Here is a 72,089-nt window from a genome sequence, read left to right as displayed (position 1 = left end):
ATCATATAGAATAGTGGTTGCTGGGGGCAAGGAAAATGGAGAGTTATTGATAAAAAGGTACAACATTTCAGTTATAAGATGAATAAGTTCTGGAAATCTAATGTGTAGTGTGGTGACTATATTTAACAATACTGTATTGTGTCTTGAAATGTGCTAAGAGGCAAAGAAAATGATAACTGATATGATAAATATGTTACTTAGCTTTATTGTAGCAATTATTTCACAATATATACATATATTAAAAGATAACATGCACACCTTAAATATATATAATTTTTGTTGGTTATACCTCAATAAAGCTGGGGGAAGTAAAGAAATACAGGCATATAGGTATTTTTGTGAAGATGCTAGCATGGCCTTTCAAAGTAAACAGCAAGGAACTAGACAACTCTGGAAGATGGACATATTAGAACAGATTTGTTACATAAATCCAAAGAACTTGCCAGCTATTCTGTATCCTGGGAAGGCCCAGAGGCCATTCTTGCACCAGAAGCCATAAAGGATGCTAGGAACCATTTGTGTGTTTGCTGACCAGCTCAGTGTTGGCTGTCCTGTAGACCAGCATGACAGCAGGGCATGTTGTTGGGGCCTTGTCCACCAGCATCCATTGGAGGGACAGGATTCTGAAACAGCAGGTGCCAGCTGGCAGCACTCACAACAGAATGGAAACTAGGGGATCTGCAGCCAAGGCTGATGAACAAAGTTCTCATAGGCAGCCAATTAGGGTACTTTTTGATCGATTCAAAACAAACAAACAAACAAAAAATGAACAAGTCAAGACTAGGTGAGCACAAGGCTATGTCAGTTACTAAAAAATAATAGTGGTGTAGGGAAGGAAGAAAATCTTCTTGGCCGGGGCCTCTACAAATTTGACCAAAAAAAAAGATTAATAAGACAAAACCTAAGAGCTGTTTATTAACATGTGCAATGCATATAGACACAGGACAACTCAGAAATGACTAACTCAAAGAGGTAGTTAGAACTTGGAATTCTAGAGCATATTAGCAAAAGAATAATACACTTTTAGAGAAATGACAAGACAAAGGGAAATGACTTTGAGTTTCTAAGGGCCGCATTTGTGGGAAGATAATGTGGCCACATATGAGGAAATATGGACGATAAGGACCAGTTAGTTAGGTTTGTTGCATAGATCCCTCTGGTTCCATCTTTGGCCTGGTGAGCTTCTAGAGTTGTCTCCATGATTAATATCTGTCCTTCTTGGGAAAAGGGAGGAGGGGGAAACTTTTACCAATGTATGCCCTGACTTTAGGCACATTGCGGAGGGCAAAGACCTTTTCTTGCATCTGCTTCTTCTCAATTGTCTTCAGCTCAAAATAATCTTATGGCATATTTTGGAATGACTTATTCTGTCACCCTATGGTGAGAAGTAAGTTCTACTGCAAATTAAGAGTCCCTAGTATTGGTAGAGCTCATGGGAACATGCTGAGACATCCCCTGGGAGGTGAAGAGCATGTGTAAACTTTCATCTGCTACACCAAGCACTAAGCACGCTGCTCATGGTGACACTTTACATCTCATATTACAGACCTGAAGCACGCTGCCTTGAGCAGAGATCTTTTTTCTTGGAGTCAGTATAGTCTGAATCTGGAAATACTTCACCAGCATGTTATCAGGTACCTGCCATTTTTTAGAAGAGCCTAGAAATAGAGACAACTTTGAAGCAGACTCGATGTGAAGTTAAGGGAACCCTCCAGCTTGAGCCATGAAACAGCAGACCCAGTTGTGCTGGAGGTAGCTGTGGTCCAGAGCATGTTGTGAAGACCTCTACTAAGCCTCAATCAGAATGTCGCAGTGTAGACCTCCAGGGTCCTAGAGCGTGATTTACATTCTGCATGAAGAACCTACGATTTCTGGGGATGGTAGAGTGGCTCCAACAGCAACTTTCAGTGTCTTGTCATGGGGTGTCAGGGGTAACCGCCTCAGCACCTGAGGCAATGGTACCCTCCTGAAGCTGTGCTGTGGCACTAAGTAATGTGTTTCTGGTTGTGGAGGTTTTAACCATGATTCTGAGCTTCCTTGAGTCCTATAGGCTCTCCAATGTTTGTACAACAAATTCATTTAAGGCTTAGGCCCCAGAGCTGGTGTCCGCTGTTTGTCTCAAAGAAATAAAACATTTGAATGATGGTGATGATTATTCTGCTATGTTGCTAGGAAAGTTCCAGCAGATGCAGGACCAAAGTTACTGGTAGTCTAGAAATCATATTCTCTAGTTTCCTTATTTTCCTCATTAAGGAATGAGTCTCCCAGAAAGAGAAAGTGCTTGAGTTTGCCAGAGTGTTCAGGGTCTTAGAATCCACATCTCCTGATGCCCAAGCCAGAATGTGCCATGTCCAACCCCCTTACTCATGTGCTGCTTCTTTACCTCCATAAGTATACAAACTGAAGCAACTTTCCCTGTTCATTATAAAACCTCAGGGATCAACTTGAATATTATCCAAATGGAGGTAATTTCCTTTATGTCTGAAAAATAATGATGTTTCATGTTTCTTGGTAGCCTTCAAACTCTTAATAGATTACTTGTGCAAAATGATGAAGAATGTGAAAATTTTTTTCAGTAATGATAATTAGGTCAAGGATACATCAAGGAGTTAATCAGAAGGGTTTATTAATTAGCATATCTTTGCAACTGATTAATAGCTTGGTACACAAAGGGAATGTGAAGTTTAAAAATCAATGATTCAATCGACAGCATTGTATCTTCTGAATCAATCTCATTAATGCTTTATTAAAGAAATATTAGATTATTAATCATCATCCCAATAGCCCTGCATATAAGCTGACCAAAGTAATATTTACATAGGGAAAAAGAGCTAGAAACTTCCTAGGAAACTTTCTATGAACTTATGTTAGAACATAAATCTTCCTATTCAGATTGAAATAGCTGTACTGTTTAATTTTAGTTTTAAATAGCAACAGCAATTAGTCCACTAAAAGAACTAATTGCTTGTAAATTTTTATATTTAAACACAAAGCCACTTTTAGATGACAGTCTAGGCAAAAAATGATTTTTAAAGTATTCAGTTATGCATAATTTCCCAATATTTTTTCCACTTAATTATAAGACAGTAAAGCAGTGCTTTCAAAATATTCAAGGAAAGAGTAAAAGTAATAATTACTTTTTAAGTTATTTATTTTTGTAAATAGAAATACATTACAGAGTGTGACTATAATGATTGCTTATTTTAAACAACACATTTCCTATTAACAACCATATCATTCCAGGCATGTATGCTAACTCACAATAGACTTGTAATGAGGGGACATTTTTCATTCAACCTACTCCTGGAATCATAATTATTTATGGAGCTGCAAAATGATGAACTGTATTTTTATATTTAAACCTACTTTATCATCGTCTCTCATATTTTTGGAAATACCTCAGGTGTTTTGTTCAAGAAAGAATGAGCAAACAGCCACAATACTTGCTTTCATTGGCTTGCCAAAATTTCAGAATTCTCAACATTAAAATGGTCTTTTGGGGTGAAAAGCTGTTCTTAGAAGGCCCTTCCTTAATCTGATTTCAGACTGCAAGAATTTTGGAGCCAGCCAGACAGGGTCAGATCTAGCTCTGGCACTAAGTAATGGTGACCTTGGGTAAATTATATAATCTTTTAAGCATCAGGGCCAGCATCCATACAAATGATTGAACAATACAATCCATCTCATCTAGTTATTGTCAGGATTAAATAAGATAAGTATATATGGTAATTACTCAAAAGAATATGCTTCATGTTTGTATTAATATTTTATTATCATGAATAAAATAACCATACATTATAGAAAGTCATTTTATGAACTTCTTTCTCTCCCCCCCTTGTCCCCACCCCTCCCCCCCCCCCCCGTAATGTCAAAGTAAGGTAACAAGGATAAGAAACTGCTAACAAGATACAGAATGGCCCTCTAGAAGGAGCAAGAATAGCTTGCTGTCTAACTTCCTAAGTTAAATCTCCTTATATTTAATGTCTGGATCCAAAATGAGCAAAAAAAATAAATAAATAAAGGAAGGGGGGAATGGTGCTGGCCCTTTAAATCCTCTGGAAGTCACTTCAGCTGATCTGGGAGGGTTTTGTGATAATAGAGAGATGTGCCATAACCAGCAATGCCCACCTCCTCCTCTGTACCTGTGATCACAAGCTCCAATCAGAGCACAGATCCCCAGTATTTGTAGGACATGTTTCTGCTTTACAGCTTCCTCTGTGAAATGCAGGGACAATTAAAAGACATAATCCTTGGAAAGACTTGGCAACATACTGAAAGCACTCACCAAGTGTTAGCTGTTATTATTTACTGAGGGGGTGATATTTGCAGTGATGAAGTGGGAGGGGGTGTCTCTCAAACAGAGAGAAAATGTAAAAACATCTAATATGCCTGGAGACTAGAGGGCAGTGAATACATTGAGAAGTTCAATGTTTCAAAAAATATATTATTATTATGGCTGGAAATGGGATTTTAAAGGTGGTTCAGATGATAGAGTTGGGTAATGAAGGACAATTGTGTCTCATACAAGGGAGTCTGGCTATTATCCCACATTATGGGCCCATGGTTTTCAAACTTCAGTATGTCAAATAGTGCAGATGTCTGTCCTCACCCAAGAGCTTCTTATACATTTTTCATTTCAAAATTTTAAAGCAAATATTCCTTTGGACAAAAAGAAGCCAGCAGACTTTTTAAAACAGTAAATGTTTTAAAGTCTATGAGCCAAGATGTAATAGGGCTAATATAATTACAAACTGTAAAAGACAGTCCAAAAATTTACCTCTACTAGAGCACAAACAAAAATTAGTTAGATGGCCTGGGAGGGCATAATAGACAATTTCAGCAGACCAGATTAAATTATAATATCAATTGTTAATAAATGATACATTTATAAGTAAAATTAATGATGGGCCAATCATTAAAACTAGAGTTTAAATAAAAATTGTCTGGCTACACAGAAAAGCTTTGGAGACTAAATTTTATGTGGTATGTGGTCACCTGAAGAACACTAGGTGAACATCAGCTGACCACATGCCTTCATCTCAGAAACATAAGAATTAGCTTTGCAAGACTAAAAAATCAATCTTACTTTCTGGTTTTGCAACCAATTTGCCAGAGATATTGTCACCTTTTCTAGATCAGAAATCCTGAATGTCATAAGAATGTTCACTTCAGAAGAACAAATTGGCTTTGAAGGACACGTGGATGAGAAAATTCAATCCAAAGATTAGGAGTCACTATCATCCTACATGTCAAATTTATGATATGTTAATCAATTGATAAGACACAGGACATGTGGAAATTTTTATTCAGGACTCCTGGTCATGAGAAAAGGGGCTATTAAATAGGTCTGTCTTGCAGAAAAACTTCCACCCTCCTTGAAGTTGAATCTGCCAGCTGCTTCTTCAAGACAAGAGTGACTACCATTTCAAACTATAAAGAAACTTGTATGATGAGACTATTTTTTCTGTATATTGATCTGTAATGTTATGACTTATAAGTATATTAAAATCAGACTCTTCCTTCACCAGTATCTCAATCAAGTTCTTGCATTTATAGAAATAACTTTTCCTATCTCATTGGGCAGTGGCATTACCATTTTTTGTAGGAAGAGAGTTCTGATACCACTGTGGTGGACAGATTGGCAGAAAAAAATAGTAATATTCTGATAAAGGGGAAAAAATAAATAAAAAACCCAATTCCTAATTTGTAGTGTTTGTGAATTATTCACAATTCATGGTTAATCACAAGTTGGCAATTGTTTGACAACCAGCTCAAAAACTTCATGAGCATTTAGCAGTGGACTCCTGCACGGCAATCCAAGCTGGGCCCAGGACTCCACTGAAGACTAGTGGCAAGCAGCAAAATTAATGCAATGCCATTAGAATGGGAGAAAACATCTAGATTTGATACACATTTTAGAGATCAACAAATAAAATTTGGTATTTGATTGGATGCTAGAGTAATGAAAAAAAGTGAATCACAAGACACTACCACAATTTTTTTTTTTTAACGTGAAAGATTGACGATGGTGGTGACTGTGACTGTGAAAATGGGGCAGATATCCTAGCCAGTTTGCCTCACTGGATAGAGTGGCAGTCCATTGACTGAAGAGCTGAAGGTTTTCTTCCAGTCAAGGGCATGTAACTCAGGCTCAATCCCAGACCCGGTGGCGCTTGCAAGAGGCAACCAATAGATGTGTCTTTCTTACATCAATATTTCTCTCTGTGTGTCTTTCCTCCTTCCTTCTACTCTGTCTAAAAACCAATGGAAAAATATCCTTGAGTGAGAATTACAAAAAAAAAAAAAATTGGGCAGAAAGTTTGGAAGAGAAGGTGCAGTTTTATTGTCAACATCTTAAATTCATTAAGCACTACATATGATGGTCTCGGTTTAGGAAAGAGAACCTGGCTTTATGAGATGCCTTATATGTAACCAGCATGTAGATATTTTTATTACTCTGTAAACTTATCTATCTAGCAATTTTAAATAAACATTTATAAGAAAACATATTCAATATAGTATGCATTTTTTCCTATGGGTAAATATACTCTACCCTTTATTGTCTGATTTTAAATTAATGGTATCACCTCTCTAAGTAGATCTTGAAGGTGCCCTTGAGTTTTTGATTCTGTAAATAAAATAGTCATGATTTTACTCTCTCCTCTCCCTGTCAACTGTACAGTTTTAATAATCATTCAGTTCAACCATGATCATTAGTTGGGGTCTGAGTGCCTTCCCCAGCAATCCATTGTTGAACTTTCTGCCACAAGTAACTTCTTTTAAAAGTCCTGATGTACACCCAGCTTACATGGCTCAGTGGTTGAGCATCGATCTATGAACCAGGACGTTACAGTTTGATTCCTAGTCAGGGCACATACCCGAGTTGCGGGCTGGATCCCCAGTAGAGGGTATACAGGAGGCAGCCAACCAGTGATTCTCTCTCACCATTAATGTTTCTATCTCTCTCTCCCTCCCCCTTCCTCTCTGAACTCAAGAAAAATATATTTTTAAAAATACTACTAATATCTTTGTTAGGAAAGTCATATTATTTGGAACATAACAAAAGTTTGGTCAGTATGACAAAGCAACTTAAAATGGAAGCATATGACAAAAGGCAAATGAACTGGCATTTTTGGCCTGCAGAAGAGAAGACTGGATTGCAGGGGGATAGGAAACTGGATAGGGAGAACACATAGTAGTTGTCATAAAGCATTAAAAAAATGAATGAATATCAATCTGTGTGTCCAAAGAAGCAAATCTGGAAGTAATTGGAGTAGTAACAGCAAAAAGGATTTTGGTTTTCTGCCAGGGGGCTATTGATCACAGCTAGTAAAAGGTAGATTGGAGTGCATTGACAGGGGAGGTATTTACAGGAGCTGGTAATCACCTAGGAATGTTATTTTGAAAGGAATTCTAGCAGTCAAGAAGTATTGTGCTGGAAGACCTTTAAGGACCCATTTAAATGGAGAGCTCTATGATTCTTTAAAATCAATTTTCTCTACAAACTTGTTGTTCTTCCCTGGTGAATATGTTCATGTTTTTACCAAGCACTTTAATGGAAGACTGAGTTTTGTGAACCAGTAACACTAAGTAAGAAACATTAATATTATCTTTGGCAATATATTCATGTTGAGTAAAAGTGCCTTGATGCTAACGGAGAGAATATGTGCTTTTCAGCATGATGCATACAGGGAGCTCATTAGTTCTAAATTTACACAAAAGCTTTAGCATTGGAGGAATTCCAAGTTTGACTAATACATCTGAAGATGCCCTTGTTAGAAAAAAATGATGGAGAATTCTATTGTTCCACTCTCTGTGTCAGGTGGAGGGAGGTGAGGTGGAAAAGGAAAAACACAAGCTTTTTTATATCAGCTAATTTCATCTGTTTATGATTATGGAGTTGTACACCAATCTAATGATACGAAGTACACAATAGGTATGCAATTGACACTTTTAGTTTGATAGAAGAGAACTTACTTGGTAGAGATGAATTAGTTACCAAATTCTCAGAGCATTCTGATTCAAAACAACTGCTGTACTTTTCTCCATAGAATGGTCCTCAGAAATAAAGCAGTGGTCAATAACTAAACACCTATTAGGTTCATGGATAAGAAGAAGACAAACATAAACAGGGTGCTGCATTCACATTTCTGCTCTTGGGGAACTAAGTCTTGACAGAGACGAATTTTAATAAGTAGCAGACATGTCACTATCATTGCTCAAAAATCCTGTTTTCAGCATAAATTCTCCCAGCAATCCTTAAAATTAACTACATGGATAGTTCAAAATTTTCTAAACTACATTGCTTTAAAGCATTCAATAACTTGAAATAAAATAGTTCAGTGTATAAGTGGTACTTTCTTTAATATCAGAATAAACTATTAAAATACTTTGTTAAAATTTTATACATTAATCAATAATATTAAATATCAATTAAAATAGTTATATATATTTAAAAATATTAATTTTAATTTTTATTTTAATAACAGAAGTAATTGTTACCTATAGGGAACCCTCAAACTCAACAATGCTTCCATTGTAATCCACAAAACAGGTTCCGCATCACTTGTTGTCACATCTAGAATGATCCCATCAGACCTAATAGTGAAAAAAGTGATAAAGTGAGGGGCCACTAACACTTAGGCCTATGCAAACAACTTGAATACCTTCAGATCAAGAGTAGTTGGATAAAATAATAGACAGTGGATATTCAGTTACAAATTAAAAAGTAACTGATATTACACTAGAATTTCACTGTTAAAACTCTTTCGCTGTCAAAACTCTTTCACTTTTCTTCCTTTCTCCCAATATTTCCTGTAAAAGGAGCTGTTCTCATGTTGAATTCTACTTTTCAAAAGAACATTGACAAAAATGTTTCACATTATACTCACTCAAAAATGCATTGGTGGTTGTGTTTTAAATATTATGGATTCATTAGGAAGAAAGGTGGTAGAGATGGCTAAAAGGAAAACTATTCATGTATAATATTCTTTCCTCAAAAAAATACTCTTGGAATTGAACTCAACAACATCATCAATCAGCTACTTCATTAAACAAGAGCAGAATTCACATTTTCCTAAGCCTACATGGAATATTTGCCAAGATATTTTGGGTCAGAAACACACCTTAAGAAGTTCAAAAGAATAGAAATTACATAATGTCTGCTCTGGACCACAATGCAATTAAACTATAAATCAATAATCTAAAGATGTGTGGGAAATCTCCAATTATGTGTTTAAATTTACAAGTAATACAGGGGTCAAAGAAAAACTCTCAAGATAAATTTTAAAATACTTTTAACTAAATGGCAATTAAAATATTAAACAAAACTTGAGGATCCACTGAAAACAATGATTAGAGGGAAAATTATAGCATTAAATGCATATATTTTAAATGAAGAAAAATATAAAATCAATAATATAAGTTTCCACTTAGGGAACTAGAAAAAGAAAAACAAATTAAATTCAAAATAAGCAGAAAAAAGTAAATAAGAATTAGAGAAGATATCAAGGATATTGAAAACAAGAAATCAATAGAGACAATGAATGAAAACATAAGCTGTTTATTTTTAATAAAATAAAAGTGGTAAGGACCTAACTGGGTTAATTAAGAAAAAATAGAGAGAACACAAATTATTAATATCATAAATAGAGAGGGATATCACTACAGGTCCCATACACATTACAAGGATATTAAAGGGGTAGTATGAATGACTCTGGGCCCAGACTTAGATGAATGGGCCAATATTTTGAATAACACTATCAATCAGAATTCACACAAAGCAAAATTCTATCTATTAAATCTATAACATACAGTTATATACTAAGTTAAATATATTTTAAATAAGTTGAGTCATTAATTAGTAACCATCTAAAAGAGAAAGCACAAAGCCTATACGAGTTTGGTGAATTCTATTAAACATTTAAGGAAGAAAATATACCAATCCCCTACACTCTCTGTCAGAGGATAGCAGCAGGGGGAATACTTCAACTCCTTCTATGAGGCCAGCATTATCCTAATACCCAAATCAGTCAATGTTACAAGAAAAGAAAACTACAGACCAACATTGAAGCAAAAATCAACAACAAAATATAATCCAATCAAATCTAACAGTGTATAAGAATAATTCTACACCATGACCAAGTGAGATTTATCCAGATATGCAAGGCTAATTCAATTAATAGAATGACCAAAATCCAGGACTATGACACCAAATGCTGGCAAGGTGGAACAAGGACATGGAGGATGGTGAAGACCTAAAGCAACAAAAACTTTCATTTATTGATGGTGGGAATGCAAAATACTATAGCCACATGGAAGACAGTTTGGGGACTTCTTACAAAACATCTTCTTACTATACAACCCAGCAATTGTGCTCCTTGATATTCACCCAAAAGACTTAAAAGCGTATGTCCATACAAAAATCTGCACATAGATATTTATAGCAACTTTATTCATAATTGCCAAAACCTGGAAGCAACCAAGATGTCCTTCAGTAGGTGGATGGATAAATAAACAGATAATAGAATATTCAGCACTAAAAAGAAATAAGCTCTCAAGCCTTGAAGAGACATGTAGTAACCTTAAATGCATATTACTGAGTAAAAGCAGCCGATTGGAAAAGGCTACATACGCTATGATTCCAACTGTAATCCATACACACAAACAGCCGTTTATTGTCAGGCCTCCTTGTCCCAAAGGGATTGTGTGTGTGTGTGTGTGTGTGTGTGTGTGTGTGTGTGCGCGCGCTTGTTTTACTATCCTTTCTAAAAAACTTTCAAATATGGTCCTTTCTCATTGAATCCAAAATCCATCATGAAATTTGAAGACTTTCCTATTACTCTCTCTTATTTACCATATGATCTAGTCACCCACTTTTTCTTACATTCCCCAATATGCCATGGTCTAGCACATCTTCATGCCTTTTTAAGAGCTAGAGGTTTTTAAATATTCTATTCTCTCCCTTTATTTGGCGAAATATATTCAATTTTTAAGTCCAAAGTCAAATTTTTCATTCTATAACATATTACCTCTAAGAGCAAAATTACCATAAATAACTTTCTGGATTGTTTTTGTAGATATTGCTGAACCTGAGTGTAATTGAACTGAACCATAAATTTAGATCTGGTCATGCATAAGCACCAAGTAGATTCAGCTTCCTAATTCATAAGCAGTAGTCTCTAATGCTGCTCTTACTTGAACCCTCATCAACTTATCAACATGTTTCTTAAAATTAACAGACACACCAAACAAGGCAAATATTGGATGACTTAAGGTAACTCATTTAAATAAAAGAAGTAATTTTAGAAAGTTGAAATATGCCCCTGACAGTTAAGTTCCTTCAGTAACTTTTATCTATACTAATAAAAGGGCAATATGCTAACTAGACCAAACATCTTCCAGACAAGACCACTGTGGCCAGGGCCGAGGCAGAGGTGGTTAGGGGCGATCAGGCCAGCAGGGGAGGGCAGTTAGGGATGATCAGGCCAGCGGAGGAGCAGTTAAGGGCATCAGGCCAGAAGGCAGAGTGGTTAGGGGCAATCAGGCAGGTAGGCAGGTGAGCAGTTAGGAGCCATAGGTCCCGGATTACAAGAGGGATCCCGCATCAGGCCTAAACCAGAAGTCGGACATCTCCCCGAGGGGTCCAGGGTTGGAGAGGGTGCAGGCTGGACTGAGGGACCCCCTCCCATGCACAAATTTCATGCACTGGGCCTCTAGTCCTATATAATAAAGAGATATTATGCTAATTAGACCAAACAGCAGAACGACTGTCTGGACAACCTTCTGGATGAAGCTGGGGTTGCGAGGGTCAAGGCAGCTGGGGCTGCAAGGGCCAAGCCCCTTGCATGAACTTTGTGCATCAGGCCTCTATTATGTTACAATTCCAAATAAATCCACTTCTTTATAAATCTACAAATGCTAGATTTAGCCACTATCATCTCTTACCTGTGCTACATAAAATAGCTGCCAAAGGATGCATCTGCTAAGACTCTGATTCTTTATGACTCACTTTTTTTTATACAGCACAAGGTGTGAGCTTTCTGAAAGAAAAAACAACCATTTTATTTCCTTGGTTTTTATTTTTCCATCGTCTCCAATGCATTGAGAACATAATTTTCAAGGACCCTGAATAAATTTAATCTAGACACTCTGGTTGACTACACTCTAGACATACTTCTGGTTTATCATCAGTTTCTCAAAAATAACAATTTTCTGCTTTGGCTCTTTTGCACATTCTATTCCTTTTATCTGGAATGTTCTTTCTCCAGCTATTCCCATGCTTGGTTTCTCATCATGGGTCAAGTTTCTGTTAAATTGTTAGCTTTCTTAGTGGCTATTCTGGGAACTCCACTGTATTGGTTTGTCCTTCAGGACACTTGTAATAATTTCAGTCCATTGATTCCCTTCACTGGGCTACATCAATGTCACATGGTGGTCACCCTGCTCACTTGTTATTTTGCATTTTTAGAGATAGATAATCCATAAGAGCAGAGAAGAACTTGTCTGACTTCTTCATCATTCTAAACACAGTGACAGCCACAGTAAACAGCACATGTGTAGTCTTAAAGTCTTAGGAAAATGTTTTCAGTTAAATAAATATATGATACTTCTTTGTTCAGAACTTTTGTGAAACTAGCTTTTCACTATTTTTCAATATAGTTAACTAGAGGCCCAGTGCACGAAATTCATGCATGGGGGGGTCCCCTCAGCCCAGCCTGCACCCTCTCCAATCCAGGACCCCTTGGGGGATGTCCGACTGCCAGTTTAGGCCCGATCCCCAGAATCGGGCCTAAACCGGCAGTTGGACTTCCCTCTCACAATTCTGGACTGCTGGGTCCTAATTGCCCACCTGCCTGCCTGCCTGGTTGCCCCTAACTGCCCCCTGCTGCTGGCCAGGTCACCCCCAACTACCTCCTCCCTGACAGCCTGGTTGCTCCTAACTTCCCCCCCACCAGCCTTATCACCCCCAACTGCCCCCCCTGCTGGACTAGTCACCCCTCACTGCCCCCCCCCCTGCCAGCCTAATCACCCCCAACTGCCCCCCTCCCCCCCGCCAGCATGGTCATCTCATGCAGCCTGCTATTCAGTCATTTAGTCATCCATCACTAACCCCCCTGCTGTCCTGGTCGTCCCACGCAGCCTGCTGTTCAGTCATTTGGTCGTCCCTCACTAATCCCTCTGCCGGCCTGGTCATAGGCAACCATCTTATGAGGGTGTGAGGGTCAATTTGCATATTACCTCTTTATTATATAGGATGATGACCAAGTTTTTCCTTTGTGTTGTCAATTTTATTCTCAATGACAGCAAAAATATCCAATATTTGGGGCATCTATGAAGTGAGCTAATGAGGGATAAAACATATGCTACCTTATGGAATCATTTATCTCCGAGTGTTTAGCACATTATCTGATATAAAACTGTTATTTGCACAAAATATATACATTATAAATTATTAAATATTACTTTTTCTATTTAGTATAGAATGCACAACCAATAAACACTTCAAATTGTATTTGTTCAGAGAACAATTATGGTTTTTAGAGACTTTTCTGTAATCTCTTATGAAGTTCTATTCTTTTGATTACCAACTTTCTTGTTTAATATTGCCTGTCACATTCTTGAGCCCCTCATTTCTGTTAAATAAAGCAACTCTGCTGGTGTATGTGGAATTCAAAACAGAAATGTGTCTTCCTTGGATTATGTAAGATCAAAAACTGCAGGTACACTAATGACTTTTGTACATCTGTTGAAATGATCTAGGAACCCATGGCTGACATTTTTGTTGTTGTTTTTTCAAAAGTATTATTTCTTTGTAGACAGGGACTGAGATGCCAGAGAAATGCAACACATTAGAAAAAAGACCTGCCCTGGCCAGTGTGGTTCAGTTGGTTGGGCATTGTGCTGTGCACCAAAAGGCTGCTGGTTCTATGCCCAGTCAGGGCACATACCCTGATTGCAGGCTCAATTCCCAATCCTTGGTATTAGGTATGCAGGAGGAAGCTGATCAATGTTCCACTCTCACATTGATGTTTCTCTCTCTTCCTCTCCCTTCCTCTCTCTCTAAAAATTAATTTTTAAAAGTCTTAAAATAATAAATAGGACCTGATTATGTGTGATTATTATAACCCAACAAAGCCCAGTGGTTTTGATAGAGAAGACAGTTCTAGTACTTTCCTTCAGGAATGCAATAGAATGTTTTACATTTATAACTTGAGACTCACTTTTTCTTCAACATATAAAATTCTTTATTGATGCACTTTGGACATAGAAAAGGCTGTTCATTTATCTTCAATAAGTCTGTGATTTATTGAGAAGAATAAAATACTTATTAATCATTAGAGTTCAGGATATGAAATAATTTTTCAAGTTGTCCAGATGAGCCTGTCTGGTTAAATTCTATCATCAATTGTAAAAACTTGGCCTTGAATGTCAATCTGTCTTTAGACACAGTTTTAATTTCAGCCTCTACCAGTGCATCGGTGACTTGACAGTGAGTTATGAATTTCCACTTTCTCAGCTGGACAAGTTGCTCACAGAGTTTCCATTAACACGACCATATTCTGGAGGGATTATATTAGATAAATGTGATGTTTTAATAAAAATAAAAATCTCTCTTCTGTACTATGTGAAAATTGTGCATGTAAAATGAGTCATATGACATATAAAATAGAAACTGTATTCATTGTGTGTTCTTCTCTTCTGAAAATTCTGCACTGCATACTAAAAATCCATTTTCATTAGCAGGGGGAAAAAACCTATATAGCAAAGTAATTGTTCTAATAATCCTCAAAGGCCAAAGGCAAACTCCATTGTCAGTTTACTTCCCAAAATGATAGTTCACATAGCAAGAATACACTTAAATACACAATTTGATGATTGCCTTTGAACACAGAAAAGAAAATCAATTAAATGTATTGCCCAACACTGATGAGAACACAGAAAAATAAAATAAAATGGCAGGACTTACTTCAAAGAAGAAATTTAGGTAAGTATCTTTTAATGACTACCCATTCTAATAGAAATCAATAGCTGAAATATTAAAAAAATAAAACAGATCAATTGATGCTGAATAAATTGAGGAAATTATTAGGCTATGCCATTTGATATGGTGTGGCCTTTAGAAAATAGAATATGAAGTTCTCAGTTTGTTTCTACACCCTGCTTAGGTATATATAAGCCTCAAAAAGGCATTCAGTGTTGTTTTAAGGATGAAATTATGGTATATGTATGCAGAATTTAGCATAGTGTGATAGCATAGTAAGTACTCAAGACAGCTGATCTGTTATTGTAGTTACTATTAATAATAAATAATTTATATACAATTTAATAGCCAGCTATTCAAGTAACTTCATATGAAAATAATCTTTCTGAATGTCATTTCTTCATTAAAAGGTACTGGCTCCAAATCAGTAGTTCTCAACTGAGGGCAATTTTGTCGTCACAGACAATATTTGACAATGTCTGGAGAAATGTTTTATTTTCCTGGTGGCAGAGGGAGTTGTTACAGACATCTGGTGGGTGGATGCCAGGGATGTGGCTAAACATCCTACAATGCACAGGAGTCCCACAACAAAGAATTATCCAGCCCAAAGCATCAACTGTGTTGAGGGTGAGAAATCCTGCTCTAAACCATTTATGTGATTTCCTTTTTTTCCTTAGCTATATGACAACTGAGAAAACAGTAATCATGAAAACTGGAGTATACCATTTCAGTTCTTCCCAATGGTATAGTGCTACTGGCAAGCCAAGCCAGTGGGTGGAATAAGAGTGCTTAGAGAGGGAAAGAGATGTAAGAGAAAAGAAGAGAAACTAATGAATATACGAATTGATTTGCTAAGAAAATTTGATTAATATTTCTTCCTTAAAATTAACACCAGAGGGAATGGGCCAAAAGTGAACTTAATTTAAAAAATAAAAATTCAGAAATGATAATAAGGCTCTACTCATGATTTGCAACATTTTTCAGGAAGATCTGTGGGAATGCGGAACACACAGAAATGTACAATATAGTTAAAAACATACACAAGTAGAAATCCAAATTAGACCACAAAGTTGACCCTTTTATTATCCACTTCTTCCTACATGTAATGACTTGGTCAGCTCAGGCTGATATAACAAAATACAGACTGGGTGGTTAAACCAAGAGCATTTCTTTCTCACTGTTCTGGAGACTGGAAATCTAAGATCCTGCAGGGGTAAACCAACTCATAGAAGTATTCTTAGAGACAACCCCCTACATGTGGTTGTCATCTGGCAGTTAGGATTTTTCCCACAAGCAAGAGAGAAAACATGATGGAAAAAGTTCTCTGTACAGAAATTTAAATTTGCAAGGTCAAGTTCCAGGTTGTGTGTACAGACAGCTCTCTCAGCTAGATTTTTCACATTCATTCACAAAGCTAAGTGTTATTAGCTGCAAACACAAAATATTTTTAGTGAATGCTGCTCATGAGGTAGGAGATGATATATATATATAAGAACCAGGAGAAGAATAGAAACACTTACTTGAGAAATAGCCTTAATAGTTTGTAAAATGTTATGTTCACAGCCACCCTTGGCAAGTTACAGAACATTTAGTCATCTTACAGACCAGAAAAGTGAGGCTCAGAAATTTTAAGAAACTCATCCAAGGTCTCACAGCTAGTAAGGAGTAGATTTCAATTTAGGTTTGTCCATTCAAACCCATGTTCTTATTACTGGATCATGTTGCTTTCTCCAAGAACACAAAGAAATACTTATTTCTGAGCTGAACAGAGAAGAAAAGGGTGGACAAGGTTACACAAGGTCAGATACTAGAAGGAAGGGAATTAAAGGAACTCTTCCCTTTTCTTTTGAAGCCATCTGGACTCTAAAGAGTGACTCATGGTTACCTCAAAAGGTCATAGTCAGAGAATGACAAGCTGCAGAGAAGAGCTTGAGGGGATGGTAAAGCCTGAGACAGACACCGTGTTGAAAGCACTCACACAAGCTCAGAGGGCTGTGCAGTGCAACCGTGAGGAACGAGCAAGGTGAGAGCAGCACCATTGGTAACGGTCCCCATCAGAGAGCAGGTGAGGGAATAGATATAACAACTTGAACGTAGGATGAAGTGCCTGGTTTTGTGGCTTCTGCATGCTTGCCCAACCCTACTGTGCCTTGGCATAATGAAATATTGCATAGACTATCAACATGCTTTGGTGAAAGAGTAAATTATGAATATTTTCAAAATTTAAGCATTACAGATGGACTTTAAAAATTATCTTAAGTTATGGACACACACACATACATTTTTAAACTCACCTTTTTTTAAAAAAGTGATTTGTGGTGGAATAAGCGTCCACACAATGGCATTCCTTATCAACAGTGCCCTGGGGATTAGCACAGTAGAAAGGACAAAGCCCTCAGAGCTGAGATGATGCTCAGGAAGATACAGCTGTGCTGAAAGAAATAGACAGTGACAGAAACAAGAGTGTGGTAGAAGCTCTCTGATTTTTCTTTTCTTTGTAGGGCAGTCAAAAAGGCTATCATGCATGCTTAAAATTTTAATTAAATATGTTTAAATTCTAGTTTAAAATGTTGTTTACCCACTGACCACTTTGAATTCCCCATGAAGAAAATAAATCTCAGTTGCCATACAAATTTTGCATGTGAAATGTGATTAAAAGTAGGTTTTTGTTATCTAGTGAAACTCACTAAATGGATTAGTTGTCAATAACGGTAGAGATTACTTGTTTGCTAGAGTAAGAAGAAAGGAAATTAGCATATCTTGAGTCATTAGGAAGGCCAGTTATTTGTTTTTTAGTCCTAATCTTGTTTACTTCTTTTTTGCCAAAATTACAAGTGAACATTATCATCTATTTTATATACGAAGATACTGAAACACAGAGATAAAGTATCTGTACGAGATCTCATAGCCAAGAAAGCAGGAGTGACCAAGGTCTGGGGCAATAAAGACTTTGAATTTTACACCACTCGGTTGTTCTCTCCAGTAATACTGGAAGGAGTGCATGATTTATTTTCTAAAAAGGAGCTATCAAAATTTAAACATACTATTTATTTAAGGTCGGAAGGATTTTACAGAGCAATGAAATCTAAAAAATATTAAAATGAATTTTTAGATATTAATCTGATTTTCTCAAGGAGCTATAACTTTGTTGTAGACCTTCTGGGAAATATGACATCATGAATTGATCATGTGTGTCTACCACCATTTGGGCTTCAACTGAAGGGAGTTTCAAAAGAAAGAAATCCTGCAAATGCAATTACTGCTTCTTTGGTCCAGAGGTGGTGTCTTTCTTTCCTTTAACTTCATATGGTGACATCATTCGAGTCAGAAATAGAAGAACACTGTGCCAAATTTAGAACATACTTGAACTTTGGGATTTCATACCTTAGAAATAAATTCCAGTCTTTAGACGTCAGTTTGAGAACTATAAAAGAACATGACTTCCTTTTTCCAAGAAAATGCCTCCCAGCAGCCTCTTGGACATCGCATTTCCTCCACAAAACCAGACTTCGATGAGCTAAGCCCTAGTCAATTAAAAACATATGTACCAAGTTGTCCCTGGACCTAACAGCTACAGAGGAAACACACCAATATTCTCATGATAAAGGTACCAATCTGGGGATTTCAATACACATCAAACTGGGTTAAAAACTAGTAACACCTTTCTGACAACATGCATTACCTACCCGTATTCACCAATTCTAATACTTAGTACTCATGTTAAGAATCTTTTTAAACCAAGTCCAAACTTAATTTAAAATAAATCATTCCCTATGGCAGGTCTTCCAAAGAGCAAAACCAACGCAGAACCGGAAAACCAAAACAACTTTAAGATGGGGGAAAAATCATAGGCACTTCCATGTAGACTTATCTGAAGGGTGTGATAGATTGGGATAGTTTTCATGTTAGAAACAGTTATCAGGATTTTATGTTTGTCTTAGAGAAACTTAAATCGATTTACACTTGATAAACAAGGTGAAATACAATAAAAATATAATAAGAAGATATAACACTGTTGCATTTCAGCATCAACACTTTATCAACCCATCAACACATCTGCCAAAGAATTTACACTCTGGTTTTATTCCATGTTATTAGGAACTGATTGTAATTGTTTTCATTTATATTTGAGAACACATGTAATCCCAGAAGATTTAACCTAGAATCTGCATTTTCAGAGGATTTGTAGTGACAATAGCTATTATTCTTTCTCTCTCTATGTTTGTTTCTTTATTGGACCAGTATAAGGAGATGTATATACTAAATAGAGACCTGTGCAGAAATTACATACTACCCATCTAGATAGATTTTAATTACACTCTGCCTATTGTTGGAATAGTTCCATTTATAAAATTTTAAACATCAAAAAGCTTTCAATTTGAACAGGCTACCAATTAATTCATCCCTGAAAAAGTTAAGTGGCACTTAATTTCAACTACTATATTTTACACCATTAAAAAACCAAAGCAACCCTGGCTAAGTGGTTAGAGTGTCAGCCCTTGCACTAAAGGGTTGAAGGTTCAATCCCTGGACCCATTCTGGACACATGTGGGAGGCAACCAATCAATCAATGTGTCTCTCTCTCCTTCTCTCTCTCTCTCTCTTCTCTCTCTCTCTCTCTCTCTCTCTCTCTCTCTCTCTCTCTCTCTCTCCCCCTTCCCTCCCTTCCACTCTCTCTAAAAAGCAATGGAAAAAATATCCTTGGGTGAGGATTAAGAAAAAAAAATTAAGCATTAGGTAGTTTCTCAAAATGTTGTTCTATGAACAAAGGCATTTCACAGACAGAGCAGAGTTGATCATCTCACCCAGATTCATACAGATGGGTCTCCGTTGAGAACTATATGCTAAAGAGCTGGTACTTAGAGACAAAAGTACTCCTAATCTGAGTTTCTTAACCACCAATGTAGACTTTTACTTTCTTGACTATATTTTTATGAATAATTTTATCCATGATCTGTAGATCTGAAAAAGATTAGTTTTGAAATCCATATTTTTATGTTCCAATTCTCATTCCACCTATTCCTGTATCAGCACCCCCAATTATAAAGACATCTTTGACAAACTCTAAGTTCTGTTCACCTCATAAGGCATCATTTCAGAAGGAATGCAGCCAGTCAGCCAGCCGGGTGTATTTCGTCAGCTGTCAAGCATTGGTACAGTTCCAGGTCAGGATTACTTTGTTTTGGTGAAAAGCAGGGAAGCCTCAAGCATGTGGAGGATTTAAAATCAATCTAATCTTTCGTAACAGCATGAACATCCCTTTTATTTTTTTAAGTGTACAAATCATAAAGCATGATAGTGAACCAGATATAAAGGCATCAGAAGATTGTTTTCCTAGTTGGCATTGTTTTCTTCTTATTGTGGGCACTGATGTCTTTCATTTGATTTGAGTAGCACCTTTCCTCCAGTAGGAGCCATGAGAATGTAAGAGCAGCAGTTTTTGTCCATTTCTGGGCACCCTGGTTTTGCAGAGATGGGACTGCGTTACTATGGCATTAAAGGAGGAAAAAACAAGCTGCTCTGCATTGTGTCAGTCTCACTTGGAAACTATTTTTGAACCATGTACTCTAAGGACATTCCTGTTCACACAGAACCAGTGATGTACCCACTGGTGGGTTCTACCCTTACAGCTGGTTGGCAATAAATAAAGTCAGAGCAGAGAGAGTGTAATTAAAAATTAACTGCACCCAACTGGCCTCACACTGCTTTCACTTTTGCATGCTTGTTTGATTAGGTGCTTTTCAAGTCTTTTGAATTGTAATGTAAAAGAAAGCCTCTGGTAATCAAAATCTCTAAAAAGGAGGGAGAAGGTTGTCCACCTTGGTTGCCCTCAAATCTTATTTCCTGGATTTTTATTTCTCAACTTTTTTGCAATTTCATAACTCCAGGGGCGGGGAGGCAGGGTACTAGACTAACGAAAAGCTGCTTCCAGATCAAGAGTCCAGAAGCTCTGATTATCCTACTAATCCTTATCATGCTATGGAAACTTTCCTGACTCTTTAGTTAAGCCTACACAAGGTTGACAGTTTTCAAAGATGTGCTTTAACAGCTGAGAAGAGGGAAGGGAGGCAGGGGTGGGGGGCATAAAATACAAAATAGAAAAGCAATTTAAATACTCAAAAACATTTCTAAAATAGAAATAGGTTATTGCTCCTTCTGAGTGCCCCATTTTAAAAGAGAGACCAGTTTTGAGCACCTTTATTGCACCATGCCATGAAGGATTGGCCATCTACCCAGTGCAAGTTGACAACATTGGACTCTTCAAAATGATGATGAGTGAAACTCTATTTTCTAATATGATAGGAATTTTCCCTTACTTGCTGCAACACTCCTGCCAGAATCACCATTCATGAACTTTTAGAAAGTCTTGTTAATCACTAGGAACAAATACCTCATTTTATAGCAAAGAAAGGAGGCAGGGCGTTCACAGCCATGGCATTGACTGGCATTTCCAGGTGCCTCATCATCCTAAAACAGCTGATAGAATGATGGAGCAGCCTGCTGGAGGCTCAGCTGGAGACAACACTGTTTGTGTTTGTGTTGTAGTCCTAAGGAATTCTGTTTGACCCTCAAATCCACAGCCAATGTATTGAGTTGTGGACACCATAGTAAGAACTGGGAACCACGGGGCAGAAGTAATGGCAGCCCTCACTGTACATGAATAGACCACTAGAAGTGTTTTGATTCCCATTTCCATACTCTTGCAGGATTTAGAGGCTAATGTTGACCAAGAGAACAAACAATGTTTCACCAGAGAATACAGTCACAGTTCTATCAAATTGTAAGCCAGGACAACTCACTGGGCCAGGCTGGGCTCCTCATATTATTGAAAAACAGACAGGAAATGTAGTTGTAGACAGTGCTTTTTGGAGTGTGTAATATATACACAAAGTATGTAAATAAAAGACAGATGCAAATTTTATGTATATACATATATAAAATAAATATGCCTTGGAAGAAGAGAGAAATGCATCCACATTAATTCATTTGATTAAAAATTTTAAGAATAAAAGACAGTATTTAAATGCATATCATTTTTTCCCCAATGGGTTCTGCCATTTATTAACCATCTGACTATTGACAACTTACTTAATCACTTCTTGACTTGATTTCCATGACTGTAAAATGGGACAATGGTAGTAGATGATATTTTATAAGATTAAGAAGACTAAGTGACATAATTTACATAAGGTCATAATTTATGTGAAGAGCATAGCACCTTTTTTCAAGAATATACTCAATAAAAATGATCTATTACACTCATATATTTATAGTGATATATTTATGCACATATATACATATCAAACATAAGTGATGAATATAGAGTGACCATTTATCATGTAAATTTTTTAGTATTTTATTTTTAAGAAAATCACAGTAGAATTATAAACCTTCTTTAATACTTTTAAATTAAAAATTTATAGTTTAAAAACTATAGGCATGGAAATAAATTGTTTTATGCATATGTAATTTATTCTCTGGACAATGTCAAGAGGAACAATTAAATATACTGATGTTTGTGGAAATGAAACTTTAAACATTTAATATATGCTTAACTGTTTTACATTCCCCATATTGTCCTCAGAATGATTTCTCATTCTGCTCTTTAGATTCTTAAGTATTGGTAATGATGTTAAAATTATCATTCCTAAATGGTTCCTGAGGTTATACATTTTGGCAACCTTCAGTTTTCCACAACATTCTTCTCATAGCTTTAGAATTTATAGAGCAGAATTTGCTAGGAACACATTTAGGACTTTTATTTTTTAATGGCTACATGGCTTTTTCAAAGGTGTAGACTGAAATTGGTACAGATTTTGTTTTAGTAAATCACTCCCCTTGAATATCATTACTGGGATGACAACTCCCTCATCCTGCCCTTCTAACCCACAGGCTTGCCTTGATGTGGGAATTGTAGGACTATAATTAATCTTGAAGCAAACTGAAGTACCATGATCATTTCATGGAATGTTTTTTAGCTGTATAATTCCTCCCACACTGGTGTTCAATCTGTGCATTTTCCAAATATGTTTGCCAAAGAAGAAACACTGAAGAAAATAAACTTGAAATAGACAAGAGAAAGGGAAAGTAAATGAAAGTAAAAGTTTAAATGGGAACCAAATTAAGTTAATGGGGTTAAGAGTTTCCTTGCTAGTTTTTGGCCAATTATAATTAATCAAGTCAACTGTTTTTAAGACTGAAAAGGGGTAATTTCATCTTTTACAGATTTTTTAGGCTACAGAAACACTAAAAATATTTCAGGAGTATTAAAACTAAAATAAATTGTTGATATTGAATGGTCAAAACACTCATTGGATAGATACAAATATTAAAACTTAGAGGTGTGAAGTGATTTTCCTATACATTGTCGGGAAAATTAAGACTGAATTCTGGTTGAGTGTTATATCCAGGGGTCCACATGATGTACGGTATACCAGATATATATCTATTATCTTATTCTAGGCATTGCTTAGTATTTATAATGCTGACTTCAAGGTACATGAATCAATTAACTTCAAAAAGTGGAGGTGTGGGAGGGAAACCCTTATTTATGGTGGGATGCCAACTAATAAATTCAGTGGGAATGATGGAGATAGGAAAGTCAGACTTTAGCCACCATAATAATAATAACTGATCAATACAAGAGTAATTAATGATTGCCAAAACCACTTGGTAAAAGTTTGGGAACAGGATATTTGAACAGCCTCTAGATATCTCCCCAGAGCTTGCTCATTCACGACATAGGGAGAAAGATGTCAGGTATTATTGTTGATCAGTGAGTAGAGTTCACATTCCACAAATGGGACACGTGTGTATCTCCCAGAGTGCTGAGCTGAGGGTGCACAACCAGGAAGCCTATCTGCCAACAAACAAATAACAGACACCTGAGTCCACTCATAAGGACCAGTCAGAAGTTCACAAATCAGAAGATGGTTTGAAAATATTCCTCAAAAGTTGTAAATGTCATAGAAGACAAAGACTGAGGAGTTAGTTCAGAAAAAAAAGAGAGAGAGAGAGATGTGGCAGCCCAATGAAGTGATCAACACCAGGTTGCATGTTGATTTCAAAAATAAAGCTGAAAAAAAAACTTTAATAAAATAATCAGTGAAATATGAATATGGGGGTCATTAATGCACACTGGTATTATATCACGATACATTTTTCTGAATCTGATGATTGTACTGTTGACATGTAAAGTGATAGCTTTGTTCTTAGAAGATAGAGGAAGAAGTTTTTAAAGTTGAAGGGTTGGGATGTATGCAATTCACTCTTTAATAATTTGGCAATAATAATAATGAGAATGATACTATGAAGAAGAGGAGGAGATGATGAAAATTACACACACATATATTGAGAGAGGAAAACTAACAACTAGTGAATGTAAATGAAGGATGCATATTTGTTCATTTTAAAATTTTTGCAACTAGTCTGTAACTTTGAAATTTCTTTACTAAAATGCATCAAAATATTTTTATGATTATAATTAAAATTTAACTAGAAAACTTCCATTTATATTACTACGAACTGTAATATCATATACATGACTTCTGTTCCCTGTATGTCACACCTCACTTGTCACCCTGGAAGAAAGTATTCCGAGAATTATCAAAGGAGTGGATACTGCCATTATTAAATCTGAGCTGCATTGGGAGTTGGAATGTGACACTTTTGTTATAGACCCTATAAAGTTAGAATTAATATACACTTGGGCAATTTAAATCTAAATCTCTCACTAGCTATTATGATGGTTAATTTTATGAGTCAATTTGGCTGGGCCTCAGTAGTCAAACATTATTCTGGATGATTCTTAAGGATGTTTTTGGAGGAGATTTGCATTTAAATTAGTGGACTTTGAGTAAAACACTATAATATAAGTGTGTGGGTGGGCCCCACCAAACAGTTGAAGAATAGAACAAAAGTCTGACCCACCATGAGCAAGTGGGATTCTCCCACAGACAGCCTTCAGACTTCAGCTCCTCCTTGCTTTATAGCAGGTGGCCTTTGGACTCTAATATAACTCCTCTCGATCTTCAGCCTGCTGGTCTCTTCCATCAGATTTTTTACTTTCTAAGCCTTCAAAATCATAGGAGCTATAACTCCTTAAAATAAATGTCTTTCCACAAATATGTACATCTTATTGGTTCAATTTCTCTGAAGAAACCTGACCAATATGGCTATCTAAATCACTTGAGGCAGGGCCCAATCAACATATCATGATTAAATTTAAAAATGTCCAAAAGTTATCAAAAGAAAGAAGATAAGGATATGGGGAAAAGACAAACAAAAAGGAATTAAAGTTATATATATATATATATATATATATATATATATATATATATATGCCTAAGCAACCATTACTACCAAATGACCAGAACGATCAGAACGACCAGTCAACCAGTCGCTATGATGCACACTGACCACTAGGGGGCAGGCACTCAACACAGGATCTGTCCCCTGGTGGTCAGTGTGCTCCCATAGCCAACCTCCCACGGCCAGTCAACCTCCGCCAGAAACTCCCCCAGTCTGGCAGGCCCCGTCTGGCAGCCGACAGACCCCCAGGCCCCAGCCAGCAGGCCCCCAGGCCCCAGCCAGCAGGCTCTCAGGCCCCAGCTGGTCCAGCCCCGATCTGGACTGGGCAAGATGGCCCCGATAGGCGCTGATCTCCAGCCAGGCCTAGGGACCACACCTGTGCATGAATATAGTGCACCGGGCCTCTAGTGTTTTTATAATACCTTTTGTCTGTATGGAATGTTGCCAATATGACATTTGAATAAGCCATAATATTCCCAAGACTATCTGCTTTTTTAATTAATATAAAATATGTGTCCTAATTTTTATTTCTCCAGACAGAGTAATCTTGATCTCACATAGAGAAAATGGTTTACTTATTTATCCAGCCACCTTTTCCTGAGCACTCACATTGCATCAAGTGATATGTTCCATGCTGGTGTCTACAATGGACATGATCACTGCTTTACTCAAAAATCCAATCCAGTGGGAGATAGGAAATTTGATTAAGCATTAAATACTAATAAGATAGGATAAGTATTAGGAGAGGAATAAATCAGGCAGAGTAAAGAACATGGGACAAAACCTAACAAAAAAATAAAACAGGCCATCATATTTGGAACTATGGAAAATTTGAGTCAAGTGATTTTGAAGAAGTAGGTTCTAATTCTATATATTACAGCTACAGTGCCAGATCATTATGTCAAAATATATCCTAAGTACAATGAGAAACCATTCAAAGATTTGAGGTAGACTTGAGAACAAATATATTTTAAAAAGAAGTGTGATGTGTTTATTTTTTCTTTTGTTTCCCTTGCCCAAGGAGATATATCAGAAAAAAAATATTGCTACAAGAAATGTCTGAGATTTTATTGCCTATGTTTTCTTCTAAGATTTTTATGATTTCACAACTTACATTTAATTTTTTAATCCATTTTGAGCTTATTCTTGTGTATGGTATAAGGAGGTGGCCTACTTTCATTTTTGTGCACAGATCTGTCAATTTTCCCAACACCATTATTCAAGAGACTATCTTTACCTCATTGTAGTTCTTGCCTCCTTTGTCAAATATTAATTGACCTTAAAGGAGTGGGTTTATTTCTGGGATCTATATTCTGTTCCATTGATCTATGTGTCTGTTTTTATGCCAGTATCATGCTGCTTTGATTACTATGGCTGTGTAGTATAGTTTGATATCAGATAGTGTGATACTTCCAACTTTGTTCTTTTTCAAGATTGCTTATGACCCAGCAATTCCATTTCTGTAAACATATCTAAAGAAACCAAAAACACTGGATTCAAAAGAATATATGCACCTCGATGTTCATTGCAGCTTTATTTACAATAACTAAAATTTGGAAGCAGCCCAAGTGCCCATCAGTAGATGAGTGGATAAAATACTGTGGTACATTTACACAATGGAATACTATCAGCCACAAAATCTTACCTTTTGTGACAGCATGGATGGTCCTAGAGAGTATTATGCTAAATGAAATAAACCAGTCAGAGAAAGACAAATAACATATTATTTCACTTACATGTGGGATCTAATGAACAAAATAACAAACAAAATAGAAACAGACTCCTAGATACAGAGAGCAGACCTACAGCTCTCAGAGGGAAGGGGATTTAGGCAGCTGGGTAAAAAAGGTAAAGGGACTAAGCAAAAAGTAAATAAATAAATAAACAGACACAGACAACAGTATGTTAATTGCCAAAGGGAAATGGGGAGTAGGGGGTGGTGGAAGAGGGCAAAGGTGTGGGGGATAAATAATGGCAGAAAGAGACTGGACTTTAGGTGCTGAGCTCACAATGCAGTGTGCTGATGATGTGTTATAGAGTTGTACACTTGAAACCTGTATGGTTTTATATACCAACTAGAGGCCCTGTGCACGAAATTTGTGCATTTGGGAGGGGGTCCCTCAGCTCTGCCTGCACCCTCTCGCAGTCCGCGAGCCCTTGTGGAATGTCTGACTGACAACTTAGGCCTGGTCCCTCGGGAAGTGGGCCTAAGCTGTCAGTCAGACATTCTTAGCACTGCCACGGATGCAGGAGAGGCTCCTGGCTGACCATCAGGGGGCAGCTCCTGCATTGAGCGTCTGCCCTCTGATGGTCAGTGTGTATCATAGCGACCAGTTGTTCTGTTGTTCAGTCGATTTGCATATTAGCCTTTTATTATATAGGATGTTACCCTAATAAATTTAACATAAAATACAATAAATAAAAAATAGTTAAAGGGTAAACTTTATTTTTTAACTACAGTTTTTAAAAAAGTAATATATAGTGGTTACTAAGGGCTGGGGGTTGGGGGCGTGGGTGGGGTGTTAATGTTTAAGGGGTACAGAATTTCAGTTTAGGGTGATGAAAAAGTTCTAGAGATGGATGGTGGTGATGGTTGCACAATGTGAATGTAGTTAAGGCCACTAAACTGTATACTTTAAAATAGTTAAATCAGTACATTTTATGTTGTGCATGCTTTATAACAATAAATTTGTTTTTTAAAAAAAAGAAATGTGATACTATGTAAGTGTTAGAAATGCTCTTAAAAGATGTCATGGGAATCAGACCGACACTGAAAAATGACTCAGCAAGGCAATTTTACTTCTGCAGAAGAGAGCACAGCCAACCAAAAAAATCCGATGGGCAAGCACAGTGAATGGGAAGTCCATTCTCCTTTACATCTTTGACACGTTGCTGCACCGTGTTCTGACTGGCTTAAGAGCATGGTTTCACATTCTGGCGTGAATGATTAATTCACGTGGGATGGTACAAAAGGGGTGGGGTTGACCTTTGCACTTTAACTGCCTATGAGGAAATGGGGTGAAACTATGCTTTTGTCTTATAGGGAAGTAAAGATCTAGGTTGTAGGTTAAGCTACAAAATAGAAGTTTATACAAAAAGGAAATGGAGTTAGTACCTAAACTATACCTTTGACAGAAAAGATTTTTTGATTCTCACATAAGGAATAAATTAGAGGGTGTTCTATGGAAAAAAAAAGAGGAAATTGCTTGACACACTTGGAGATGAATGAGGCATGCAATGGGGTGAAAGAAGTGAGATATAGCTGAGAGAAGCCATGAGAATAAATATATTTTGGAGATTAATAAAGAGAAGTTAGTAAGGTGGGAGGTTTTAAAAAAGGATATTCAAGGGTTGAAAACCTAACCAATTTTGAAAGAAAGGGTGCAAAAGGGATAGTATTTTGAGTCATTGCATGTCTAAAGACACTTTTATTCTCTCCTCACTTGATAGCTTTGATTAGCATAAACTTCTAGGATGAAAATTATTTTCTTTCATAACTCAAAGGTCATATTGCATTGTGTTTCTGGCTACCAGTGTTTTTGAGATGGGAAAGGAATCAATTTTAATTTCTCTTCCAATATATGTTAAGTGGAGAAGTATGAAATTGGTTGCTTTTCTGTTTCTCTGTAGGAAACCTGATTTTTCTTTCTGCAAGCTGTCTTTTATCCATGCCTAGTATTTTCCATCTTCACAAAAGAATGTCTTGTTTAGATCATTGCATTCATGTTTTTAGGTTCTGGGTACAATTTCATTGAGGCAGTTTTAAATTCTTCCATTCTAGCAATTTTTGTACTGTTTTCTTAAAAAAAATTTATACATACACATGCACACATATGTAGGGTTTTGAACATAATTGATTGGTACCCTTATTTTATTATATCCATATACTTTTCTAAACTATTGTTCTCCTTCTAAATTTGTATACAAATTCAGAGATACTTTTCTGCCTTGTACTGAACCATCAACTTTACTTTCCTATTTGAAAATTTCATAGCATCTTTCATGTGTCATGATTTCTCCTTATTCTTACTGCCCTGTTTTTATTTGGTGGATACAATGTCTTTTATTAATCTGCTGGGCTGAGTAATTCTAGATTCCTTTACTGCTACGGCTCTCGTGGTGCCCTGGACTTTTTCTTTACATTTTTCAGCTTCCTTTCCAGCTCTGAATATAGACATCTGGCCCCTTTAATGGGGCTGTGGTCTTGCCCATCATGTTTCTGTAGTGGTAGCTCTGGAGGTTGAACAAGTTCACCTGGGAAATCGAAACTTTCAGATTTTCTTCCAATTTCATCTTTTGTGTCTCAACTCTCCTCCCACCCCCTGTTTCTCTTTGCTTTTGGGTGCTTCCCAGCATCTTCAAATACATTTTTAAGAAACTGATTAATTTAGTAATTGTTCACTTGAGCACTTCACTCTTCTACCTTAACCAGAAGCTTAACATGGTTTTAAAAACATGATACAATTTTTTGTTTGATTTTCTAGTATTCTTCTTGAGATAAATTACATTAAAAATAAAGTTTAAAACTCTACAATAATTTGTGCTATAGCATCTTTGAGCCGATGAAGGTTAAGAAGGGAGTTCTTATTGAATTCAATTTTCGCTGAAGTCATTTTCCAGAAAATAAATTAGGCTAAATTAAGTAGCATTTAAAGGGTAAATTGTTATTGAGCATCAGTGAGAGGATTGATCAGGTTAGAAGTAAAATTGATCCTTTTCCATAAAGATTGAAAGGGTTTTTATATTTTGCTAGAGGCCTGGTGCTCAAAAGTCATGCACTGGGGCGGTGGGGGGGTGGGCTCAGCCTGGCCTGCGCCCTCTCATAGTTCGGGAGCCTTTGGTGGACATCCCTCTTGCAGTTCGGGAGCCCTCGCTCCTTACCCCTCGCCTGCTCCCTGCTCCTTAGCACTGCTGTGGAGGTGGGAGAGTCTCCCGCCACTGCCGTTGTGAGCCCGCTTGTGGCTGAGAGGCACTCCCCCTGTGGGAGCACACTGACCACCAGGGAGCAGCTCCTGCATTGAGCATCTGCCCCCTGGTGGTCAATGCGCATCATAGCGACCGGTCATTCTGGTAATTCCGCCGTAATGGTTGCTTAGGCTTTTATTATATAGATATCTTCTGTCATGTTAGCAGGGAATGACAGACAGTCAGTCCATTTATGTGCTTAATCCATTGATACTGAGGTTTATCAGGTGCCAAAGCCAATGTTTTATGTTTATGGAGACAATCAGGTTAGGAAACATTTCCAGAATGGATTTTGCTTAGATTATTCATCATAGTACTCAAGTGTTCCTGTAGAAATGCTAGTTCTCTGTTTCATTCTCTTTTATGATCAGTTTTCTATTTTGTAGCTATGAAGTATTATATTTTGATATTTACTTGCACTTTGAGAATTTGTAGAGAATGTATAAATCCCTCAATAAAATAAAATGAACTATTTTTATGATTTCTTACTTTAGTCTGTGTATTTAACCCTAGTCTTTGACTTTCAGACAATATTTTAAGGCTGGATCATTTTAATTTTTTCTTTTACTTTATTAAATTTAATGGTGTATCTATGTGTTATTTATGTATGTGGGGTATTTTGTTTGTTTGTTTTGCTTAATCTCTTCACCTTCCTTCATTTAGCTCCCCAAACTCCCTCTCTTCTGACAGTTGTAAGTCTGTTCCATGTATCCATGCCTCTGTTTCTGTATTGTTCATCATTTTATTTTGTTCATTAGTTTCCACATATAAGTAAAATCATATGAAAATTAAGCCTATTTTCTGTTATTAATAATAAAGCCAGTTTAATATGTATATTTTCCTCTAGACTAGAGACATAATCAATAAAACTGATAACTGATCAGAATTTATTTTCTAATAAGATGATTAAAAATAATTGCCATTTTAAAAAAAGATATTATTATTAAATTAATATCAGATTTTTTAAAGCTATTAACTCCTTTGACAACAAATATATTATTCCTGATTTCAGCATCTCACTGTATGTGTCAACCACAGAATTCTTAGCTGTAGTGTTAGACACGTGTAATTTAAATCTTTATATTCATTTGCTCATCATCTGCAGATTCTTTTATGGGCATTGTCTGATCACGTATTTGGCTCATTTACATTGAAATAGTCCTGGGGCTCTTTTAATGTGTGTTTCCTTCCCTACTTTACTTTTGTTTTTAATGTTATTTTTGTTTCAGATTTATTTTTCAGATTGTATTTCAGATTTTTTGTGTTTTTAATTTCTAGATTCAATCTAACCTATTAGAAATATCTAATTTACTGATGTGTATTCATTTTTTAAAGTGCTACTCTCTTGAATCACTTCTATATTGTTCATTATTTTTAGAGTCATAGGATTTTTAAAACCAAGGTCATCTGAATCTTTTTCTTAATGGCCATTATTACAGAAAAAATATTGTTGGACTGGGGCACATGGTGAAACAAGACACTATTACCTACATATTTCCCATTTTATTTTTTGCAATTAAATGTTTGAAACCGTATATTAATACATGGTCTCTTATTTCTATTTTATAATCATTGTAAAATGTTCTTCTTTGAGTTGACTATATCTTGTTTTGGGATTATACTAAATTTTTCACAAATTATTTCAGAGAATCTAATTAAACAGCATATACACTAAATGTACATACTATTTAATAAAGAGGGAGTATGCAAATTGACTGTCACACCATCACAAAGATGGAGGCATCCACAGCAGAGGCGGGGTTTCCGTAAAACAAGATGTCTGTACCCACAGCGGAGGTCGAGTTCCAGTAACGAGCGTTAAGGAGCAATCAGCAGGGACCTGAGGCTGTGTGGCACGAGGCCAGGGCTGGGGACCTGAGCCTGCGCCTCCAGCCTTGTGGGGCTTGATGGGGGATCTCAGACCATGTCCCCTGCCTGGTGGGGCTTGATGAGGGATCTCAGGCTGCATCCCCTGCCCAGCAGGGCTTGACGGGGGACCTCAAGGAGAGCCCTCCATGCTGCGGGCCTTGACAGGGATCTCAGGCCGTGCCCCCCTGCCCAGTGGGGCTTGATGGGGGATCTCAGGTCATGTCCCCCACCTGGCAGGGCTTGATGGGGGACCTCAAGACGCATCTCCCGCCCCAGCTCTGGGCCAGGGGACCTCAGGCCACGCCCCCCACCTGGCAGGGCTTGATGAGGAACTTCAGGCTATGCCCCCAGCCTGGCAGAGCTTGATGGGGGACTTCAAGGCACGGCCCCCACCCCGGTGCTGGGCTGGGGGACCTCAGGCAGCACCACCTACCCTGGCACCAGGCTGAGGGACCTCAGGCCATGCTCCCCACTTTGGTGCCAGGCCGGGGAACCTGAGGATGTGCGCCCACCCAGCGCTAGGCTAGGGGACCTGCAGCTGTGCCCCCTGCCTGGCGGGGATTGATGTGGTTGGGCCGGCAGGGTCTGGATCTCACCCAATGGTGATGGGGCTGCCTGGGTCTGGGTTTCCCGTGATTTTGAGGTGACACGGGTGGGCGGGGATTTGACTCTGGGTCCCACGGCATGCCCCAGACTCTGACAGGAAGAAGATTTTCATATACATTTTACTAATTTTCTTTCATCTCTGACACTTCTATTATAGAGAAAGGGCAAATAGCAATATTAAAATATTTCCTCTAATTAATCCCCTTTTAATGTGCACAATTTCGTGCACTGGGCCACTGGTATCCTTAATAATATACATTCTTTGTAAATAAAATGTATATATTTATAATGTCTTTGGTCAAATATTTTACCCATTAAGAACATGGTTTTATAAGTTTATATATTGTTCTTATGTTATTCTATATTATTTCAGAAAATTTTATCTCTTCTCTTTCTTTTCTAGTTCTTTCAAATTAATCTATATTTATCTTAATGAAATACAGGAGCAATATAATTTACTGCCAGTTAGAATGCTAACCATACTGTAAAATAATAACTCTTTTGTATGAAAGCAATACTTTTTAGAAAATATGGGTTGTTGTTTTTTCATTGATTTTTAGAGAGTGAGAGGAAGGGGGAGAGAAGAAAACAACATCCAAAAGAGAGAAACATAGGTCACTTGGCTGCCTCTTGCAAGCCCCTACTAGGGTTAAGCCCTCAATCCTGGCATGTGTCCTCACCAGGAATTGAACCCATGACTTCTTGGTGCATGGGAGGATGCTCAACCAACTGAACCACACCGGCTAGGGCAGAAAGCAATAACTTTTTCATAGCTATGTAAAGTTCAGTGAAAGGTTAAATTAAAGCCATCTTATTTTTACCACTTTTTGTAAGAATAAATCCCCATGAGTACTAATTTATACAAGAAAACAAACAGAAACAAATGTAGAAATAAAATAAATAATTCAAGCTAAACCACTCATGCACATTTTCTCTGATTGTACAAACTCAGGAGGTTTTAGATACACATTTTAGCTACCCTTTATAAAGCTAATCAACCTGACAAGCAAAACCTCTTTTGTTATATTATTAAACCACGTTCACTTGCTTTGATATTGCCTCTCTTAATTATCATTAACTTTTTTACATTCCAAGTATAAAAACTGCATTGAATAAAAAACACACAAGAAAAAAAAAAAACCTCAATTCAGAGGAAGCCAGAATAATCAGGAGAGATACTAATAAGTGTGTTGTTGATGACAACTCTACTATGGTTTTCAATCAAATCTGCTGCTTCGACCACAGACACCTTTCCTCACACAATGTCTTAATTTATTACTTCAATTTATTTGCTGGCCTATTTTATTTGTAGGCTTAGTCTAATTTTAACACTGTCAAGAATAATTCAGAGAGTATCGGGAAAGTCTGCTTAGAGGAGAGAACCTACGTTAATCTTTTCTGACATTAATAGAATTAGACCTTATTAACTCTGGCATGATTTATTTCATATTGTGTAAATACTAAGTGCAAGCATCATGTTCTCATTGAAACAAGTGTTTTACATGCTTCATATACTGCAATTTAAAATAGGAATTGAAAGTGAGCCTTGAAAATAATTTGAAATTACTTAAATCTTGTCAAACTTAGAAAGATTATTACTGACAAATGGGAAATACTAAATGTTGACAAATAGTGCTCATGGAAGTAACGGCGGGTGGGGGGGGGGGGGGCGTAAAAGTGGATCCCTCATATAAAGAAATGGGGCAGATGCTTAACATACTTGTTGGGCTCTGCAATATTCTTCAAGCAGATATTCTCTTTAGGTGAAGAAAATCTTCTCAATATAATTACATGTGTTTAATGCAAATTTTATTTTATTTTTATACCAGGAGAACTGAAACTCAGATAAGTTAATGTTTGGGTTTTGTTTTGTTTTACTGTTTTGTTTTGTTTTCAGCCAGAGAGGGTAGTTTAGGGTATCATTGTTAAGATTGAAGCAAACTTGGTGTGCTTGGGAGAGTTAAGAAAAGTTATGAGATAGGGACAGGAAATTTACCTGCCTTACAACATTTGACTCAGTTTATCTGAGTTACTATGTCACATGTCCTGGCATACTTTATGATAATGAAAAAGGAACTATGCTTAAAATTGCCTAAATTTTCATTGTTTAGGAGCACTTTCTGAAGAAATGAGAACATGGTGGGGGTGTTCCCATTCCTGCTCTATTTGTGATTAAACAGCAAAGTATTATTGTTACTTTTCTTTCCATTGACTTGGGCTGACATCATCAGCTTATTAGCCGGATGATTCAGGCCAAACAGTTGGTTGACAGTCCACTGGAGAATTTTTTAAAGGTGAGAATATTAGAATTTGCATCTTTAGAGAACATAGTGTATCTACATCTAAGTTGCAGATGCATGGGAACTATTGGAACTACTATGTAACCACTATAAGATGAAAAGAAAATATTAACATTGGCTTCTTTGAAATGCAAGTGATGAAAAAATGTTTAAAAGTTAGATAGGATACTGGTCTTTGTTCTTTTGAAATGAGAGCAGAGATAGCACATTTTTTAAGTCTCAATTATTTACTTGCCAGAAACATGGAGGGAATTATTAGGCAAAGATTTTATATTTCTAGAACAGTTTATTTTGTAGCTGTCAATTTGGGTGTGAATTATACAGCTTAATATAGTAGAAGAATGACTGAAAACAAGTAAAGGGATTTGCTACATCTGTGTAATATTCATTGTTAACTGGAATTTGCATACCTTATCCAAATTCTTTTTAAAAACACACCAAATTAGAGTTTGTTTACTTTTGGGAATCATGCAGGACTACTTAATAAAACATTTATGCATTTGTCTTTAAATGACCATTTCATACATCAGTGATAACTTCTGTTTTTCTTAATTTGGTGGGAGCCATGATGTTATGATGTTATAGAAATTACACCAATGATAAGAACATTTTACTCCTTAGAGAAAAATAATATCCAAAAATGTAGTTTTTATAAATGAGAGAGCAAGTGTACTGAAAGATTGATATTTTAGAACCAGAAGACACTCTAGGGCTCATATAAGCCTAACATCAAACCTAATGTCAGGGAGGCCAAGTGACTTGCCCTAGGTCACACACTTGGACCTAAAACCCAGACCTCATTTTATCATCTAATTCTTAATCTACCTTAGTATAGTCTGAAAACTAACTGAATATTTTAGGACTATTGAGTGGAATAACACTATGTGTGCAGCGTATTTGTCTTGTAATTATTTAGCATATTAGTCTTAGAATTTTATATATATACAAGAGGCTTGATGCACGAAATTAGTGCAAAAGTAGGCCTTCCTTCTCCCAGTTTCCAGGACCGGATTTCCTCTGACACCCAGGACCCAGGCTTCCTTTGCAGCCCCAGATTCATCCAGAAGGTCTAATTAGCATATTATGCTTTTATTATTATACTAGAGACCTGGTGCACGAAATTCGTGCATGGAGGGGGGTTTCCCTCAGTCCAGCCTGTACCCTTTCCAATCTGGGACCCCTGATAAATGGGCAGTTGGACATCCCTCTCACAATCCAGGACTGCTGGCTCCCAACTGCTCGCCTGCCTGCCTTCCTGATTGCCCCTGACCGCTTCTGCCTGCCAGCCTGATCACCCCCTAACCACTCCCCTGCCAGCCTGATTGATGCCTAACTGCTCCCCTGCCAGCCTGTTTGCCCCCAACTTCCCTCCTCTGCCGGCCTAGTCACCCCTAACTGCCCTCCCCTACAGGCTTGATTGCCCACAACTGCCCTCCCTTGTAGGCCTGGTACCTCCCAACTACCCTCCCCTGCTGGCCATCTTGTGGCAGCAATCTTGTGTCCACATGGGGGCAGCCATCTTGTGTGTTGGAGTGATGGTAAATTTGCATATTACTCTTTTATTAGGTAGGTTGTTGACTATATTCCCTGTGCTTTTCTTTACATCTCTGTGGCTATTTTGTAACTATGAATTTGTGCCTTTTTATCCCTTCACCTTTTTCACCCATTTCCCAATCCCCTCCACTTTGGCAACCATCAATCTGTTCTCTGTATCTATAAGTCTGTTTCTGTTTAATTTGTTTGTTTATTTTGTTCTTTAGATTCAATATATAAGTGAAGTCATATGGTATTTGCCTTTCTCTGTCTAGCTTATTTCACTTAGCATAATATCCTCTAGGTCCATCCATGCTGTAGCAAATGGTAAGATATCATTCTTTTTTTATGGCCAAGTGTTCTCCAAAGAGGGCATACAGATGGTCAATAGAAATTTGCAGAGATACTCAACATCACTAATCATCAGAGAAATGCAAATTAAAACCACAGTGAGGTATCACTCACATTTGTCAGAAAAGCTATCCTATATAATAAAAGCCTAATATGCAAATTGACCATCACTCCAACACACAAGATGGTTGCCCCCATGTGGTCAAAGATGGCCGCCCCCATGTGGACAAAAGATGGCTGGCAGGGGAGGGCAGTTGGGAGTGACAAGGCCTACAAGGGAGGGTAGTTGGGGGCAATCAGGCCTGCATAGGAGGGCAGTTAGGGGTGATCGGGCTGGCAGGGGAGGGCAGTTGAGGGGTACCAGGCCTGCAGGGGAGGACAGTTGGTGGGGACCAGGCCTGCAGGGGAGAGCAGTTGTGAGGGACCAGGCCTGCTGGGGAGGGCAGCTGGGGGCAACCAGGTGGGCAGGAGAGGGCAGTTAGGGTCAACCAGGCTGGCAAGTGAGGACAGTTAGGGGTGACCAGGCTGGCAGGGGAGGGCAGTTAGGGGTGACCAGGCCGGCAGGGGAGGGCAGTTGGGGTCAACCAGGCTGGCAAGGGAGGGCAGTTAGGGGTGACCAGGTCGGCAGAGGAGGGCAGTTAGGGGTGACCAGGCCGGCAGAGGAGGACAGTTGGGAGCGACCAGGCCTACAGGGGAGGGCCATTGGGGGCGATCAGGCAGGCAGGGGAGCGCAGTTAGGGGTGACCATGCTGGCAAGGGAGTTCAGTTAGGGGTGACCATCCCAGAAGGGGAGGGCAGTTGGGTGCACCAGGCTGGCAGGGGAGGGCAGTTAGGGGTGACCAGGTGGCAGGGGAGAGCAGTTAGAGGCAATCGGGCTAGCAGGGGAGCAGTTAGGCATTGATCAGGCTGGCAGGGGAGCAGTTAGGGGTTGATCAAGCTGGCAGGCAGAAGTGGTTAGGGACAATCAGGCAGGCAGCCAGGCGAGTGGTTGGAAGTCAGCAGTCCTGGATTGTGAGAGGGATGTCCCAGATTGGAGAGGGTGCAGGCTGGGCTGAGGGACACACACACACACCCCATGCATGAATTTCATGCACCAGGCCTCTAGTCATCAATAAATCAACAAACAAGTATTGACAAGGATGTGGAGAAAAAGGAACCCTTATGCACTGTTTGGTGGGGTTTCAAATAAGTGCATTAGTATGGAAAACACTGTGGAGAATCCTCAAAAATTCTACTTCTGGATATATATCCAAAGAAGCCCAAACCACTAATTTAAAAGAATATATGCAGCCCTATGTTCATTGCAGCATTATTTACAATAAACCTATGGAAGCAGCCCAAGTGCCCATCAATATATGAGTGGATTAAAAAAATAAAAAGCTGTGATAAATTTATACAATTTACTATTATTTGGTTTATTTCCTTTTAATTTAAAGATAAAAGTCTTAGTATAGACATGTGCTTTCATTTCTCTTGGGTAAATGCATAGGAATGAAATGGCTTGATAATATGGTAGATTTATGTTTAACTTCTAAGAAACTGAAAACTGTTTTCCAAGGCAGATGAACTATTTTAGAAGCCCACCAGCAGCAGAAGAGAACTAAAAAATAAAATAAAATAAAATAAAATAAAAAATAAACAAAAACATTGAGTATTTACTAATAAATGCAGTTCTTAGACAATTTTGTTAAATAAAATATAATTTTTAGCCACAGTACCTAAACTCTGAGCCCTAGGGTGCCAATGGGTGATAGTGTGGAAAAGGAAATGTGAAACAACAAAGCTGTCATCCTTGAATAATTAGGACTTTCTAGATGAGTGATCACAACAATGAAATGGCAAATATGATTCTGACCTGAAGGAATTCTAAAAGCCTTTAAATTGGAGGTGAGACCTGAGCAAGGACATGAGGGCTAGGCAGGATCCCATGAGTCAGAGAGAGTGAAATCTTTGCCATAGAACACAAATGGGAAATGAACACCCATTATTTCAGAAATAAAGGCAGAGAACTCTGATGTGGGTTAAATAGCAGGTGTTTTGATTTCTGAGTAGCAGTTAACATTATCTAGAGTTGATGGAATTTGAGGCATCAGTGGATTAACATTTTAATTAAAATGTTAATCTTTTAAATTCTGTCTCAATACTTTGAATTGCAAATCAGAACCATGTTACATTTATACACAAGAGACACCATTGGTTTTCTGACCTTGATTCTCATTAAACTGCATCCCAATCACAGAGCTTCTGTAGTACAAGGTAAAAGCTACACAAATAAAAAGCCTGGCATGCAGGCCTAAAACCACCTTACATGGCACAAAATCATATTTCAGAATGGACATTTCTTGGTTGAATTGCTGTTATGTAATCAAATGTCTCCATGTCAAATGCAAACATATTATCTGTTATATCACATGGGCTGGTCTGAAACTTGAAGTGACAAAACCTATGAGTTCTTGAAAATGTATTAACAGTTTAGTAAATGCTTTCTAAGAAGGCAAAAATAAAAAACAAAAAAAATCCCCAGAAAACTGATACATGATAATCAGGTGTTAGGGGAAGGCTATAAAAGATTCAATGTCAATTCCTCTGACTCCTTTCTGGCTAATAGTAATCCTAAATCATTCTTTGATCAATGGGTGTTTCTGCTCCAAAAAGCTGGGGGGTGGGGAGAGGGATGTCCCCTGGGTAATATATATTGGCTTTAGTAGATATTTTGCCAAAAATTGTATGGGTCCTTTGGCCCCTGTTGAGGAAGTGGATGCAGGGTTTAATGCGGACCCTTTGTTCCACATGTTTGACAGAGGAGTGAAGGCACCAACCACTGGTGCTCAATGTTCAAAATGCAAATGTCCGCTGATCAACACAGACAAAGAATGAGCAAAACTCTTGCACACAATGAATTTTGTAGATGTCATTTGAAAAGGGGAAGGCCAGGCTTCTTTATTTAAAAAACAAACAAACAAACAAACAAACAAAAACCTTAAAGTCGGGTATGGGCTGCATTAAATATGAATGATAATAGATCTAATAGATAAATAGCAACTCTGTATGATATACTTACTCTGCTAGTCCTCACTTTTTCTTCCACATTAGAACAAAAGCTGATAAAAGAAAATGACGTGAATAAAAGCTAGGAAAATATAAAGCTAAAAGAACCATAGGAACCCTCATGCACTATGGGTGGGAATGCAGACTGGTGCAGCCACTGTGGAGAAGAGTATGGAGTTTCCTCAAAAAGTTAAAAACGAAACTATCATTTGAGCGAGTAATCCCACTTCTAGGAGTATATCCCAAGAAATCAGAAACACCAATCAGCAAGGATATATGCACCCCTATGTTCATAACAGCACAATTTTCAATAGCTAAGGTTTGGAAACAGCCTAAGTGCCCATCAGCAGATGAGTGTATTAAAAAATAGTGGTACATCTACACAATGGAATACTATGCTGCTGTAAAAAAAAAAGAAGGAACTTTTACCATTTGCAACAGCATGGATGGACCTGGCGAGCATTATGCCAGTCGGAGGAAGATAAATATCACATGATCTTACTCATTTCTGGAATCTAATGAACAACATAAACTGATGAACAAAAATAGATCCAGAGACAGAAGAACATTGAACAGACCATCAAACTTCAGAGGGAAGGCAAGGGAGGTGGGGGTGGAGATCAACCAAAGGACTTGTATGCATGCATATTAGCATAAGCAGTGGACATGGACACTGGGGTGGTGGAGGCTTGTCCTGGGGGGTAGGAATGGCTGGGAGGGGTCGATGCGGGGAAAAGGATGCATATGTAATACTTTAAACAATAAAATAACAAAGAATATGAAACCTCTGAAAACCATTGCAGGTACACAAAATAATCCAAGTGTTTGTTTTGTATTGATCTGTGTCTAGAAGTGGCTTTTGTTTCTAAACGTTCTCTACTGTATCCTGAATCTTCTGAAAATTGTAAGTTGAGAGAGACAACTGTGTGAAATTTGTGATATTTGGAATAAAAAAAAGTTAATTTTACTAAATTCACAACTGTTTAAAGTCAGTTGAGCTAACTTCAGAAAACAGATTAATATTTTAGAGATATAACGTTTGGTTAGGTAAAAGGAAAGTTCACCCCAAATACTGAATTTCCATATAATTATGTCCATTGGAGAGTAGATTTAAATGGCCTATTATTGAAGATAAAAATAAAAGAAACATATTTCATAAAGCATCTTTCCCACTGAGGGAATGGATCTCAGGGTTACGGACAAAAGGAAGGCAGAAGTCGGCTTTGGAGCAACCTTGCTTTTCTCCCTGCCGTGCTCTCCACTCTCCAGCAGGCTCCTAGGAAGAGTGGTTCCATTTTCTATTAAAGAATGATTTCACTTTAATTTCTACTTCCCAGTAGTTCTGGGAAGAAATCTTGGAGGTTATTCTCATGTTTATAGATATGGAGCTACATTCAAGAAAGGGCAAGTGACTTGTTGAGGTCGTGAAGCTAACACATGGGATAACAGACATTAGAATCCAGGTGTTTTGACAACTTATTTCATGTTCTTCTCTCTTTTTATAGAGACCATTGGACCAGAGATACAGGGATCATTATACAACAGGGCCAAGGACTTAGTGTGAATAGGGAATGCTGGACATTCAGTGTATCCCTTTGTAATGTGTACCTCTTTGCCGTATCTTAGAAACTATTTTAGATTGGGTTTCACTGGAAGCCAACTCTGATACAAGGATTTCAGTGTTAATAGTTATGCCTATTAAAATTTGGGTAAGGACTGTTGCAAGCAATTCATGAGAACACTAGGGTCAATGACTCTGTGTAACATCACATTGGCCAAAAGGAAGGTAAAATAATCTCCAAACAGCTTATTACCTATTGCCTTCCTAGAACTCTGTTGAATTGTACCATTTTTATTGTACTTGTTGATTTCTGATTACTTTTTTTCTCATTCATGATGGTTGCTCTAGAAAAAAACCTAATATATATAGTATAAGTAGCTCTACATGTACACATATAAATAGCTCTAATTAAAGCTCAATAGAAAATATGCAACATTACAGATTAAATTGATGTAATTAACAAAATAATTTATGTGGAATCCTTTATGCTTTAACATATTAAAATAAATTAGGAGGTTTTAGGAAGTTAATAATTAATTTGAGATGTTTATGTAAGATATTAACTCAATAATGTATTCTGTTTTCTTTCTACATTTTAATATTTATATAATTTATAAGTTGGTTTTAAAAAGAGGGAGTATTTTAAACTATAATTGGATCTATTTCTATTAATTTATAGTCAAGGGGAGTACACTTATTTAAGATAGAGAAATAACATTTGCATTGCATTAACATTTTACTAAGAGAGACAAAATATTTGTACTTATTAGTATAAAGAAGCTTATTAGATTTTACATGGCTTTGAATAGGAAAACATTTCATTTTTTTAAAAGAAATATAGCTTTTTGGATACTCAGCCACTTTTCTTACTTGCTGTCTTTGTAGTTATTTTTCCTTAACTGCACTTTTTTTTCATAATGTCTTCATTTTTATTTCTCTGTTTTTATGCCTTTGGGACCGTCCTGTAGCTCTTTGTAGTACTTAAGACTAAAAATATCTAAATGCCTCAGTGAATGCTGCAGAAGCCTTGCCTAAACCTGGGCACAAACCCTGGACCCTGTGGGGTGTGGCATGGCCACAAATCCTTTTGTAAACAAGATGGAATATAAATAAGCATAGGAATAAATACATGTGGCATCATGAAAGAAGCTACAGGCAGGCTCTTCATCTAAAATTATAGATGTGCCTCTCTGACATTCCACCCCTATGGAAGTGTTCCTTGTCCTTAGAATTGCCAGTGCTCTTGAGGGAGACACACCTCTTCAGTTCTTTTGAGTGCTCTTCCTTACATTTCAGAGAGCATGAGGATAGACATTACTGAGAAAGGACACAGAGCCAGATCAAAGAGCCATAAGCATGCCCAACACAAATTCTGCCTACTTATTACATTTTCTAACTCAGGGTTTTTACAGTAAAAGATAAATGAAGGCCTTTTATGAACAGAAAAGTTTGTCTTTTTTAAATTTGCATTTACTTTGAGAGAAAAGCCCTGCAGGTTGGTTGGTTTTCAGATTAAAGAACCATAAAAATAAGTTAATATTGAAGTTGTGAAGAAATGAGGACATTGGCTGGACTGCAGGCCTTACTCTAGTCCACTCTTCTCCGTGAAGTATGTCTTATTTTGAGTAATTTGCTTTATCTCTCTGGGCACAAATTCGTGTCTAAAGAAAATTGAACTAGATGATTCCTAATGCCCCTCATTGCCTTTGTTTTATAAACAATAACAAATGAAAAATAAAATGAGTCATTTTTAGAAATTTTATTAGTTTTAAAATTACCACCTCAGGCTTACAAATCTGGAGTTATTTTCTATGATTCAGTGAATTTAAAAAAAATTATTGAAAAAAAGGGGAAAATGATTTAGGTAAAGCAATAAGATCATTATTTAATGTTGAAGCTCCAGGCTTTGTGGGTTTTGAATTTAAAGCTGGATGAGTATTGTACTTCTGGCCACATTTTAACTCATTCTTCAACAGAAGTAACTTCCTACCTTTTAAAAGACTGCAGTAATTTTGACATCTTTCAGGCATTGCACTAATTACATTATGAACTGCATATGAATTTCGTTTTTAAAAGTAGGAAATGAAATAATTATTAACTTCTGCCTGAATATTTGAGATCACCCCACATTAATGTATAAACCCCATTAGAATGAATTCCACCATAAATGCACATGTGAATAAAAAAATATTGTTAGAAATAAAATAAATCCACCTAGGTTAAAATGCCAAGTGGTAATATGGTAGGCTGGTAGACAGACATGAGGAAAGCAAGAATGATAGACCAGGTACAAAAGGTCACCAAGACAGAAAGTCCTGGATGCCTAGCAAGGGGCAAAACTGGGAAAACAACTAACTCACCCCAGGGTAACTTTTCCTCCCCTAGCATATTATTGGTCATGCAGGGTCTGGCCCTCCCCTTGACCTTTCTTCCCAGGCGTGTCACTAGTCATGTGGGAAAGCCCTTTGAGAGAGGAACAAGGGGCAGAAAAGTGGCCTCATGCAACTCCTATGGGAGCCCTTGCATGACCACTCTCTTAAACATTAACCCCTAGGAATAACATCTAGGCTTCAGCTGTGTGTCAGCTCTAGGCCCAGAAAAGCAGCAAAACCAGACAGTTGATGCCATGAATGACATCAGGACCAGCTCCATTGACTAATGACCTCTGCTCCGGCCCCACCCAATCAGTGGAGACCATGAGCCTGAAAGGATCCACCTGGAAAGTTAATGACTATTCTATTGAGATCCTCGGGAAACCTCCAGAATTCAGTGGTTCTCAACCTTCCTAATGCCGCGACCCTTTAATCCACTTCCTCATGTTGTGGTGACCCCCAACCATAAAATTATTTTCGTTGCTACTTCATAACTGTAATTTTGCTGCTGTTATGAATTGTAATGTAAATATCTGTGTTTTCCGATGATCTTAGGCGACCCTGCTAGCGGTTCTCAACCTGTGGGTCGCATTACGATTCATAACAGTAGCAAAATTATAGTTATGAAGTAGCAACGAAAATAATTTTATGGTTGGGCATCACCACAACATGAGGAACTGTATTAAAGGGTCGCGGCATTAGAAAGGTTGAGAACCACTGTTCCAAATAAATGCCCTCAGGATGGTGAACCCAGTGCAGCTCTCTCTGTGGAGCACACCTGTGCCTTTCCCTACCCTCTTTTCCGAGGTACATTTTCATTATATCTCTCTTAAGCTCCAAGGGCCCTTCTTTGGCCTCTATAACTTGTTTCCTGTGCCCATTTCTTCTATGGATAACTTCTTTCACCTCTGTGACTTTCTAAATAAATTTTCTTTTATAGTTTTTCTTGGCTCTGAATTCTTTCTTAGCCAGAAATGAGATTGCTGAAGTGAGGTCTAACAGCTGGTGCCATCATCACCATGGCCACAGAAGTAATGAATAAGTACAGTTACTCCTGGATGAAATTATCTAAAAATATAATTATAAATTATTCACAAATGTAGATTTTAGGAGGAACTTAATATTTCCAAATAATTTTCTCAGAATAAACCCTATTACTTTATCTCCAGTATTAGAATTTTGCCTGATTAATATCTAAAACTTGTAAATGATAATGGTATTTGGTGTTTGGCTATATATAGAGTTCACACTACTTAATGAGATAAAAGCAAAAAACAAACAAAACAAAACAAAACAAAAAACCTTAGGAAACAAGATGATATAAGCTGTGTTTGCACATATGGAAGAGCTACCGAAGAGGTGCTCTCTGTATTAACATTAGAGTGTTCTTTATCTATTTAGCCATTCAATAGTTCATTGTAATAATATCCAAGATTTTAAATGGATTTATAAGTCACTATTTTAGGATGTGACAAAATTGGAATCTTCTTCACCAACTGCCTTGGAGTTTCTTGGAGAAGGACATTTCAGGATACCAAGGGACAGAGACTCACTTCATTGATTTGTTCAATGGTGCCTTTACAAGGCAGTTTTAGTAACTTTCAAGTGTTATCCCTACTGCTTTCTCTTCTCCACTCAGGAGAGCTGCCCCTTGCCCCTACCCACAAGCTGGCATGCTCCTTCAGTCACAGGGTGGACACAGGGCTTAGCTTTATGGAGAGGACCATGACTGTGTGTGCTGGGACAGGGACATCCGCCATAGCAGCTATTCATTCACAAATATCTTATTTAATTTGAGGCAAGTACAAAGATGCCATCCAACTGACACTCTCTTGGCTTAATGAGGCACCAAGAGACTATATTTTTCGCTGCTCTCTAATAAGAACCTAAAATAGAAGCTCATACAATCTCCTGACAAGGAGATTCTATAAGCCTTATATTTCTTTCTTTTGATAGAAGGGCTCTGGGCAAGAGATACATAAATCCTTAAAGTAATTTAAGGCCATGCTCAAAACCTATTAATTCTTATTTTGCATTTTAAAAAATGGACATTATAACATGATGAATGTCAGGTTTGTTTTGTTATCATTTTAATGACAACAAAAGGTATTTGGCCAGGCTTCATAATAATATCTTAGAATATTAACATATTATAATGCGATATTATATTTCAAATACATTATATAAAAAAGATATTTGGCCCTAGCCGGTTTGGCTCCATGGATAGAGCATCAGCCTGCAGACTGAAGGGTCCCAGGTTCGATTCCAGTCAAAGGCACATGCCTGGGTTGTGGGCTCGATTCCCAGTAGGGGGCGTGCAGGCGGCAGCCGATCCATGATGCTCTCTCATCATGGATGTTTCTATCATCTCTCTCTCTCTCCCTCTCGCATCCTCTCTGGAATCAATAAAAATATATATTTTTAAAAAAGAGATTTGCATAATTAAATGTTTATTTAAAAATTCTGGCAAATTTTCCCTATTCTGACATACTGGAAGAACAGAAACTATGGCTGTTGATTAAAAAGCATTTTTTCAGACTATACCTAAAACAGACCATGAACAACTATATAATATTGGTTTGTTGTTTATTTTCTTTTATCTGACATTGGATGATGATTTGTGAGAATATCTAACTCATGGGTTGGAACCAGTGAGTTACTAGAAATTTGTATCTCCCATCCTTGACTTTCTCATTTTTACAATGAAAGTTCCAGAAATAGCCTCAAAAGAACAGATATGTAGTTCAAAAGAAATTGTGGCCCATTATTTTTCCAGTGGGGAAAGAAAAAAATGAAGAATGTTGTATGTTAACCTTATGGTACAGAGCAGCTGGACTATTAGGAAGTAACCTTTGAACTTAATTTATTGACAAAGAAATTCTTTTGAGTTTAAAGAATTTAGAGATTTATAATGTATACAGAAATCAGGACTTAAAAGAATCTTGCAATCTGATAAAAATGAACATATTTCTTTTGCTTAATTGGCAGAATCATGACTTTTTTTCCAACAGGAGGATTCTGGAGGTTGGGCTGACAGTTAATATAAATTTGATGTGGAGATGAGACAAATATTACAAAAGTAAGAGAATTCTTTAGCAGATTTCACGGTGATGGAAAATTCTATTATTCTTTCTGATTGCTTTCCTTTGCTCGGTTTATAAGCCTCTCAGCTTGTGGCCAGGTGTACTTGGGGCAGAGATAGTTGTGCCTACCTGATTATTTCCCAGGGTATCTGGTTTTTTCCACTTAGCATCCTGCTGTCCCTTTCAGAAATGACTTTCACAGATGCATTAGCCTGTGGGCAGCTGTTTACTGCTGAGCCATTCTCTGCTAAAACCAATCAGCAGTTCATTCCAACTGAGAACCAAAGACAGGTTACAATAAAGTATTTTCACTCTAGGCAAAGTTGAAGACCATGGATTTAGAGATATGCCAACTGTTCATGATCTCAAGGGAGTGTTTCTTTTGGAAATGCATGCAGAATCTCTGAGCAGGTATTTCTAAACCATGGTTAGTTGACTATGTTGACTTCTTTAAAGGGCATTGTCCCTGAGCCCTCCTAGGCCACATGCCTGAAATCCAAATTGCTTCTAGGTTATTTAAAAAGAATAGGTTGCAATAATATTAACAACAATTTCTTTAAAAGTTACCTAGACATCATCTAATTGTAAAATACTTTCATTAGCTCCCTTATTTAACAAGGTGTAAACGATATTGGTTATTGTGTGATGGAAATAACATAATTTGTTGTGTTTAACCACTGCCTGGTAGTCATGATATCCATGTGAGTCCCATCATTCATGTGAACAGTGTGTTCTTTCTCAAAACTTCTGAAGACAGAGGAATGATTAAGGAACCATTATTGATGAATGATTACATAGGAAACTTATAAAAATTCATGGCATCTCTTTTATACCTGAGACTAATAATGCATGGAATCACATTCTTAAAATATCTTACTTATTGTGCTCTGAAAAAAATGTCACCAAATGAACACACTAACGTGGGTCTTTGGCCCTTCCACCTATCTTTGCAGCTCTGAGAAACAATTTTAAATACAGAAGAAAGCACACTCATAATAACTCTTTTCTCTGTCTACAAACTTGTATATACTTTGGAACTTAAGGGATTTCTTATAATATAGTCTACTAGTAAAATGACTCTCAACTTCATATTATATTTATGTAATTTTATTCACAAGAATATATTATGACTTGTTTTCAAATTGTTTAACTGTTGAGGTATTTGGGCATAAATATGGACAGGACAAAGTGCATAAAATATACTAAAATTTAGTTATGTTAAAACTTCATTTTGTTATATAGAAAACATGTATATAACTCTAAGTTGCATACCCTGTAGCATCTTTGGCCAAATTACACAGGTGAATTAAATAAGAGATATTTTTACACTGTATATTTAGTAAAGCTATTTACTTTCTGGCGATCTTTAAAATTTATTTTGTCATTTCCCATACTAAAAATTACAGAAGCTGTGACTAAAGTAAAATAAAACTTAGAATTAGATAAAACTTTAAAAAGTTTTGATTGGGTTTCCTAGGCTCCTAACAGTGGAAAGAACATTTTAGTCTCACAAGCAATGTGTTTGATTTTGAATTTTGTTACTAACAATTTGGGTCTCTTGCCTGATGCATCCAAAGGAATGGAGATTTATATGTTTAGCCAGTGAGGGTGGTGTTACAGAGTCTGTTATTGTGTTCTACTAGAGGCCCAGTGCATGAAATTTTTGCATGGGTAGGATCTGTAGGCCTGGCCAACGATTAGGGCCAATCTGTGGGGCAGCAGGGCAATCGGGGGTGGTGTGGCCCTGGCACCCACCTTGGCTGGCCTGGGCCTGTGGGCTGGGGGAAGCTCCTGCATTGAGCATCTGCCCCCTGGTGGTCAGTGCACATCATAGTGACTGGTCATTCCACCAGTCTTTCTGCTGTTCGGTCGATTTGCATATTATATAGGATTTTATTATATGGGATAATTTCTCCATAGATTCTCAGTAGCCTTTGCACATCCTTAATTGCCCAATATCCCTTACATTATCTAAGGTCAGAAAAACCATATGGCTTTATAAAGATTAAAAAGTGGAGTCAGAAACTGCACACTTTTTTTTTAATTGTTTGAAGTATTACAAATAGTAGTACATATGTCTCCTTTTTTTCCCCATTGACCTCCCCCCAGCCTCCCCTACCCCCAGTACATGCCCTCACCTGCCCCCCCCCCAGTGTCTTATATCCATTGGTTATGCTTATATGCATGAGTACAAGTCCTTCGGTTGATCTCTTACAGCCCCCCAACCTCCCCTGCCTTCCCGCTGTAGTTTGACAGTCTATTCAATGCTTCTTTGCCTCTATATCTATTTTTTCCCCATTTCTTTCCTTTAAAAAATATTGCCTCTGCAGACTAGAAATAAACATATAATAACAAAAAGTGTTTGAGTCCCAATTTCAATGTTCAATAGTTCTGTGTCCCCATTTCAATGTCAAATAGTTCCTTATGTGTACATGTCAGCAATGATATCTGGATAGTGGACACATGGTGGCAATGCAGGTCCAACCCTCTCTGGTTTGGTCCTAGGCAACCTGCAGCGACGCACAGCTGCTGACTGCTAGCGTGGCAAGGCATCGTCAGCATCTTCCATCTCTGGACTGTTTCTCCTCTTGTCTTCGTGGTTGGAGCAGACCTGCCAATTCCTCTCTGTTGCAGGAATCCACATGGTCTTGGAGTTGTTTTCTGAAAATATACAAACATATTCAATGGACACAGACAACAGGGGGGTGGGGCATAAGTGGGAGGTGGGGGGTTATGGGGGAATAAGGACACATATGTAAAAAATAAAAATTAAAAAACAAATTATAAAAAAATGAAATAAAAATAAAATATTAAATCTAATCCATACTAGTGGTCACCATAAACTTAAGAGAAATTGTTTCATGTGACAAAGATTTTTAAATGGAACTCTCTGTAGCCTGAAAATTATTTTGGAAGGAACAAAAAGAAGTTTCCTTCAAAAGTCATAAGGATTGTAATTGAAAGTCAATATATTTGGCCTCTTGAACTAATGTAAGTAATTTGTGTTTTTGCCTCCCTGACAAAGTTTATATAAAGTTACAAAAAGAAATTGACAGCCAGTTTGAAATTGAATTGCCATGGCCTAGAGCAAAGACTATCCTTACATGATATTATTCTACAATGTCATTATAATTTTAGATATTTTACAACAGCATATTGTACAATTATGCCAAACAAACTTACAAACTAATTCTTTGAATTGGCAGCAATTTAAAAAGGACATGAAAAGATTTAATCCCTTTCAGAAGGAATTAAGGCACTAGGAAGGCACTTGAGCATTCTTATTGGCCCCTATTGCCTTTTTTGCCAAGAGGGACCCTCTTCTCACATTCCAATTGCCCTCAGCTGTTGCCTGAGCTTTCTGTTCATATTGAGCCTTGAAGCCTCGTGGTGGCTGATAGCATGGATCTGTCTCTCGCCCAATCGTGTGTGCTGGGCCCTTCCTGGAGAAGAAACCTGAGTTCCCCGAGATATGTGATCAGTGCTGGGGCCCCGCCAGCAGGCGAGGGGATCCCAAGGCAGGTGCTGGGCGTGGATGCCATGGGGGCATAGGCTACCAAGGAGACAGAACTGAACATCACATCACCCTGCTTGGCCCAGAGGATGACTGGTTAGCCAGAGATGGGTAAGATTCCTCAGGGAAGGAACAATCTAAGACAGGCACAGTTGCAGAGGAGCCATCAGGAGAGAACTTGGGGATCAACAGTGGTGGGGCATAGACCTTCACCCCCCAACTTTGCAGGGGCCTGAACCCTTACCCCTTCTGAGGGAGGTCTCCTGCCCCCATGGCTGCTTTGCTTCCCACGCCCAGCTCAGATCAGGACCCAGGCAACAGAGACTTGGCCCAGTTCAGATCTGTACACAGGTGACAGACAGAGACTTGGCCGACAGCAGCTGCCCTATATCTAAATCCAGCCTAGCACCAGGAATACTCAGGGCCTACTTAAGAATGCAAAGAATCCTTTCCACTAATATTTACAGGGTAAACTAAGGTTGTTGGTAGAGTATTAAATTTGACAGTAAAATAGTAATCAAGTTTTCAGATTAATTTAAATAGGCTAATTGAAATAAGTGAATATTCAAGAAAATTTCATTGTACTGGACAAAAAGCTGTTCCTAAAGTAGTAACTAAAATTTCTATTGGTAGTTCATCTCATGGTAAAATTCCTGAACATACAATGAACCTAAAGCAGTCATATTTTTGTGCAAAAAATTAAATTTAAAGTTATCAAGACTGCATTATAAAATTTACAAAAGCCTCCATTAATCAGAAAAGGGGGGATAGTAAGGTAATATCATGTAAGGAAAAATATCCTATAAGTAAATTACATCTAGAAAATTTTTACTTTATAAAATTAATTTTCATTTGTAATGCTAACTGCAAGACACCCATGAAAAACACACATGGTGTCTAAATAAGACAAAGGAAAATCATTTGGGCAAAAATAAAAAGGATCCTAATTCAATTATATAGAAAAGATTCCTTTATTAACTTTTGGTCAAGAAACTGCACACTTTTAAAAGTAAAGAACTCTCCACTACATATGTTAGCATCAAATGCATATGGTACACACTAATTGAAATATATATATATATATATATATATATATATATATATATATATATATCCTGCTAGGATAATGTGTCCTTTAGGGCAGAAAGGAAAAGTACATTTTCCTGTGGGAAAATGGTAAAATTAGAGACATCACTGGAAAGAAATGAAAGAAACTGTATTTGAGAGATTCCAAATGGTAAGTATGAACAAAAGATGGGGAAATTAAGCGAGACTTTAATAGTTAGCCTGTGAAGTCATTCTTTGTATTGAAATTCAGTTTGTTTTAAAGCGTCTTTATTTCTGAAGATGATTTTCTCATCACTATAGGGGGAAGTTCAATTACTGTACCCATGCAATTGTCCATTTTCAATCATTTTTTGTAAAGTTTGAGTATAGGATTTATTATACTCCGAATGAAATTGGTACAAATGAAATTCTTGTTAATGGGCATTAACTTTGCTATTTTCTCATTTGCTATAAAAGCCTCTTAAGCACCAAGGTTTGGGATAGGCCAGATTATTATCAACCAAGTAGAGAAGGAGGAGCTACCTGATGGGTTTAAAAGCAGTGTTTTTTCAGTTTATAATATAGGGAAATTAAAAAAATTCAGTCTCCCTCTTATTTTCTAGGGTTAATTAGATACTGCTCTTTTGCTGTTATAAATCATTTGTTTTCTAGATCCCACTGCCCAGTATATTTCAATGGTTTTCTGCCGGGGTGTTTCTCAGCATCTAGAAGTGTTCAGGAATCTGGAGAAGGGGCTGCGTGTAAATTAATAAAGAGACTAGACATGAAATATAAATTTGGAAGGCATTTTGGGGAGCCAGAGGAGACCTAGCTTCAGTAACCAAGTTCTCTGAATCTCTGGACCCCTAGATTTTATTAACACAAATTGCCCTAAGGCAAACAGATATACATATCACAGGTAAGGCTTGGTATACAGTAGGCATTGTCAAATTGGGGAAACTGCTCTCGGCTGTTCCAGTAGCAGACAATAATATATGCAGATTTTCAGGTTTGGAGAAATGCTTTCGGCTATTCCAGCAGGCAATATGATTCAGCCCTACTGAATATAGAAGCCCATCAACCTTTTGAGGACTTCTTGCATTTATGACCTGCTGGAATTAGCTTCCAGCAGTTTTCTTACATCAACCCCATTTTTCCAGTCATTACCATCCATGTGCTAATCAAACAATTATCTTGTCATTCATTTTATAACACGTTCTGTAAGAACCCATGGAATCCTTTTATAATTAAGGGGATGCAATTATATTAATATCATAAACATTATTTTACTGAACATTTCTTGGAAATGTGAGTAAAGAAACAGAAGCCCAAATAGTAAATGTCATTCTATGTAAATAATGAGTATTTAAAAATTATTGAAACATTAAAAGCTGACATATGTTGCTTTTAGGGCTTTTAGAGATAAAGTGAGCTGTGAGCAATTTTAAGTAATCTATTTCAAAAGTTGTCCAATATTAGTTTCTTAAATTACAATCAGTAAATTATTATTTCTTTATTAGTTAATGTGATCATTCAACATTATGAATACCTAAATTTAGTATTCAATTTGAAAGAAACTTTACCCCCTTTTTAAGGTACTGTGAATGCCTTTGGCCAAATTTAAAAGACTCAAATCATGAAGATTAAGAGACAGGGAGTTCATAAACAAGCAGCCATTTTTTTTTTTTTAATTCCCAACCTGCCTGAGGAAGACCCTTAACTGTCTTGCCAACCATACTGACAAAGGACAATGTGAATTCTTGGGGAGAAAGTCTCTCCACTGGGACTAGCTATGTTTGCCTCCCCATAATGGATTTCCCCTGAGTCAAAGACCATAACACTGTCTATATTGTTTCAGCCACATTAATTTTCAAACATGGTGTTTGTTACTGCCAGTTCACCAAAACCAAACATAGCAAAGTGGTCCATCTGCAGCAATTCCTAAAGCTGTGGTTTTGTCTTGGTTGCGTGGACATTAGTACCTGCTGTATTTCCTATATTTCTCTAAAATTCACCTCATGGTCTCTTTAACAATTTTTTCCTCACTTGACCTTCTATTTTTTATTTATTCATTTATTTATGTACTAGAGGCCTGGTGCACAAAATTCATGCACAGAGGGGGGTGGAGATGTCCCTCAGCCTGACCTGCACCCTCTCCAACTGGGACCCCTCAGGGGATGTCTGATTGCAGGACTGGGCCTAAACTGGTAGTTGGACATCCCTCTCACAATCCGAGACTGCTGTCTCCTAATGGCTCTCCTGCCTGGCTGCCTGATTGGTTCTAACTGCTTCTGCCTGCCAGCATAATTGCTTCCTAACCTCTGCCCTGCTGGCCTGATTGATGCCTAACTGCTCCCCTGCTGGTCTGATCTTGCCACCAACTGCCCTCCCCTGTCTGCCTGATGGCCCCCAACTGCCCCTCCCCTGCAGGCCTGGTCCCCCCAAACTGCCCTCTCCTGTCTGCCTGATGGCCCCCAACTGCCCTCCCCTGCAGGCCTGGTCGCCCCCAACTGCCCTCCCCTGTTGCCCTGATCTTGCCCCCAACTGCCCTCCTCTGCTGGCCTGATGGCTACCAACTGCCCTACCCTGCAGGTCTTGTCACCCCCAACTGCCCTCCTCTGCTGGCTATCTTCTGGTGGCCATCTTGTGGTGGCCATCTTATGATTATGTCACGTGAGGGTGTCACGTGAGGGCAATATGCCACCTAGGTTTTTATTACATAGGATTTTTGTTTAATTTTACTTTTACTTCTGAGGACCTGTGAAACCAGATCTTTTTTTTTTTATTACTGAATTTGTTAGGGTGACACTGGTTAATAAAATTATATAGGTTTTAGGTTTACAATTCTATAATACACCATATGTATATTGTATTGTGTGTTTACCACCCAAAGTAAAGTCTTTTTTGGTCACTTATTATCTCCCCTTTACCCTCTTCTACCTCCCCCATTCCCTTTCCCTTTGGTAATCACTGTACTGTTGTCTATGAGTAGTGTTTTCTTTTTTTTCTTAATCCCTTCACCTTTACACCCAGCACCTCAACCTCCCTTTCCTCTGACTGCTGTCAGACTGTTCTCTATATCTATGAGTCTATTCTATTTTCTTTGCTTGTTTAGGGTTCTTTTTTGGCCTTCTATTCTTAACATTCAACCTTCATGCCCTCTCATGGCTAAAAATATGACTTCAGACCATATATCTTCAAATTTTGTCTCATGCTGGGCAAGGATTGTTATCCAAATGGTAGCTGGCATCTCAAAATTATTGTGTTCAAACACAACTTGTGATTTTAACCTCATCAAACCTGAATCTCCTTTTGGATCTCCCATTTTCATGAAGGAAACCATCACCTATTAAGTTGCCTGAAGTACTTTCCCTCTCCTATTCCTACAGTAACATAAGTTATATGTAAAATGGTACAACCACTATGGGAACAGTTTGGTAGTTTCTTAAAAAACCAAATGTATAAACAATCCAATTAAAAAATGGGCAAAAGACCTAAATCGACACCTCTCCAAAATGAACATACAGAAGACCAAAAGGCATATGAAAAAATGTGCAAAGTCATTAATCATCTGAGAGATGCAAATCAAAACAACAATGAGAAACCACCTCAGACCTGTTAGAATAGCTATCATCAACAAATCAACAAATGACAAGTGTTGGTGAGGATATGGAAAAAAGGAGACCCTTGTACGTATATTGCTGGTGGAGATGCAGACTGGTGCAGCCACTGTGGAACACAGTTCAGAGTTTCCTCAAAAAATTAAAAATGGAACTCCCATTTGACCCAGTGATCCCACTTCTAGGAATATATTCCAAGGAATCAGAAATACCTATCAGAAAGAATATATGCACCCCTATGTTCATAGCAGCACAATTTACAATAGCTAATATTTGGAAATAGCCTAAGTGCCCATCAGCAGATGAGTGGAATAAAAAGCTGTGATACATCTATACAATGGAATATTATGCATCTGTAAAAAATAAAGAACTCTTACCATTTGCAACAGCATGGGTGGACCTAGAGAGCATTATGCTAAGTGAAATAAGCCAGTCAGAGAAAGGTAAGTATCACATGATCTCACTCATTTGTAAAATATAATGAACAACATAAACTGATACACAAAAACAGACCCAGAGACATAGAAACATCGAATAGACTATCAAACCTCAGAAAGAAGGCCAAGCAGGGTGGAGGGGTAAAAGTGATCAACCAATGAATTCATATGTGTATATGCATAACCCGTAGACACAGACAATAGAGTGGTGAAGGCTTGGGGGGAGAAGGGTGGGAGAGGGCAATGGGGGAGCAAAGGGGACATATGTAATACTTTCAACAATAAAGATTGATTTAAAAAACAAACAAAAGAACACATGTATAACTACAATCCAAACTTGCAATTATACTCCTAGACATTTACAGCAGAGAAATTAAAACTTATCTATATATATAAAAGCTTAAGTGACCATTACAACCAGACAACTGGACGACCAGCTGGTGGCTATGATGTGCACTGACTACCAGGGGGAAGACACTCAATGCAGGAGCTGTCCCTGGTGGTCAGTGCACTCCCACAGCCAACCTCCCACTGCCAGACAACCTCCTGTGGTCCCTCCTCCCTGGCAGGCCAGCCTGATCAGGACTAGGCTAGATGGCCCCAATTGGCCCTGATCGCCGGCCAAGCTGAGGGACCCCACACGTGCATGAATTTGTGCACTGGGCCTTTAGTGTTTACATAAAACATATACACACGTGTTTATAGAAGCTTTATTCTTAATAGGCAAAAACTTGAAACAAACCAGACATCCTTCAATGTGTGAAAGGTTATACTGTGGCACATTCATACCATAGAATACTTGTCAGCAACCAAAAGAAAAAAAATGTAGCAATTTGGAAGAATTGCCATTAAGTTATGGTGAATAAAAAATAGCCAATCCCCAAAAGTTATATACTGTATGATTATATTTACATGACATTCTTGAAATGACAAATGTATAGAAAGGAGAACAGACTAGTGTTTGCCAGGAGGGAGGGGAATGGTGTGGTCTTTAAAGGGGACATGAGGGATTCTTGTAATGGAGATATTCTATATCTTGACTGTATCTATATAAAAATCCTGACTGATATTTTGCTATATTTTATGGAAAACTGCGTAAAGGGCACCTGGGGTCTCTTTGTATTATTTATTGTAAGTATAAGTGAATTTACAGCCATTTAACAATAAAAATAATTCATTTATTTATTTTCCTGGAAACCTGTTAATTTATATTTATTTTTTCCTTTTTATTGAATTTATTACAGTGACACTGGTTAACAACATTTTACAGGTTTCAGGTGCACAATTCTATAACACATCATCTGTACACTGCATTTTGTGTTCATTACCCTGACTCAAGTCTCCTTCCATCACCTCTTATCCCCACTGTACCCTCTTCCACCTCTCCTATCCCAACCTTCCCCCAGCAATCACCACACTGTTGTCCATGTTCATGAGTTTTTTTCTCTTTTCTTTTCTTTTTTGCTCAGCCCCCACATCTCTTTCAGTCCCCACCCCAGACAGCTGTCATCTTGCTCTCTATCTATGAGTCTATCTCTATTTTGCTTGTTAGTTCATTTTGTTCATTAGATTCTACAAATGAGTGAAATCATATGGTACTTGTCTTTCTCTGACTGGCTTATTTCACTTGGCATAATGCTCTCCAGGTCCATCCATGCTATTACAAGAGTAAGATTTCCTTCTTTTTATTATTGAGCTGTGTTTCATTTAACCAAGGATGTAAAAGTCCTGCACTCAAAAAAATATAAGACACTGAAGGAAGGAATTGAAGATAAAAATAAGAAAAGCATATATAATGCTCATGGATAGGAAGATGTAACATCATTAAAATGTCCATATTATCCAAAGCAATCTATAAATTCAATGCAATTCCTATCAAGATACCAAAGGCATATTTCACACAACCAGAACAAATATTCCAAAGATTTATATTGAACCTCAAAAGACCCAGAATAGCAACAGTGATCTTGAGAAACAAGAACAAGTTGGAGGAGTCATACTACTGATCTCAAACTACACTACAAAGCCAGAGTAATAAAAACAGCATGGTACTAACATAAAAATAGACATATAATAGATCAATGAAACAGAATAGAGAGCCCAGAAATAAACCCATGCTTTTATAGTCAATTAATATTTGACAAAGGAAACAAAAACATACAATGAGGTAAAGATAGTCTATTCAATAAATGATGTTGAGAAAATTGGACAGATACATGCAAAAAATGAAACTAGATCACCTTTTTGCACCAAACACAAGAATAAACTCAAAATGAATTAAAGACTTAAATGTTAGACTCAAAACCATAAAAATCCTAGATTAAAACATAGGCAGTAAAATCTTGGACATTTCTCAGCAATATTTTTTCCGATATATCTCCTCAGGTGAGGAAAACAAAAGAAAAAAATAAACAAATGGGACTACAACAAACAAAAGTATTTTGAACAGCAAAGAAAACCATCAACAAAATGAAAGATAAACCACTGAATGGGAGAACATATTCTTCAGTACATCTGATAAGAGGTTAATGTCCAAAATTTAGAAAGAACTTTTAAAAGTCAACACACAAAAAACAAGCAATCCAATTAAAAATGGGCCAAGGACTTTAATAGACATTTCACCAAAGAGGACATAGAGATAGACAATAGACATATGAAAGATGCTCAGTGTCATTAATCATCAGAGAAATGAAATTTAAAACCACAATGAGATGTTACCTCACACCTGTCAGAGTGGCTATCATCAATAAATCAACAAACAACCATTTTTGGCAAGGATGTGCAGCAAAGGGAACCCTCATGCACTGTTGGTGGAAATGCAGATTTCCACTGTTGAAAGCAGTATGAAGTTACCAAAATAATTAAAAATTGAATTGACTTATGTCCCAGTGATTCCACTTCTAGAAATATATTAGAAGAAACCTGAAACACTACTTCAAAAGAATATATGCACTCCTATATTCATTGAAGCATTATTTACAACTAGAGGCCAGACGCACAAAATTTGTGCGCAGGTAAGGTCTGTAAGCCTGGCCTGTGATCGGGGCCACCTTCCCCGGCTGCCTGCAGCTGGCCATACCCCCCGCTGCCACCCACCCCCAATTCCCCATTCACCATTGGGTGATCAGAGCCTGCTGGCTGGAGGGAGGAACCGAGAGGTCAGCAATTCCACCCATTTGCCTGCCTTGCCCCCTGCCACTACCCACTCCCAGTTCCCTGTCTGCCATCGGGTAATTGGAGCCTGGTGGCCGGGGTGGGGGAACCGAGAGGTCAGCCATTCCGCCCACTCACTAACCCCGCCCCCCCCACCACTCACCCCAGTTCCTCATTTGCCATTGGGCAATCAGAGCCTGACAGCTGGGGGCAGGGACTGAGAAGTGGTCAGTGTGTCTCATCGTGTCTGCTTGAGCAGTTGTTCTTGTCATTCCTCTGTTAGGGTCAATTTGCTTATTACCCTTTTATTATATAGGATAGCCCAAGTATCAATCAGTAGATAAGTGGATAAAAATACTTTAAAAATTCACAAATAAAAGATTTTTGTCAAACTACCTCATGAGTCAGGAGCCATCCAAAGAGTAACAAAAATACATAGTAAATGCTTTTCTCTCTTATTTTCCTTGACCCTTACAATGTTCTGCATACTTTCTATATATTTTAAAACCAACTTAAAGCATAGCTGGAATACCCAAGCTCCCACTTTGTAAAAACCTAGACATGTTTATAGTCTTCATTCTGAAAAAAATGCAAAATTGTTATTTATCCTGGTAAGAAAATGTATCTATTTGTTTCAGGACAAGGTCTCAAGGTCTGGACCGTTCTTACTAAATGTTATTTCTTGCTAAATGTTCAATTGTACCATAGTATTGTATAGATGCAGTTTAAACAGGAGGAACTGACAGGAACTTAATTAGATGAAAGCAGCCAATGGCAAAGAAGAAATCAACATGAAATAGTCTTTATAAGCAGTGACTAAGCCTCCCTTCAGGGAGACAGAGTGTTGGATATGAATTCCCTGTTTCTTTTACTTGCTGCAGGTAAGTAAAACTACTTTGGGACTAACTAACCTGGTTTTTTAATAGAGTACCCCAAGCAGTGAACCCTTCATTAACATTTGTGCCAGAAATGTTAACAAGGAAGTTCAAATTTTTGGAAACAACGATTTTAATACAATTGTAAATAAATTAAATGTGAAAGCAATTATTTTGAGTTATCACCTGGACACTAACCATAAAAAGTGGCAGTCCATGTCCCAGGGGAGTGAGGGCATATCTTCCATTTTTTATTATTTCAGTAACCCAAACTTGGTGTACCTATTGCATCTTCAGCCAAAAAAAGATTTATTTAATGCCAGGGAATAGAAAAGCTAAAGCTGTGTTGTAATAGTACAGATACTGACAAGATAGGAGCTTTCCACTGCAGGGGTTGGGGGAGTGGGGGGTGAGGGGGCTGCATTATGTTGCAGCAAATGGAGAAAGTGCTATAATGCAATTACCAAAAATGGCTTCTTAATAGGGGTAGTTCAGAATTCTAGTTCTACTAGTTCTACTGAAATTTGTTCTGTTTGGACTTCACACTTGCCCAATGTGATTCTGTGTTTGACTTTGGAACTGGCCATCACAATGCAGCCTGCAACAGCCCTCTTGGACACTTATCAGTGCTACTAGCTGAATTTGGAAATCTGAGGAGTCAAAGGAAGTGTGCGATGTCACAAACTACAAACCTATTTGTAAACCCACAACCTCTGATTCTACTTCTTTTCCTTGGTGCCCAGAGGATGAGAGCACTTTAAGCCACTTGCCCTCCCAGGTTATATGTTAACACTGGGTATGAGATCTGGCATTAACCTGGCTCTACCTTGTGTGAATTATGATATGCCATTGAATGCAGAAATATGGCAGGATCTTGGCAGCCATTTTCAGATGGAATATTTCCAGCAAAAACAGTAACTTATCAAGCAGTTCCAAGTGAAGTCCCCAGGGAAGAACATAAAGCTGCAACATATAGATGCCCAATTTAAAAAAAAAATAAACCAAACACCCATTATAAACTGCATGAGAGGAGCCACAATCAGGAAATTGAAAGCTATTATCAAAAAACCCTTGAGGCCTGCCCACATGGCTGAGTGGTTGAGCATTGACCTATGAACCAAGGCGTCATGGTTAGATTCCTGGTCAGGTCACATGCCTGGTTATTGGGCTCAATCCCCAGTGGGGGGCATGCAAGAGGCAGCCGATCAATGATTCTCTCTCCTTATTGATGTTTCTATCTCTCTCTCCCTCTCCCTTTCTCTCTGAAATGAATAAAAATATTTTTTTAAAAAATCCTTGAAAATGAAAGGAAGCATGGGGCTGCGAGAGCTTCAAGGCAGGAAGTGAGAGGAGGCCCAGTCCAGACTTGGCCCTATCCATCCCATGGGGCACATCATAAAAGACAGTCTCAGTTACCTTCTGGAGACCCTGAGACAGACAAACAGATAGAGAACCTGAAGAAAAAGCTGAGAGCAGTCTAACAGCTGAGAGAAAAAGCAGTATCTGAAAAACAGCTAGAAAAAACATCAGCCAGTGAAAATTGCATCTGAAGAGCCTTTCTAAAGGAGCCAGAAATATTATAGTTGGGTTTTTAAAGATTTACAGAAACCAGGGCAAACACTTCACCTCTTTAATATATATATTAAATACTAGAGGCCCGGTGCACAAAATTCGTGCACAGAGCAGGGGGTGTCCCTCAGCCCAGCCTGTACCCTCTCCAATCTGGGACCCCTCGAGGGATGTCTGACTGCCCAGGTGGGATCGGGCCTAAATGGGCTGTCGGACATCCCTCTCAAAATCCAGGACTGCTGGCTCCCAACTGCTTGCCTGCCTGCCTTCCTGATTGCCCCTAAATCGCTTCTGCCTGCCAGCTTGATCACCCCCTAACCACTCCCATGCCAGCCCGATTGATGTCTAACTGCTCCCCTGCCAGCCTGTTTGCCCCCAACTTCCCTTCTCTGCCGGCCTGGTCACCCCTAACTGCCATCCCCTGCAGGGTTGATTGCCTCCAACTGCCCTCCCTTGAAGGCCTGGTCCCTCTCAACTACCCTCCCTTGCAGGTCTGGTGCCTCCCAACTGCCCTCCCCTGCTGGCCATCTTGTGCTGGCCATCTAGTGTCCACATGGGAGCAGGATCTTTGACCACATGGGAGCAGCCATATTGTGTGTTGGATTGATGGTCAATCTGCATATTACTCTTTTATTAAATAGGAGGATAGAGGCCTGGTGCACGGGTGGGGGCCAGCTGGTTTGCCCTGAAGGGTGTCCTGGATCAGGATGGAGTTCCCTTGGGGCGTGGACAGGCCTGAGCGAGGGGCCTGTGGTGGTTTGCAGGCCAGCCAAGCCCCTGGCGACCCAAGCAGAGGCCCTGGTATCTGGAATTTATTTACCTTCTACAATTGAAACTTTGTAGCCTGGAGTGGAGCCAAGCCTCCTGCTGGATCCGTGGCTGCCGCTTGGATTTGTTTACCTTCTATAATTGAAACTCTGTATCTTTGATTGGAGGCCTGGGCCCACCAGAGTGTGTGGACAGCTTGGCTTCTTTTTTTGCCTGGGAAACCCAAATGGTAGCCATCTTGGCTGGGGTTAATTTGCATACTTGCCCTGATTGGCTGGTGGGCGTGGCTTGGCTGGTGGGTGTGGTTTATGTAGTGGAGTGATGGTTAATTTGCATATTATTCTTTTATTAGAGAGGATATGTGTGTAATAAATATGTGTGTGTGTGTGTGTGTGTGTGTGTGTATACTCATATATATTATTGATTTTAGAGAGGAAGGGAGAGAGAGAGAGATAGAAACATCAATGATGCAAGAGAATCATTGATTGGCTGCCTCCTGCATGCCCCCTACTGGGGGTTGAGCCTGCAACCTGGCATGTGCCCTTGACTGGAATTGAACCTGGGACCCTTCAGCCCCCAGGCCAGGGCACAAAACCAGCCAGGGCAACATTTCACCTCTTAAATCCACTGGTATGTATGAATATCAATGTGCCCACCATTAGGGCTCATGTGTAACTTTAACCATTTATGCAATATTTTTTATATAGGGTAACAAACCATAAAATAACTAAGACTAAATCTAACAAGTGATGTCCAAGAACTCTACTCTAAAAACTGTACAGGATATCACTGAGGGAAATTAAAGACCAAAAGAATATCATGTCACTGAAAATGAAAGCTCAGTATTCAAGATTTTTATTTTCCCCAAATATATTTGTATAGCTCATGCAATTAAACAAAATCCAGCACCACTTTTATAAGTTGTATCTAAAATTTATATGGATATCTGTTGTCTACAAGACACCACCTCAGAACAAAAGACACACAGACTAAAAGTGAAGGGATGAAAAAAAAATACTCAATGAAAATGGAAAGAACAAAAGCTGGGTAGCAATACTTACATCTGACAAAATACATGTCAAAACAAAGGCCATAAGAAAGAGACAAAGAACGTCACTATATAATACTAAAGGGATCAATTCTACAAGAGTATATAAGCCTTATAAACATATGCACCCAATATAAGATCACCTAAATATATAAAGAAAATCATGGTGGACATTAAGGGAGAGATCAACAGCAATACAGTCATAGGGGATTTTAACACTATTGTAATTATTGGATAGGTCTTCCACATAAAAAATGAACAAAGCAACAGTGACCTTCACCACCACACTGGATCAGATGGATTTAATTGATATTTACAGAATATTTCGTCCCAAAGCAAAAGAATCTACATTCTTCCAAAGTGCACATGGAACATTCTCAAAGATAAACCCCCATATTAGAACACAAAATAATTCTTAACAAATTCAAGAAGATTGAAATCAAATTAAGCATCTTCTGTGACCACAATGACATGAAACTAGAAATCAGCTACCAAAAAAAGAATGAAAAACATTCAAACATATGAAGGTTAAATAGCATGTTATTAAACAACTAGAGGCCCAGTGCATGAAAATTGAGGGGAGTCCCTCAGCCTGGCCTGCCCCCGCTCACAGTCCGGGAGCTCTCAGGGGTGGGAGGTGACCTGGTGATCAGGGGAAGGTGATGTCCCATCACACCTCTGCTGCTGCCACTGCAGGCAGTGCAAGCCTTGGCTGGCCCTGGTTACCTGAGCCTCGGGCGGCCCTGGGTGGCTGGGCAGCCACCATCCGAGGCTTACCTGTGCCTCAGGCCAGCCCTGGGCGGCTGGGGGGCTGAAGGGACTGAGGAATTCTGGAGGCAGGCCTTGCTGAGCACCTGCTGCCCCAGCGGGGCTGAGGGGACTAGGTGCCGCCATCTTGTGGCTGTGGGTGCCACCATCTTTGAGGGCATGGCATTCAATTAGCATTTTCCCATCTTATTGGCTGTGGGTGCCACCATCTTTGAGGGCAGGGCAGTCAATTAGCATATTCCCTCCTTATTGGCTGTGGATGCTGCCTTCTTTGTGACGATGTGAGGGTCAATTAGCATATTCCCTCTTTATTAAATAGGATGAATGGGTTAGCAATGAGATGAAAGAAGAAATAAAAAATTCTCCAAAACAAATGAAAATGAACACCCAACAACCTAAAATTTATGACACACAGTGAAAGCAGTCCTAAGAGGGCAGTTCATAGCATTACAGGCCTACCTCAAAAAGCAAGAAAATATCTCAAGCAATCTAACCCTTCACTTAAAATAACTAAAAAAGGAACAATAACCAAAGCCCAGAGTAAGTAGAAGGAAGGAAATAATAAAGACCAGAGCAGAAATACATGACATGGACTAAAAAAATAATACAAAAGATCAATGAAACCAAGAGTTGGTTCTTTGTAAAGATAAACAAGATTTATAAATCTTTAACAAGACTCATCAAGAAATAAACAGAGAGAACCCAAATAAATAAAATTAGAAATAAAAAAATAGAAGTAACAATTAACATCACAGAAATGCAAAGGATTGCAAGAAAATACTATGAACAACTATATGCCAATAAATTGGACAACCTGGGAGAAATGGATAAATTCCTAGAAACTTACAATCTTCCAAAACTAAATCAGGAAGAATGAGGAAACCTGAATAGACTGATTACAACTAATGAAATTGAAGCAATAAAAAAACAAAAACAAAACAAAGTCCCAGCAAACAAAAGTTCTAGACTGGATGGCTTCACAGGCAAATTTCATAAAACATTCAAAGAAGAAATAACACCTATTTTCTCAAACTATTAAAAAAATTTTTAGATAAGGGAAGACTACCAAGCTCTTTTTAAGAGGCCAGCATTATCCTAATTTCAAAACCTAATAAAGACACCACAAAGAAAGAAAATGATAGACCAATATCCCTGATGAACACAGATACTAAAATCCTCAACAAAAAATTAGTGAACCGGATCCAGCAATACATTAAAAATACCAGACATCGAGAGAAACCAAGATGGCGGCAAAGGTAAACAACTAAACTGTCGTCTCACACAACAATTTCAAAACTACAACTAAAAGACAAAACGTCTATCACCCAGAACCATGGGAAAGCTGGCTGAGTGGAAATTCTACAACTAGAAGGAAAAAGAGCACAAGCGCTGAAAAGCTGAGGTATGGAGGCACACGAATCCAGCTGGTGGCGGGCGACTGGGCACACTGCTTTTTTTCAACCCGAAGGGAGACAAGCTCCTGATCACTCTGAAATCCAGTTTCTGGGGAGACTCAGGGGACCCAGACGCCTACGGGGAAAAGATGGACTGTCGGCCATCGGGTTGGAAAGTGAGGGTGACTTTTTTGCAGAGGTGTGCCCAGCAATCATTGTTTACTGCACTGGAGAGTGGGACATGGCAACTTGGAAATGCGGAAAGGCAGACTAGCAGCCATTGCTGTTTGCCACGCCCTAGCCTAGTGACGCCCTGAGACCCCGCCCCACACAATCTATAAACACACCCAAGCTCCCACAGCGGCTTTTGCATATAAATGGCCTGCCCTATCGAAGCTTAAGCAAATAAACTGCAGCTCCAGTCAGACAGCTCCAAAACCTCCAAATCCTGAGCAAAGAGGAGAAAACTGTAGTTCTTGCTGTAGCTCCTGCTGGGTGGCCTCAGACAGTAGCTAACCTGCACCCCATTGGAGAACCAGACACTAGTGTATCTAGTGGTCTGTGTGAGATGACACCAGATTTCAACTACTCTCATAAGGGACACATTCAAGAGGAAGACTCAGTGAACACCAAAGCCCCACTGGAACAAGTTCTGCACATAAGCGTGTCTCCAGCACAGCAATTCTTCCATTATAGACACAGTGGGTCCTCATAGCCAATTGGCCTGGAGATCAATACCTCCCAGTGACACCAACAACAATCAAGACTTAACTACCACAAGGCTGTACACACAGTCCACAAAGGGGTGCACCAAGAGTGTCCACCTTAGGTAACTGAGAGGCTGACCCATTGAACTATATAGGACACCTAGCACACAAAGCCACCCTACCAACTCAGGGAAGCAGCAAAAATGAGGAGACAAGGAAACAGATCACAAACTAAAGAAATGGAGGAGAACAAATGACTGGATACAGAGTTCAAAACCATGGTTATAAGGTTTTTCAAGAATTTCCTAGAAAAGGCCGATAAATTTAATGAGACCCTTGAGGATATGAAAAAAGACCAACTAGAAATTAAACATACACTAACTGAAATAAAAAATATTATACAGAGACCCAACAACCGACTAGAGGAACGCAAGAATCAAGTCAAAGATTTGGAATACAAAGAGGCAAAGGACACTCCTCCAGATAAGCAAGAAGAGAAGAGAATCCACAAAGTTGAAGATAGTGTAAGAAGCCTCTGGGACAACTTCAAGCGTACCAACATCAGAATTATGGGAGTGCCAGAAGAAGAGAGAGAGAAAGATACTGAAAACCTATTGAAGAAATAATGACCAAAAACTTCCCCCACCTGGTGAAAGAAATAGACTTACAAGTCCAGGAAGCATACAGAACCCCAAACAAAAGGAATCCAAAGAGGACTACACCAAGACACATCATAATTAAAATGCCAAGAGCAAAAGACAAAGAGAGAATATTAAAAGCAGCAAGAGAAAAACAGTTAGTTACCTACAAGGGAGCACCCATACGATTATCAGCTGATTTCTCAACAGAAACTATGCAGGCTAGACGAGAGTGGCAAAAAATATTCAAAGTGATAAATAGCAAGAACCTACAACCAAGATTACTCTATCCAGCAAAGTTATCATTCAGAATTGAAGGCCAGATAAAGAGCTTCACAGATAAGAAAAAGCTAAAGGAGTTCATCACCACCAAACCAGTATTATATGAAATGCTGAAAGGTATTTTTTAAGAAGAGGAAGAAGAAGAAAAAAGTAAAGATAAAAATTATGAACAACAAATACATATCTATCAACAAGTGAATCTAAAAGTCAAGTGAATTAAAAATCTGAGGAACAGAATAAACTGGTGAATATAATAGAATCAGGGGCATAGAATGGGAGTGGATTGATAATTCTCAGGGGGAAAGGGGTGTCTGTGTGGGGGGGTATGGGAAGAGACTGGACAAAAATCGTACACCTATGGATAAGGACAGTGGTGGGGGGGGCAGATAAGGGTAGAGGGTGGGGTGGGAACCAGGTGGAGGGGAGCTATGGGGGAAAAAGGAGAAACAATTGTAATAATCTGAACAATAAAGATTATTAAATTAAAAAAAAATACCAGACATCATGACCAACTGGGATTTACTCCAGAGATGCAAGATTAGTACAATAATTGCAAATCAATAATCATGATGCATCACATAAACAAAATGAAGAATAAAAATCACATGATGTAGAAAAAACATTTGATCAAATCCAGCACCTGTCCGTGATAAACCTCTCAGTAAAGTGGTAATAGAGGGATCATACCTCAACATATTAAAGGTCATATATGACAAACCTATAACAACATCATAATCAATGGGCAAAATCTACATATGTTTCCCTTAAGGTCAGGAACAAGACAGGGATGTCTGCTTTCACCACTCTTATTCAACATGGTACTGGAAGTCCTAGCCACAACAATCCTATATCATAAAAGGGTAATATGCAAATTGACTGAATGGCAGAATGACTGGTCACTATGACACACACTGACCACCAGGGGGCAGATGTTCAATACAGGAGCTGCCCCCTGGTGGTCAATGCACTCCCACAGAGGGAGTGCCGCTCAGCCACAAGCCAGGTTGACAGCTGGTGAGCCCAGTGGTGGAGGCAGGAGCTTCTCCTTCCTCCGCGGCAGCGCTAAGCATGTCCAACTTCAGCTTAGGCCTGCTCCTAAGCCATCAGTTGGACATCCCCCAAGGACTCCTGGACTGCTAAAGAGCACAGGCTGGGCTGAGGGGACCCCTCCCCCCAGTGCATGAATGTCATACACCATGCCTCTAGTAAGACAATTCGAATAAATAAAAGGCACCCAAATAGGAACAAAGAAAGTAAAACTGTCATTATTTGCTGATGACATGATACTGTACATAGAAAATTCTAAAGACTCCACCAAAAGATAACTAGATCTAATAAATGAATTTGGCAAAGCAGCATGATACAAAATTAACATTCAGAAATTGGTGGCATTTTTATACATCAATAATGAACTCTCAGAAAGAGAAGGTAAGAAAGCAATCCCATTTACTATTGTAACCAAAAAAAAAAAAAAAAGTGCCTAGGAACAGATTGAACAAGGAGATAAAAGACTTGTACTCAGAAAATTATAGGACATTAAAGAAAGAAATTGTTGCCCTAGCTGGTTTGGCTCAGTGGATAGAGTGTCGGCCTATGGACTCAAGGGTCCCAGGTTCGATTCCAGTCAGGGCATGTACCTTGGTTGTGGGCACATCCCCAGTGGGGGGTGTGCAGGAGGCAGCTGATTGATGTTTCTCTCTCATTGATGTTTCTGGCTCTCTCTCCCTCTCCCTTCCTCTCTGTAAAAAATCAATAGAATATATGTTTTATTTTTAAAGAAAGAAATTGTGGAAGATACAAATAAGTGGAAGTATATACTATATTCATTAAAATGTCCATACTACCCAAAGCAATCTATAGATTTATCTCAATTCCTATTAAAATACCTATGGCATATTTCACGGATCTAGAACAAATATTCCAAAAATTTATGAGAAACCAAAGACCCCAAATAGACTCAACAATCTTGAGAAAGAATAACAAAGTTAGAGGTATTACAATACCTGATATCAAACCATACTACAAAGCCATTATAACCAAAACAGCCTGGTACTGGCATAAAAACAGGCATATAGGTCAGTGGAACAGAACAGAGAGCCCAGAAATTAACCCACACCTTTATGGTCAATTAATATTTTACAAAGAATGTGAGAGCATACAGTGAAATAAAGACAATCTCTTCAATAAATGGTGTTGGGAAATTGGACAGATATATGCAAAAAATGAAACTAGACCATCCACTTATACTATACACAAGAATAAAATCAAAATAGATAAAAGACTTAAATGTAAGTTTTGAAACCATAGAAATCCTAGAAGAAGACATACGCAGTAAAATCTCAGACATCTCTTGTAGCAAAAATTTTGCCAGTATATCTCTTAGGGCAATGGAAACAAAGGAAATAATAAAGAAATGGGACTACGTAAAACTTAAAAGATTTTGTACAGCAAAAAAAAAATATAATCAACAAAATGAAAAGGGAATAACCCACTCTATGGGAGAACATATTTGCCAAAGATTCATCTGATAAGGAGTTAATTTCAAAAATATGCAAATATCTTATATAACTCAACTCCAGGAAGAAAAACAATCCAATTTAAAAAAATGGGCAATGGACCTGAATAGATACTTCTCCAAAGAGGTCATACAGATGACCAATAGACTTGAAAAAATGCTCAACATCACTAATCATCAGAGATGCACATTTAAATTACAATGAGGTACCAGCACCTCACACCTGCCATAATGGCTACATTAATAAATCAACAAATAATAAATGCTGGCTAGGATGTTGAAAAAAAGAGCCCTTGTGTGCTGTTGGTGGGTATGCAGAGTGGTGCAGCCAATGTGGAAAACAGTATGGAGTTTCCTCAAATAATTAAAAATGGAACTGCCTTTTTGACCCAGTGATTTCGATTAGTTATAGGATTTAGTCTATAACTATAACAAATAAGCGTGCATGGTATTTGGTGAGAAGGTACATGTGTGGAATTTAAGAGAAAGCCTAGAAACTAGTTCCCCAGCTTTGGCGCTGTTGATATTTAAGGACAGATAACTCTTTGTGGAGGAGCTGTCATGTCGATTGTAGCTTACTCAGCAGCATTGCTGGCCTCTGTACACTAGATACCAGAAGCAACCCAGAATTGTGACAATCAATAATGTCTCCAGACATTGCTTAATATGCCATGGGTATGGAGCAAGGGCAAAGTTGCCTCCCAATTCTAACCTGCACATATATGATACATTTATTTATTTAATTTTACTTATTTATGTTTAAATATGTTTTTACCGATATTAAAGAGAGATGAAGGGAGAGAAAGAGAGAGAAACATCGGTGAGAGAGAAACATTGTTCGTCTGCCTACTGCAAACAACCTACTTGGGATTAAACCAGCAACCCAGGCATGTGTCCTGACTTGGAATCAAACTGGCAACCTCTCAGTGCATGGGACAATGCTGAATCAATTGAGCCACACCAGCCAGGGCTGTGGTAAATTTATTTTTGACAAAGATATCAAGGCAATTCAATGAGAAGTGGAAAGTAATTTCAACAAATGATATCAGAAAATTAGACATAGAGCCTTTATTCATAGCATACATTTAAAAATTTGAAGTACAGTAGATCATATGTATTAATATAAAACCTAAAATTAAAATCTCTAGAATAAAATAAAAAAATAGTTGAATCCTAAAAGAAAAATAATTAACTTGTACTTCATTAAAATTTAAACTATTAAACAATAAGCAAAAGATTAAGTGGTTCTTTACAAAATAAGATACAGAAATCCTACCTCCCTCCAAAAAAGAAAAAAATACACAAAAAATATGCTCAATATTATCATCCCATAGGGAAATACAAATTCAAATCACAGTCAGATACAACCACACACCTTCTAGAATGGTTAAAAAGACAGATATGATGATATAGAACCCTGGACCTCTCGCATGCTGTGTGTGAGAATAATATAACCTCTTAGGAAAGAGTTTGACAATGTTTTTAAATAATTTAAACATACACTTACATTAAGAAACAGTCCTTCCACTATTGGGTATTCACCCAAAGAAAAGAAAACATATGTCCATAAAAGACTTATATGTAACTAGAGTACCAGTGCATGAAAATTGTGCACTCAGCGGGGGTCCCACAGCCCACCCTGCACACTCTCACAGTCCGGGAGCCCTCAGGGGATGTCCAACTGATGGCTTAGGCCCATTCCCCATGGGGAGTGGGCCTAAGCCATCAGTCAGACATCCTTAGCACTGCCACTGAGCTTGCCAGCCGTGAGCCCAGCTTCTGGCTAAGTGGTGCTCCCCCTGTGAGAGTGCACTGATCACCAGGGGGCAGCTCCTGCATTGAGCTCTCTGACATCCCCTGAGGGGTCCCTGATTGCGAGAGGGTGCAGGCCAGGCCGAGGGACCCCACCGGTGCACAATCAGGGCCAGGGAGGGATGCAGGAGGTTGGCCAGACAGGGAGGGGCCACAGGAGGGCTCCAGAGTATGTCCAGCCTGTCTTACTCGGTCCCAATCAGCCACAGACCCCAGCAGCAACCTAACCTACTGGTCAGAGTGTCTGCTCCCTGGTAGTCAGTGCATGTCATAGAGAGCTGAGCAGTTGAGTGGCCTTAACATATCATTAGCATATTATGCTTTGATTGGTTGAACGGATGACCAGACGACTGGACACTTAGTATATTAGGCTTTTATTATATAGGATGCTTATATCAACTTTATTTGTAATAGCCAAACACTGCAAACATCCCTGATGTCCATTAACAGACTTATAGGTAAAAAAAAATACGGTCTGTTCATCCCATTGAAAACTATTCGACAATAAAAAGCAACAACCTGATACATGCAACAATGTGGATGGTACACAAAGTAATCACACTGAGTGAAAGCAGACAGACAAAACATCACAGCAGCTCTGGTTCCAGGCTCTGAATCCTTTTTCATGAGATTCTAGGAAATGCAGTCTACTCTGCAATGACAGAGAGCAGATCAGTGGTTGCTGAGACAGAATTTTAGGGAAGGAGGGATGGTCCAGGGCCATAAAGAAACTTCAGGGAGATAGAAATGTTTGACATCTTGTTTATAGTGATGGTTTCACAGTGCATACATATCACAGAATTTTTCAAACTGTGCAAATTAAATATGTGGAGTTTACTATAAATGAATTACATCTCTGTATAGTAGAAAAATTTAAATTTACATATAATTTAACCCACTGAAGCAAATTGTGGTTTTAGTTTGTAACTTTACTTTCAAATTTTTAACAAAGAACTGATC

General features: G+C 38.2%; 1 pseudogene; it reads left to right on the top strand.

The window, feature by feature from the left end:
- The first annotated feature begins 16,920 nt into the window (after positions 1-16,920).
- LOC114228423 (eukaryotic translation initiation factor 2A-like) lies at positions 16,921-60,617 on the top strand (annotated as a pseudogene).
- The last annotated feature ends 11,472 nt before the right edge of the window (positions 60,618-72,089 follow it).

The sequence above is a fragment of the Eptesicus fuscus genome, chromosome 2 (assembly GCF_027574615.1).
Source record: "Eptesicus fuscus isolate TK198812 chromosome 2, DD_ASM_mEF_20220401, whole genome shotgun sequence".
Taxonomy (NCBI): Eukaryota; Metazoa; Chordata; class Mammalia; order Chiroptera; family Vespertilionidae; genus Eptesicus; species Eptesicus fuscus.
Note: the sequence above shows the minus strand (reverse complement) of the source record. Positions and strands in the feature narration are given on the sequence as shown.